Genomic DNA, 72,089 nt, shown 5'->3' with positions numbered 1-72,089 from the left:
CTGGCCTTGGGAGGTTGTGGAATCTCCATATTTGGAGATATTTAAGAGCAGGTTAGAAAGACATCTATCAGGGATGGTCTAGATGGTACTGGGTCCTGCAGTGAGGGTAGGAGACTGGACTTGATGACCTCTCGAGGTACCTTCCAGTTCTAGTGTTCTATGATTCTAGGATGTATATAGACCATTCTTAAAACTGAAATACCCACCCCGAGAAGTGAAAAAACAGATTGACAGAGCCAAAAGAGTACCCAGACATGAATCACTTCAAGACACACCCAAAAGAGAAAACAACAGAATTCTACTTGTCATCACCTATAGTCCACAGCTTAAACCCCTCCAATGCATTATCAACAATCTACAACCTATCCTGGAAAATGACCCCTCACTCTTAGAGGACTTGAGGGGAAAAAAGAACAACTAGTATAGTGAAGTAGATTAAAGTATAATCCTAAATTTTGCACACCGGAATTAAAACAAGAGCTAGATCACTAGTGAAATTAATGGGCGGGGGTCAATCTAGGCTTTGGTAGAAGCCTAATTTTTCAAAAAAAAAAGACTACAAACATATAGAGAAACATGTACATAAAGCAACCGAAATTTGTTTGTTGAAAGCTTTCTAACAGAAAAGTGATGGACCTGTACTTATTTGTAGGAAATCTTGCACAATCTCTAACTATATTATCTCTTGTATTACTACCAATACATCACTTTAATATATGCTACTAATGATCACATTAATGTAAAAAGATTTTTATGCACAGCACCCTTTAATTTACATTGTTGCATTAACTGGCAATTCTGTTTGTATTCCAATAAAAAAAAATCTTTCGTTCTGTACTTTGAGTGTTTGCAATGTGCAAAGTACCGCATTGATTGGATATTGAACAGTGTTGAATTATGAAACCCACTAGGTATAGAACTTCAACATACACAATTTAATAGCTGCTACAAATGTGTGCCAGTAAGAAAATACCCACCTTGGCAATCATGCAGTAGAATAATCAATACTTATTATTGCCACCAAAAATATACCAGTGAGGTTTATTTGGTAACTATTTTGTACATTCAGAAAATCTCTTTCTACTATTAGGGACAGAGATTTTGAAGATAAATCTGTTTCCTTCCAGATACAAAGTTAATTTCTCTAAGGGGATAGAGTAGAAGATCAATATCCCATAGTTTCCAGTATTTTTGGCATAAAATTGTTACATTCAACTTTAAAACATTAGGAGCTTAAGACCCTAGCTACAGTATAGGATGAAACACCTCATACCCTGCAAAATAAACGGTTCATTTTTAGTAAGTAAATTGATATTATTAAATCAGTCAAACTACATAGAAGTCTGCATTATGTATGCTTGCACACAACTGCATTTACTCAGAAGGACTTCACATTCCAGTGCTATGGATCATGAATTTGACTATAAATATTTCCCTCTCCTATTCCCCATTCCACCACTTTTACTTGTTTGTTTAGCATGTGATGTTCTTTTTGTAAATATTAGTGAATTTGTTGACAAAAATGTTTTGGACTATTGGTGAACTTTGCTATTTACAGTAGAAAGAATGTTTATTATCTAGCAGGTGCTTCAGAGGGGATTCTATTGTTCAGTGGGACAAAAGTAGCAAATGGAAAGTACAGTGTTCATTAAAATGGATTGCACAACCAAGAATCAAACTCTGTGTTGCTTGTGCAGACACTGATTTTTTTCCATTTTTGCTTCCTTGGGCTTATCATGAGCCAGTGTGCATACACCTGCATCTAGGATAGTGAGATTCTCAGACTACCCAGAGCAGATTAAATGTCTCAGTAACTCATACCTTTCTTTTTCTTCTTCTTCCAAGTGACCGGAATAAAATGTATTGTGTATGACACTGCTTCTTGTCATAAAAAGCTCACAGAGAACAATTAATCTCCACCCCAATAAAACCACATCAGATCTGCTGTTTTCTACAGCCCAATCACATATATACATATTGATTCTTCAGAGTTTGGAAATAATACAAACGTTGTGTCTTGGACTCTGGATAAATGATTCCAAGCTGTAACGTAAAGATGTCAATAATTCACCATTTTAGTATTAGCATCATTTAGTGTTTACATATATCTAGCTATCGCAAGCTGTCTAAGAGATTCCAACTCTGAAAAACAAATATCTATATTATCAGAACATATCTGGGCACAGGCCCATGTCTAATGCATTTGGTAATATTCCTAAAAGTCTGCCTTAAAAGAGAAGATGTCCTCCAAGGCATTGATGCACTGAGTGAGCTCATTAAGTCAATTAAAAGCAGAAAAAGGGACATCCTTAGCTAAGAGCAAGGAAATTGGAAAGCCATGAGCAAGGAGCCAGTGTAGATATGGCAGGGGAGCTGACAGCCGGCGTGGGCCCCTGGGCGTGGTGGTGGTGGTGGGGGGGAGATGGCTTCATGCTCCCAAAAGGGGAGGGGACTCAGGCATAAGGGAAAAGTGGATGGGGGAGGGAGAAGGATTTTGTTTTGCTCTGGGGAGAGAGTTTTTCTGTATAATTTCTTTTGTTTAGATGTATATCCATTGACCAATGGAAATGGCTCCTAGGTGGTGGGGATGGCAGCAGTTCCTGAAGTGTAACTCAAGGAATGGGTCATGTTACTCTCAACATTTTTAAAGAGTAGTATTTAATTAATTGAAGTAAATGACTCCCAAGTCTCCTTTTGGCTTTTGCTTTCCCATTGTTTTGCATGGGACCCATTACAATTGCAGTGTCCATCTGTCGAATACTTCCATCTTTTGCACTGTAATAAGCCACCCTTTGCATTGAGTGGAAGGAAACCAAGAGAGACAGCTCAATGTAAAGTTTCTATGTTTAATAAAAATCCCTACTCAATAGTGCTGGGTTCTTGTTATCTTGCTCCTAATTCAAGCCTGGTGCTTCTTTTCCTATAAAAACCCCCAAGTGAACAATGCAAAGGGAGTGGTGCTGTGAATCAATAATCTAGTTTCTCATGAATATTCTGTTCATTCCCCATACAGATTAATTCAACATCTGTAATAATCTAGGTGGAAAAGCGAGTAAACATGGTAAAAAGTTCTCCTCGTGTTTGGAGTGTAGGTTCCAGTCTGTAAAGTCTCCTCCATTATACCTGCTGTGTGGGACCTGCAAAATGAATGAAAACCTGGAAATCCAGGTGGGAATGCTTTATCTTGTGTCCTGCTGGGCCTTTAAGATGAAATCCAGCAGCACTCCCCAACCTGTAAGTATGCATAAAGCCCCTCCCTTGCTGCATATCAAATTGTAGGCTGGGATAGCAGCTGCTTTCCCTTTCTCACTAGTTCTATGCGGAAGCGTATCATGCACTCAACACTGCACCTTCTCCCCTGGCAACCCACCCTGTATGGAGTCAGTGCACAGGGTGAATGCTTGCCAAGGGTTCCTGAAATAGGTGGTGGCCACTGTTGTGCAGTGGTAAAGACCTATTCTAGTCCCACTGCAAAGGCATGAGTTTTGGCCACTATGAACTTGGTGGGTTTCAGAGAGCAGTTAGCAGTATTTTATCCCTGCTGCTTTCCTTCTGTCTGACTCTATCTCCTATCTATACATTTGTTTAGAGAAGAGGCTGCCTGAGTTTGCTTCCTTTGCTTTTAATGCTGTCTGTGCCTCAGGAAACATCAGCTTTTCCTATGAAGATCTCAGGCACTTTGTATATTATCAAATTCCCCGGCTAGTTAAATAAATATCTGCTACTTACAGGGCAGATGTTTTCAAGAGAAAAGGGCCAATTTTTCTCAAATCTTTCATGATCAAACTGCTTTCTTCAACATACAAACACATTTCTTACTCTAATAACAAGGGCTTTTCAGTTGTATATCTCTGCAAATGACAGTCCTATCTGTTTGCTAATTAGATAAGTGACAGATGCTTGTTCCCTTTCCATCTTCTATAAAATCTACATCTCACCACTTTTTGCTCTGCATAGAAGCATCCTTGGAATGCATCCAGAGAGGGAATTATCCAACAGAACCTCCAGTGCTTTTTTTCATTGGCCCTAATGCTGCTTACTCTACAGCAAGGTATCAAATTCAGCCTGTGAGGAAGGCAGAATTATACTTAAAATATGATGGGTGACTGAGCATGCTAAATACCGGGATTCCCTGCTGATTGCATATATTAAGGCTAGGATATTGTCCCATTTGAGTGACTAAGTATGTGAGGTGGATCATCCCTATTCCTAACATAACCATGAAGAGGGATAGAGGAGACAGATGGTCACGTTAGAATTCCCCGAATCTTGGATTTGGGCCTTGTGCAGAATGAAGGGCCCATTTATCAGAGTGGCAGGTAGACGGAGGTATCATTTCTCACTCCTATATGCCAAGCAGCAAAAGTGGGTGGATGCAGGGGAGGGAGAAGAAGTAAGCTCAGAGCTGCAGTAGGAGCAACATGAGCAAAACCAGTGGTGTGGAATTGTTTCAACATTTTAGACGTCTGTACACAAATGCAAGGAGTAATGGGAACAAACAGGACAGAATACAAGTCTTAGTATTCAAACTAAATTATGACTTAATTGGCATCCAGAGACTAGAGGGGGTAAATCTTATGACTAGAATTAATATAGGGGGTATAGCTTCTTCAGGAAGCACAGGCAGGGGACAAGGGAGGAGCTCTTGAGCTATATATCAAGAAAACATAACTTACTGTGAGGTTCAGAAAGCAGTGAGGGGCAAACCAATCCAGCCCCAGCCCCCACCCCTCTAGCCCAGGTGGCCCAAGTGGTCCCAATCAGGCTGCGGCGGCCTCAGTCCTGCTGCCAGGCAGCACGTGGTAGTTACTAGGATGCCTCTGATGAGCTACCATGGCCCCAACTGGGCTTCTCCCAGGTTGCCATGGTATGGGCTCCGCTGCCAAGTGGCACATCGCCCCAGCCAGGTTGCCGGGGCACTGGACATCCTGCCAGGCAGCAGGCAGGCAGCTGCAATCAGACTGCTGTGGCCCTAGATGGGCTGATTCAGTCTTGCTGCCACCAGCATCCCTGGGCTATGCTTGAGTCCTAGCTACTGGCCCTCCTGCCCTGAGGCTCTCTTGTCCAGGAACATCTGTAGTCATCCTGGACCACGGATGTTACGAGACCAGAGTGTCCCAGTTTAGGTAAGTGCAATCTGTAAAAGGCAATTTGGGTAAAAGTGATCATGAAATGACAGATTTAATTCTTTTAAGGAAGAAGAGAGAGCAGCAGAATAAGGACAACGATCTTCAAAAAGGCTAATTCTGAGACTTAACAAGTAAGGTCCCGTGGGAAGAGAATCTAAGAGATAAAGGATTTCAGGAAAGTGGCAGTTTCTCAGACAGTGTTAAAGGCACAGTTGCAAACTGACTAGATATAAAGGGAAGATGGGAAGAATAGTAAGAGGCCAATACTTCTCCATCTGGAGCATTATAATGAACTTAAATCAAAGAGAAATCCTACAAAAAATTGAAACATGAATGAATTGTTGAGGAAGAGCACAAAAGAATAGCACGGGCATGTAGAACCAAAATCAGTTGGGGGACTCACTTTGTGCCTTAGCCTAAAAGGGATATAAAAGGTAATAAGTTACTTTAAATACATTAGGCTCAAGAGAAAGATGAAGGGAAATATGGGGTATCTACTTAGCAGATATCAAGAAATATCACATTTAATGCTTATATTTCTTCAGCCTTTACTAAAAAAGGTGAACGATGATCAGCTAGTCAACACAATACTAACAAGAGAAAAAGAGTGCAAGATGAATTAAGGAAATAAGGAAATAAAAAATTAAAGAATATTTAAATTGGGATATTCATATTAATAGCACCAGATAAAATTCATCCTATGGTACTTAAGGAACTAGCTGAAGCAATTTTGGATTTTTAGCAAATATGTTTGAGAAGTCTTGGAGGATGAGTGAGGTCCCAGATGACTGGAGAAGAGCAAACATAGAACCTATACTTAAATTGGGAAACAAAGAGAACTCAGGGAATATATAATTCAGTACCTTGGCACATACTAGAACACATTATTAAACAATCAGTTTGTAAGCACCAAAAAGATAATAGCTGGAAGAGCCAGCATGAATGTATCAGGAACAAATCATGCCAAACCAACCTAACTTTGGCCTTTGATAGAATCCTGGCCTAGTGGATGGAAGAGAAGCTTTTGAGACTGTCCATGAAAACGACACAGGGGGCTAAATAGGCAAATGTAATCTAGATTCAACTAGTTGTAAAGTGAGTATACAATTGGTTGAGAGATACTCAAGGTGTAGTTATCAATGTTGTCATACATGTTGCTCTTAGTAAGGTGCCCCCTGCATTAAGTGTGCTTGCCTGTAAACCATCTGGCCCCATGCATCACAAGCAATAAAGATTCTCATGTTGAGAAATCCATGCATTTTTTAATTTAAGGAACATAAGGAAGCACAGACAGAAAAGAAGTTCAGGGAGGGAGCTTGCAGGCGGGTGGGAAGAGAGAGAAGGGAAAGTGGTATATTACCATCCCCCGGGTCAGCAATTACATGGTGTGAGAATGAAAGACTTTTGTTCTAGAACACATTCCTGGGGGCTCAGTGGGAGGCTGCCCTGGACTTCGCCCTCTCCCTGCATTCTAGGGTCCCTGGAAGAGGAGGCTATAGAACTTGGTAAGGAGGGAATGTGGGTCAGCATGAGCTGACGGGAGTGCCTGCACATCTGGCTGTCCTGTGAGTCCATCACGTGCATCATCAGCTCCGCTGTTAAGATGTTCTCCTGTGCCTTCACTTTGTGTTTCCTGCTCATTTTTCTGTACTCAAGTTTCACTCCTCTCTCATGCAGCAGCTTTCTCCTCCACTCATTTAATTGCTACCTGTCCAAGCGTGCGGGTTGCATTTGCTCATTGAACATGTCATCCTTAGTACATTTTCACTTTTGGATCTGTGATAGCCAAACAGCTGGAGGAGCCAGGCCCAGGGGAGTGTGCAGGAGCCTTGTTGTTGCAACCACTATAACAAAAAGTGAAGGGAAGACTTTACAGGAGATACGTTGTGGAGTGTAAACCTAATCTCTTAATATAAGGGGACGTCTGTCCAAGACAATAGACATGTATGTACAAGGCAAAAGTTATGCTTTTACGTGCCTACTATGCAGCAGGGATACCACAAAGATCTGGGAGCAGCTGGTCTCAGTTTGGTGGCAGGCCAGGACTTGCTCTTTTGCTTCCATTTTGAAAGCCTATATTATACAATGCTTGCAAATAATAGCTCCTGCAGCTAGGCAAGCATCTGCGTTTTCAGAGGGGGGCCACGGTATCATGGCAGCAGGGCAGGGGCTCACGGCAGCTACCATTTTCTAGGCAAATGCAATTTTCCTTCCCGCATGAGCTTGCAGGCAGGAGGGGGAAGTGATCCGGGAGTGGCAGAAGGACATGTTTTGTTGGAGAGAATCAAATGGAGGTGTACTGCTGTGGTATTAGTTACATAGCTGCTTCTGCTTTATCCAGGTTGCCAGACACAATATTAGTCTTCTCTGAATCACCCAAAGTGATAGGCAATGGGTGCTGACTCAATGTGGCCAGAACCCTGGACCTTATGCTGCAATGCTTTGTGCAGTGATACAAGACCATTTACGGCTGGCTTGGTGTGGATAGATGTCCTATTGTGGAGGACAGAATAAGACAAGCCTCCCCAGTAACCTTGTGAGAAGGAGAAAAGCGTTTCTCTGAGAGTTTTATGGAGATGAAACAGGAATCCTCCCTGCACATCTCCAGGCATGTTAACAAACTGTCCCGGGGACCCCTGCTGTGTAGGCAGAGTGACCACCATAGATCAGACCCAATTGTCTTCACCCACTTTGTAGCATGATTGAAAATGTGAACTTACCAGTTGTGCCCTCCCCACCATCAGGGACTGTCAGCAGGGCATCCTGGATAGAGAGGTTTGTCTCCAAAGTTATAAAAAGGTCCTGGCTATTGGTGAGATAGGATGCACCACTCGCCTGCTGACCAGTCTCTTCCTCCTCCTCTTCCTCACCCAGTGCTATCCTCCAAGCTGCTGCCTGAGGCTGCCAGAGAAGTGTCTTGGGAGGAATCCATAGACTGGCTTAGGAAATTGGTCTGGTCCCCTCCTAAAATCCTGTGCAGCTGCCCCTAGAAGTGGCATGTTTGCAGTGCTGACCCACACCATCCTTTGCATCCTTTGTCTTCTGGTATGCCTGCTTGAACAGCTTCATTTTAATGTGGCACTGCTGGGCTTCCCTGGTCTATCATTTCTCCACCACATCCTGTGCAATCTTGGCATAAGTATCAGCATTTCTTTTACTGCTTCGTAGTCCTGCCTGAACAGACTCCTCTCCCCACATAGCAATGAGATCCTGCACATTCCATACTGGTGCTTGTTTGCAGCCCTGGGCATTCGTGGTCAGGTGTGCTGCTGAGAAGATCAGCAGATTTGAAATTCCTGGCCAGAGTGGCCCAGTTGGGCACTGTGGGACACCTCCTGGTGGCTAAGAACTTCGACTTTCACAGCTGTATCTGCACTACCCTAAAGTTGGCCATACAAAGTAGAATTTATTGTTACTTCTCATGAAAAGCAGGAGTATTGAAACTGACTTTAATCACCCTTAAAGTTGACTCAACGAGCTTGGTGGTATAGACTCATTGTTTAGAAAATTGACCTAATGCAGGTAAGTTCAACCTAAACTCCTAGTGTAGACCAAGCCTTATTCTGCAGCGATGAGAGTTAGGTTAGGAAAAGCTATCTAACTATAAGAGTAGTTAAGTTCTTGAATGGGCTTCCAAGGAAGGTTGTAGAATTGTCATCACTGAAAGATTTTAAAAGCTTGCCACTTGGCAAGGATGGTCTAAGTTTACCTCAACCCATGCAGCTGGAAATTTAATACCATTGTAAGGTCCCTTCTAACTCCATATTTCTACGATTCTAAGTCTGTGACCTTATATTTGAGATTCCCTGGATCTTGGATGCAGTTGTAATGAAAGCTACCAGCTCCACTATCATACTGAAAGTTACACCTATCAGATCTCATTGATTTGTTTCTTTGATAAAGTAGCATTTACAGTTTCCTTCTGCTAGGCTTTACTGGGCAGGAAGTCACTTCTGAAGTCTATTTACCATACTGAAAACAAAGACAAAGGACATTATGGCCCTGTGATTTGTGCACCAAAAGCTTTGAAGCCACTTTTGCAGCAAGTTACATGATTGAAATTCATGGTCAGCCCATCAAACTGATATGCTGCTGTATCAGCTTGTCATACAAACATCATCATCATCCCCTGTTGAAGATCCACAAAAGATCTGCAAACTGCAAAAGAAAGTTATGGTCGGACATGTAAATCTGGATTCTCTACTCAAATTTGGAACTTTTGCACAAACTGGGAGGTGCCAAAGAACCAAAAACTGGCCATAAATAGTCTATGCGGGATTGCCCCATGACTATGAATGTTCCTCCTGGACAGAATGTCCCAGCTTCAAGTCCTTTGTCTGCCTCAGCCAACCTATCCATTGCCGCAGGAGACAGATACCAATAAGATCTTTGGCACAAATTAGAGCTGCCTAGAAGCAGCGCTGATTCTTATCAGATTTAGGCTTGACCTGAGAGTCTGGATGCCAAAGTGTTCTGATACCTACCTCTGCCATCCAGAGTTCAGGTGCAGAAGCAAGTTGAGCTTATAAGAGGAGTCAGAGTAAGTCCTACATGTGCTACGTTGGCAGTATATAATTTATTACAGAAAAGCAATAGAGAAGCACTAGCTTGATGTCAACAAAAAATTTCCTCTCAATTTGGCCAATAGAAATAATGTCCTTGATTTCTGCATATCCCTGAGCATAATACAAATGTTCAGGTAAGAAAGTGGCCTTCATCTGAGACAGTGATAGATGCAGGCAAGTTCGAATTTCCTCGTGTCCTGTCCTGTGCTACAGACCTATTGCTATTTTCTTGTAAATTCTCCACTGCAGTGCACTTGGTGCAGATGTTTATTCCAGTCCAAAGTGGTGCAAAACACTGTCCATCAAAATGGTAGCAAGCCATGGTTGATTTTAGCCTTGCTTGCTGCCAGTTGTTCTTAGCTATGTTCTCTCAAAAAGCAGGGCATGTTGCATATTAACATATGCAACTAATTTTTACAGTTGGCTTTTTTTGCGGATTCAGCTTTCTCCATGCCTTCTTATTACAATGAGAATCAAGAAATCATAAAGAGCTCAGTAAGCAGTGGAAGTGTTAGTAATGCTACTAGACCAGGGGTGGGCAATAATTTTTTTTACCAGGGTCCGCTTCAGAAATTTTTGAAATGGCCCTGGGCTACAACGGACTGTGACTGGACCATTTATCCAGTTCTCTGCCCTGGCACAGGACTAAGTACTATTTAGACCATTCCTGACTGGTGTTTGCCTGAATTCCAATTTATCCACATCTTTCCCAAAGTGTGGTACCCAGAACTATGTGCAACATTTATCTTGCGGCCTTTGCAGTGTTGAGCAGAGTAAAAGAATTACTACATTTGCCTCACATGGAACACTCTCTTCCTATTTCATCTCAAAATGAGGTTTGCTTTTTTTCAAACACTATGACATTGTTGACTCATATTTAGTTTGTAATCCCCTAAGATCCTTTTCTAAAGTACTCCTTCCTAGGCAGTCATTTGCCATTTTATATTTATGCCTATCAAGTCTCTGAGGTTTCTGAAGTCAGCCTTCTAGAAGTCTTTTATCCTTATTCTGCTGTTTTCTCTTCTATCACTACTTAGAATCACAAACTCTCTCATTTCATGATCACTTTCATCCAAGCTGCCATCTTCCTTCAAATTCTCAATCTAATTATCAATTTTCATGTACACTTGAACCTCTCTAATCCCTCAGGACCCAACCAGTGCCCAACCAGAGAATTTGCCAAACCACAGGACGTCAATATTGTCTAGCACAGGGGTGGGCAAAAGGTCCTCCATAGGCTGGATCTGGCCCATGGAGGCCCTGCCACTCCCCTACCCCCAGGCCAATCAGGCCAATCAGGGCTTGGGGGCAGAAGGGTGAGCACACAAAGTCTCCTCCCAATGCCAGGGGCATGGGTGCCTAGGGGGACCTCGGGGGAGGGGGGAAAGACTTCACTCCCTCCCCCACTGCCAGACCAATCATGGTCTGTGGATGGGGAAGCAAGGAAGTGTCCTGGTCCCACCCCTTCTGCCTAAGGCCCCGCCCCTTCCAGTGCGGCCCAGGGCCACTTCAAAAATTTCTCAAGCATTCCCTGGTAAAAAAAATTATTACCCACCTCTGGTCAAGCAGCATTACAACACTTCCACTGCTTACTGAGCTCTTTAGAGGTAAATTGGAGCTAAGTAGCAGCACAGAACACTGAGAGCCAGGACAGGTGGCTGTAAACAAACTTTACATAGGAAACTTGGCCACACCTATGATAAGTGGACATCCAGCAAACTAAAATCATGCCAGACTATAGATGTTGCCAGACTAGAGAGTGCTGGACAAAAGAGGTTTAAAATGTAGTATAAAGTAATGATGAAACAGGCTGCTGAATGCTCTAGTGTGCAGCCAGAGACTTCTGGGAAAGTTGGACAAGATTATGTCCACATAACCAAAAGGCTTAGAGTTTGGTTTTACTTTATAGACTGTGAATTCTTTTGGTGTTGGAAAGTGCCTATCTCCTAGTGCACATTGCCAGTATCTATTACTAATAAAAATAATCATTTTACTTATGATCACAATGATCATTTGAATTCAGGTAGCCAGTTTCCATTTGTGCCAGATGGGTCATGGAGGGTGGCTTTTTATTGTAGAGAGCAGCTTGAAAATGACTTTGTGTTTTCAGATGGAAGGAAAAAATGTCACACTTATTTTGAGGTTGACTTGAATTCAGGAAAAGAATGGAGCAGCTCCTGGGAGTGCTGATTAGAGCCAATTATAACTTGATTGGCTTGCTTTGGCAATCAAATTGTTCTGGGAAATTTAAAACATCTAGCAGAACTCTGTGTCCTCACAAGGTGGGGATTTTGCTTACTGGCACATATTTGATTGGAGAAGCTCACCCTTTTAAAGCTCTGGTGATGAATTAGATGTAACAATCAGCAGGGGGACTTGCCCAAATTTAATTCTTTTCCTATAACTGAATTATATTCTGTATCAAACTCATTTCTGTTTAGGGGATTATTTAACTTTTCTGAGCAGAGGGTGTTTAGGAGGAGTAGATACATACATATTCAGTGCCTGATGTGTTGTCCTTAAGTGGTGCAGTTAACCCATGACACTCATGCATAGCTTGCATGTTCATGTTGGCGTGGGGTGGGAAAGAAGTTAGCTACATGTGCACATCAACTGGGAGATCCACTGTAATAAATGACGTAAGGAAATCTTTGATACTGAGCATATAGTAAATGTAAGAAGCTGAAGATTATATCACAAAAGTGAATTACTTATGTCTGTCTTGCTTGTCACAGTCTGCCACAGTCTAACTGTTCATTTAATGTGCACATTGTTACAAAGAAATGTGCAGAAATATCTTGGGGGAGGAGGGACTAGACTATATATATAAATTGGGCACTGCAGGACTTTCCAGGCAATGAACTGCTCTGTGAGGTATTCTCCTCACTCTCTTAGGGAGAGCAAGGTTCAATGAATTGCTCAAGTCCACATCTGCAGCAACAGCAGGGATTGAACCTAGATCTCTTGACTTGAAACACATAGCCACTGTATAAGTCAATAGATGGTACTAAATATATTATGAAAGAAATCTTTGTGCACAGAGGGGGTCATATTACCCGTTTTGCTTCACAGCATGTGTTCATAGAGCATTATAATATTTCATGTTTCTGTAATACCTAATTATGCCTCATTATACCTCTGGGAGGGGTATGTAGGAATCATTCTAGCCACTGCTGAGATGGAGCTAATGTTGGGGTGAAATGTAAGAGCTGCTTGGCAGCATATACCCATTGGCATTACAAAACAATTTAGTACAGGAAGTGAAGAATACCATGTTCAGTTGATGAAGAGGGGAATTGAGGTAGACAGGATGTAATTATCCATGGTGGAATCTGGTCACTGTGAAGTAATACTCTAAAAATGTGCTAAGGGTTCTTGAATGAGAAGTGCCCGGACTTCACTTTTTACATTAAAAAATACATACTGTCCAACAACAGAATACCTTCCCACAATAGCCTGACATATTTAATTCAGACAGAACTCTCCTGAAGAGTATGAAAATGGAGACCGTGTATGATGAATGCACTTCAGAAAATAAATAAAATAGGGTATTTTCATAGTGTTTACTGTTGCTCGCCTCAAAAATATTTGGAGGAGTCAAAATTCATATAATTTGAACTCTGTAATGCAGATGTTTTGGAGGTCTTCTCTATACAATTACTGAAGTGATTTTCTCCTGCATAGCTTGTCAGGTCTGAACAGCTCATCACACAGATTAAAATGTCTTCAAGCCAGAACTAGTATCTAGTTTTTGCACTGTATTAAATTGAAGTTATATTCAACTACTGTGAAGTTCAGGAGCTCACTCTGACCCCAAAAGCAATAGTTTAGGTCAGAGTTAAAGCAGAACATCATGAACTTATCCTACTGTGGAGACTCTTCTATTATACAGAGTTGGCTTAATGTCTTAGCTTAAAAGCTGAGTACGAGCAGTCCCAACGCTGACATCTAACGTTCTGTAATATCCTGATGATTCACAAAATAAATCATTAAATTTCTGCTGCAGAAAGCCACTTCAGTAAGTGGCCCTTGAGCTGAGTGTGAGGAGCATGACTACACTTCAGCCTCCCAACTGTCTGGCATAGTCTTCTATGTAAATGAACTATTCCCCTCCTTCCAGGAAAAATGATGAAGGGAAAAACATAATAGCAAGTTAATAAGCTCTGTTAAAAATGAGATGAGAAGTATGTTTCATTTATTTCATATAAAAATACTAGTGCATGAATGGATTTAGGCTTTCTAAACATTAACTGATTTCTCTTTCTCTTTGGATGCTGATTATATGGTACATTGGTAGCTCCAGACTTTTTCATATTAGTTTTGTCTCTCTGGAAGTCACTGTTTTTAAGGCTGGATCAGTATTTTGGCATAGAGGTAGAAAATAATATGGAACTCCTATAAAGTCACGCTGTGTCTACACTGGCATGATTTTGCACAAATGCTTTTAACACAAGAGTTTTTGCATTAAAGTATTTGAGTAAGAGAGCGTCTATACTGGCATGTGCCTTTGCACAAAAGATTTGCTTTTGCTCAAAAGTATCCGTGCCAGTGTAGACGCTCTCTTGCGCAAGAAAGCTCCAATGGCCATTTTAGCCATCGGGCTTTCTTGCGCAAGAAATTGATGTTACCTGTCTACACTGGCCTCTTGCACAAGAACACTTGCTTAAGAGGACTTATCCCTGAGCGGGAGCGTCAAAGTATTTGCGTAAGAAGCACTGATTTCATACAGTAGAACGTCACTGTTCTTGCGCAAATACTTTCGGCCAGTGTAGACAGGTGGCAAGATTTTGTTCAAAAGCCGCTTTTGCTCAAACCCTTGCCAATGTAGACACAGCCTCAGAGTTTTTGGCCTTTGTACATACCTCCACTACCCAAAAGTGTACTTCAGCTAGGAAATCTGTTTTCAGTTCTCCTTTTCAAAGCAGTTGTAATGCCCTTTGAGAGCCCTCAATTTTTGCCATATTCTTTTCTCCAGAACTACACTACACTCTTCCTGCAATAAAAGCCTGTTTACGGAACACTAGTGCTGTTCTGTGAAGTGCTTCTAGGTAAACATTACAGGTCAAAAGTGCATGTTTCGACAGCATTGGCAGTATTCTCAAATCGTAATACGCTGGTTCCTGAATGTTTCATTACAAGAGTTCTTTGCTGAAAGTTCAGGTACCTTTTTCATGTTAAGCTGAGTGTGCAGATATCTGAAGAATGTGAATAAGGGGGAAGAGTGAGTTATTCTTCCCATTAGCCCTCATTCTCCTCTTTCCTGCACTTTCTGGAGCCAGGTATTTGGGCTCAGAATATCCAGAAGCTATGTCTACACTGCCCCCGTTTTGCACAAAAAATATGCAAATGAGGTGACGTGTGGAATATTTGCTGCACCTCATTTACATAATTTATGAAGCTCCATTTTTGCACAAGAGGCTTATGTGCAAAACCCCCCTCTTGTGCAAGAGCCATTCTTCCTGAAAAAAATGTGGAAGAATGGCTCTTGCTCAAGAGGGGGTTTTTGCACAAAAAGGAGCTGGGTAGATGGCTCCTTTTTGCACAAAAGCCTCTTGTGCAAAAACAGAGCCTCATTAATTATGCAAATGAGGCACAGCGATATTCCACACTTCACCTCATTTGCATAATTTTTGTGCAAAATGGGGGCAGTGTAGACATAGCCTGAGTGTTATGCTAGTAAAGAATTCTGACTTGGTTGATCTTTCACACTCTACACAGGTATAAGAGACTGTCAGGCCCTTTTATGCTATGTGGGCTGCCCAGTAATATCAGTGAACCCAGGAATATTATATGTTTCCCTTCGCACTCTACTCACCCTTTGACTTTTTTTTTCTCCAACCTTTTTCGAAAAAGGCATTCTTCCTCGTAATTTGAGGTTTATCAATGTCAAAAAAACCCTGCGTTCTTTTGATTTAATTTCAAAACAATGCGATTGCAGTGTGGACGCGGGTGAAGTTTTTTTGAAAAAAGGGCAGGTTTTTTTTTGAAAAGACAATAGTCTAGACATACCCTGGGGGACTGAGCCTGTTCCCCTTACTCTGTGTGTGTATGGCACAGGACCCAAGAGATTGCTGATCTGCTTGAGATCCCTAAAAATAATTCTGCCCCCTCCATCTATACCAACTCCTCCATGGAGAAGAAAAACACATATATCAAATTCCTGATCTGGCTGCATCCTGCTATGTAATAATACATAAAGATTAATACACTCAGTACAAAAATTCATTAAATACTGCTTCCTGAGAGAGCAGATATTTGTGCATCCTATCTGGATTTTCTGTTTATTATTTCCACAGTAGTCAACAAGAGCGGTAGACATTACATTTCTAATAACAGGTGGCAGCGGTCAGCAGAATAAAGGAGTGCCTTGTAAACCTGAAAAGTCACCATTGGGTTTTTGTTTTGGTTTCATTTTTAGATTGCTTGTTTGGAAAATGCTTATTTTTAAATTGATGATACACATTTTTTGGTAAGGTGATTTCTTAATTTAAATCCACTCCAAAGTGTCTATATATGATAACTTTTAAAAAAACTCTCCCCAAATTTACAAAACATTAATATTTATTTGCTTATGCATGACTTTTAAATTATTAGAACCCATAATAATTTGTTACCAGTAACTTAAAATAGCCTGAATCTACTCTCTATCTGAGAGAATGTGTCTGTCCATCTATCTGTTCAAGAACTCCTCCTAAAAGTAAGAGCTAGGACCACCAAATTTGGTATACAGCTTGCTCTTATCATAACTTAAACCAAGGTAAGAGTTCGGCTATGCCAGAAAAATTGGATGTGCCTGGAATGGGATTGTTTCTCAGAAAGCCAAATAGAAAAGAGACAGAATCACCTTGCAGGTGAAAGGGGCTGGCTGGGGGTGTCCCCCCATCTGGGACTGTCCCAGCCTCAAGCCTCCCACCTTTCTGGTGCCCTTGAGGGTGCCCTTTGGGGGCTGTAGCTCCCCCACCATTCATATAGGGACGTTGCTGGCTGTTTCCCTTCATCAGGAAGCAAAGCTGGGGGAGGGAGAGTGCAGTGGTCAGATGGACTGGACCTTCCCCAGTCGGGGGACATGCACCTCTTCCCCTGCTGTGCCTGCTGGAGCTGTAGCAGCCATGGAGCGGTGTTTCTCACCTGGCTACAAGCTGCTGCAGTAAGCGGGCTGGGGCAGCCTGCATACTGAGCCCCTCACACCATCCCCACCCCAAAGAAATGGTTTAAACGAAGCATGTACATTTTAAATTTTATCTCCCCCAAAACCAAAAATGAATTAAGAACCCAAGCAATGGTGGGTAAATCTTCTAGTTCCTTTACAAACTGCCAAAGAAACATGCCTATCTGATAGGATGCTCACCTATATTTGTAATATATATTTCTATAGAGTGGATATGTTTAAAGAGTTCATCCCAGTTCAATGGATGTTATGGATTCTTGTAAAACAACAAGTAGTCCTGTGGCACCTTAGAGACTAACATACATATACAGGGCTTAAGAAACTATACAATCTACTTGCCCGTGGGGAGTAGATTTCAGCCTCATGCCCCATTCATTCGCGGCGCATGCATTCACAATGCGGCTCTTGCGCATGCACAGTATGGGGCTGGTGAGCGGTTTTCACTGCCGTTTGTCAAGCCCTGTGTGTGTGTGTGTGTGTGTGTGTGTATATATATATATATATATATATATATAAGTATCATGAGCTTTAGTGGGCAAAACTCACTTCTTCAAATGGGCTTGAAATAATAGAAATCCAGAATTTGTAAAAGAAAAGGGAGGAAATTTAAAAATGGAGGGGAAGAAAGTCTGTATTATCTCTGAAACTGGAATGAATTTACGAAGTGCCCCCGCCACACTTCCCCATAAATGATCATAGCAGAAGAGCCTGCCTTTTTTGTAACCAATAAATTACCTACTGTATGAGGACTATGTTGATGAACAATTAACCATTCATGCCATAGAATCTATTAAAAGAAAAATTTTAATATCACTTTTAAGAAATTAAATTGTAAAATAAATCCCAGTTGCATGTGTCCTTGGGAGACGACATATGTCATGTATGATCTACAAGCTACACAGTGGAAAAAAATCACTATTTCCATTGGCCTAAATCCTATGTAAAGTTGTTAATAGCAGATTATGGTGTTAATATTCCCTTTAGCCTGTGAACGCAATGTGAGTCCATACTCTGCAGTAAGAAGCAGTCAGTATCCTCACTACTTCATCATTATTTAAATGCATTTCCCCTTTATCCATGTGGCTACTAACTAGAATAGCAAATGGAGTACTATATACTGATGTCTGTTAAAATAGCCTAGTGGGTAGATCTTCCTTTTGCAGATACAATTAGTCCCATTGTTAATACTCGGTTAGCTAATGTCCCTGTTGTGTCTAGGCATATCTTCCACAGCCAGTTGGCAATGAGTAAATATATCAATCAAACTGAAGGAAAGTTATGCCAATAGAATCGGTGGTTTTGTGTGCATTAATTTCTTTTCCCTTCTTGGTACAGACTGTTTCCTGGTACAGAATAATTGTTTACCTGAAAATTGTATTAACATGTGGATGGCTCCCAAATTGTTAATGGGGCCATAGAATTTTTTATCCAAATTGTCATTAAAACTGGTATGACCTTGGTCAATCGTCACTGAACATCAGTTGCAAATAGAAGACTGGCTGGTGGCCTGTGCGAAACGAGGTGGGAATCTTAGGCAGGCGGAGAGAATAATTGTTGGCATTCTCCATAGAAAGGCATAAGAATGAACAGGCAGGGAGACTGCTCCCCTCTCACCAGGACAGATGTCTCCTTCCAGCGAATCCCCTTTGTAGATAAAGAGCGCTTAGCCTGAAGGGCTGTCAAATTGGTGCTTTCAGTGGCTGAAATTAACTTTGACATACTCCATTTAGAAACGGCCTCATTCCAATGGAGTTACACTGGTATAAAGTAGGTATGAGAGGAGAATTGGGCCATACGTCTCTAAGACATGGTTTTGTTAAAAAAATTCACGTTGTGCCAACAAGCCTGGTGTGCAGTAAGCCAATGTTTGTCTTAGCATGTGTGACACTCACTGCACTCACTACAGTAAAGAAAGATTTGTTTGTATAGTATGAGTTTTGCTGAATGACAACAACATTTGGATTAGAGAAAAGGATTCCAATAGCCAAAAAAATTGCAAAAATCAATACATCTTCCCTGAAGGTCAATTTAATTTGTATATACTTTGAACGTGGAGTATTGGAAGAGAACAGATTTTTTGCAGAGGCCAGGTTGTGGTGCTGAGTGTCACAGCACCTAACTTTAGAAAATCACAGGAACACTGCAAAGCCTGAGTTAGACTCCTAGGTTCCCTATACAGCAGAACAGTGGGAGAGAGGCACCTATGAATGCAATCTGCAAAGGCCATTGCACTGAGAGAGAAAGCTGCTTAAGCAACCCAATGATGGGCATACCATGAGCCCCAGCACCTCTCTATTAGCAATTTACCAACCCACTGCCTAGAGTCTGGTGTCTTAGCTCCCTTAGACATTGCTTGTGACATGAGTTAGGCACATAGCTTGCTTCACACAAAATTTCTAGGGAAGGAGGTGCTGCCCACCTTGTAACTTTTATCCTAATGGCTAGCAGTGTTCCCTCTTATGTTTCCATCTATGTGCAGAATGAATATTGTTATATGTGCCAAGGCATGTAGAGATGTGCACCACACATGCTGCTGGCGGTAGGGCTCTGCTAATCAGCTGGGTGGCATTTGAATCTCTCCTGGGTGACCACCCAAACAATTGGCTTACAGGGAACACTAGTGGGTAAAGCTCTAGCATGGAACATGGGAGGCACATATTCAATTTGCCCCTCTGCTAGAGCAGCCGAGAGGATTTGAACAGAGGTCTCCCACCTCTTGAGTGCTCTAACCACTGATTTATGAGCAATTCTGGTATGAGGCTTCCTCATTCTCTCCAGATAAAGCTGTTCCACTCTGACTGAATAATGACAGTCATTGGAGCAGAGGGATTGGACCCAGGGGCTCTCCCTCCCATGTGAGCACCCTATCTTTGGATGATTTTTTTAAATTTACCCACAGTGTAACAGTTATTGGCACCATCACCACCTTCTACAGACAGATTTTGAATGGGACCTTCTGAGCAAGTCTACCAGATTTGGCCTTGCATGTGACTTACATGTCCAATGCCCATCTCTTCCAGGTTTGAGGATTATTCTGGGCTCAGGTGGGAGACAGGCATCTGCACTCTCTGAATGAGGAAGCAGAGGCAGACAGTTTTACCTAGAAAATCTAGATTCCAACTGATTTGAGCATCTGTTGGATTTGATGAAAGTTTTGGAGCTTGCAGCACAGTGTAAATTGGCTTTAGTCACTTAAACTTGAGAAGTTGTTGCCTCAGATTGTGGTTTAGGTGCCTACATTTCTTTTGAGGATTAGGGTCCAAGTGTATAGTAGTCTGGTATCAAGCAGAAAGCACCTTCCAATGGAACTATGATAATTGACACCAGCTATCCCCATGAGCCATAACTGAAAAGAGCAATTGCTATAGAAAGTAAGCCGTTTCCGGAGAAATTACCTTGATTGAATAAGAGGATTTGGCTCTTTAGGCAGAAGAGGAAAAGAGTAAAGGCATCTTTATGGCTAGGAAATGGAGAAAGTATAAATACGTTTTGATACTGTTCATATATTGATCAGAATCTTTTAGAGCTTATCTCAGCATTTCAGAGTCTTTTGAAATTGGTGTAGGTCTATATGCCACCATAGACTGCAGATTCATCTGCTACTCTGATTGATTAGTAGAACACTTAGGCTATGTCTACACTCGCGGCTTCTTGCACAAGTAATATGCAAATTAAGCTAAGCGTGGAATATCGCCGAGCCTCATTTGCATACCTAATGAGCCACCATTTTTTCTCAGAAGAGGCTCTTGCACAAGAAGGAGCGTCTACACTGCCCCTTCTTGCGCAAGAAAAACCCTCTTGCACAATGCCGTTACACTTATTACTTGACAGGAAGAACGGCATTGCACAAGAGGGTTTTTCTTGCGCAAGAAGGGGCAGTGTAGATGCTCCTTCTTGTGCAAGAACCTCTTCTGAAAAAAAATGGTGGCTCATTAGGTATGCAAATGAGGCTTGGCGATATTCCACGCTTAGCCTCATTTGCATATTACTTTCACAAGAAGCTGTGAGTGTAGACATAGCCTTACCTGGCATTGATCGGGTCCTTAATTCAATACATTTGTGGGGGGGGTTGGGAAAATAAAATGAAACTATTCATGTTCCATTTTAAATAATTGCTCTGGTATGCAGGGTGAGAGGACTCTGATTCCAGGTGAGTGCTAGCAGTTTCAGTTTCAGCTTCTGTGGCAGTTGGGACTGAGAGCCTGCCATTGTTCCCTTGATTGCCTCTGATTAGCCTCAGGCTCAGCCTTCCCCTGTGTGACTCAGAAGGGGGCAGGCCTGACCTAGGCAAGCAGGCTTTAAAAAGCCAGAGCAGTGCGACCAGGGGAGCGAAGCGGACAGGGGACTGCAGACAGGGGAGTTGAAGAGGGAGTTGGGCAGAGGGAGTGACTGATGGTGATGAAGACCCGTAGCGCTTGTGCCAGTACTTCTCCTGTCTCCTCCACCTGTGCCTGTATCCAGACAGAGAACCTGAGCATGGATGCCTCTACCCAGGTCCTGGTGTGGTCTTGCTGTATTTGTGGCTTGCAATTCCCACTGAGTGATCTCCAGGCTGGGGGAGACAATCACTGTGAAAGGTGCCTGCTGGTGGAATCTCTCAGGCAGCAGGTGGGAGAGCTACAGGAGGAGGTGGCCAGGCTGAGGAGCATTCGAAGCCATGAGGAATTCCTGGACAGTATTCCTGTGGAGTCCACGGAGGTCACTGTCCTAGGATGTGGGACTGTTGACCAGCCACTTATGGTGGAGGCAGTAGTGCAGGGTGAGCACTGGCAGCTGGTTACTTCCGGCAGCAGGCAGTGTTCCACCCCTGCTCCTAACCCTCCCACTGTGTTGTTACATAACCGTTACTCTTTACTTTCAGCAGGAGACAAGGAGTCACCCCCCACAGTGGAGGAGACCAGGCCTTGCACCACCAAGGTTGAGCAGTCTCCTGCCACCACTGCGAGGAGGAAACGTAGAGTAGTGGTGGTTGGAGACTCTCTTCTGAGGGGAACGGAGGCACCCATCTGTCGCCCTGACAGCTCATCTCGAGAGGTATGCTGTCTGCCAGGGGCCCGTATCCGAGATGTTACGGAGGCATTGTCGAGGATTATCCGGCCCTCTGACTACTACCCCATGCTACTCATCCACGTGGGCACAAATGATACTGCCAGGTGTGACACTGAGCGGATCAAGTGTGACTACAGGGCTTTGGGAGTACGGGTGAAGGAGTTTGGAGCGCAGGTGGTATTCTCTTCTATCCTTCCTGTCAAAGGTAGGGGCCCGGGCAGAGAGAGGTGCATCCTGGAGGTGAATGCCTGGCTGCGACGATGGTGTCGCCAGGAGGGATTCGGCTTCCTTGATCACGGGGTGCTCTTCCAGGAAGGACTGCTTGGCGGAGATGGAGTTCACCTTTCCAGGAGCGGAAAGGCCTTGTTTGGACACAGACTGGCTAACCTTGTGAGGAGGGCTTTAAACTAGGTTTGTCGGGGGCAGGTGAGCAAAGCCCACAGGTAAGTGCTGAATGTGCGGGACTGGGAGATGGGTTGGAAATGGGGGGGACTACGGCCTATAATGGCAAGGAGAAAGGAGGGTCAGGGCACAACAGGGAGGCAAGATCAAATCAGTATCTTAGATGCCTATATACAAATGCGAGAAGTATGGGTAATAAGCAGGAAGAACTGGAATTGCTAACCAATAAATACAACTATGATATCATTGGTATTACAGAAACCTGGTGGGATGGGACGCATGATTGGAATATTGGTATGGAAGGGTACGGCTTGCTCAGGAAGGACAGACAGGGAAAAAAGGGAGGAGGGGTTGCCTTGTATATTAAAAATGTACACACTTGGACTGAAGTGGAGATGAACGTAGGAGATAGCTGTGTAGAGAGTCTCTGGGTTAAGCTAAAAGGGGTAAAAAACGAGGGTGATATCATGCTAGGAGTCTACTACAGGCCACCTAGCCAGGTGGAAGAGGTGGATGAGGCCTTTTTTAAACAATTAACAAAACTAGCCAAAGCCCAAGATTTGGTGGTGATGGGGGACTTCAACTATCCAGACATATGTTGGGAAACTAACACAGCGAGGCACAGGCTATCCAATAAGTTTCTGGACTGCATTGGAGACAACTTTCTGTTTCAGAAGGTTGAAAAAGCTACCAGAGGAGAAGCTGTTCTGGATTTGGTTTTAACAAATAGGGAGGAACTAGTTGAGAACTTGAAAGTGGAAGACAGTATAGGGGACAGTGATCACGAAATAATAGAGTTCATGATCATAAGGAAAGGTAGAAGGGAGACCACCACAATTGAGGTTATGGATTTCAGGAAGGCAGATTTTGATAAGCTCAGAGAACTTGTAGGTAAGGTCCCATGGGAAGCAAGACTGAAGGGAAAAACAACTGAGGAGAGTTGGAAGTATTTCAAAGGGACGTTGTTAAGGGCCCAAAAGCAAACAATTCCGTTGTGTAGGAAAGATAGAAAATATGGCAAAAGACCAGCTTGGCTTAACAAGGAGATCTTGCATGATCTCAAAATAAAAAAGGAGTCATATAAAAAATGGAAACTAGGACAACTAACAAAGGATGAATATAGGCAAGCAACACGGGAATGCAGGGGCAAGATTAGAAAGGCAAAGGCACAAAATGAGATCAAACTAGCTACAGGCATAAAGGGAAACAAGAAGACCTTTTATAAATACATTAAAAGCAAGAGGAAGACCAAGGACAGGGTAGGCCCACTGCTTAGCGAGGAGGGAGAAGCAGTAACAGGGAACTTGGAAATGGCGGAGATGCTCAATGACTTCTTTGTTTCGGTCTTCACCGAGAAGTCTGGAGGTGTGCCTAACGTAGTGAATACAAGCAGAGAGAGGGTAAGTTTAGAAGATAGGATACACAAAGAACAAGTTAAAAATCACTTAGGAAAGTTAGATGTCAGCAAGTCACCAGGACCTGATGAAATGCATCCCAGGATACTCAAGGAGCTGATAGAGGAGGTATCTGAGCCTTTAGCTATGATCTTTGAAAAATCATGGCAGACAGGGGAGATTCCAGAAGACTGGAAAAAGGCAAATATTGTGCCCATCTATAAAAAGGGGAATAAGAACAACCCAGGAAATTATAGACCGGTCAGTTTAACGTCTGTCCCAGGGAAGATAATGGAGCAGGTAATTAAGGAAATCGTATGCAAACACTTGGAAAGTAATAAAGTGATAGGGAATAGCCAGCATGGGTTTGTGAAGAACAAGTCATGCCAAACTAATCTGATAGCTTTCTTTGAAAAGATAACGAGCCTTGTGGATAAGGGAGAAGCGGTGGATGTCATATACCTAGACTTTAGTAAGGCATTTGATACGGTCTCGCATGATATTCTTATTGATAAACTAGGCAAATATAACTTAGATAGGGCCACGATAAGGTGGGTGCATAATTGGCTGGATAACCGTAGTCAGAGAGTTGTTGTTAACGGTTCTAAATCCTGCTGGAAAGGGATAACAAGTGGAGTTCCTCAAGGGTCTGTTTTGGGACCCGTACTATTCAATATCTTCATCAATGATGTAGATATTGGGATAGAGAGTACTCTTATTAAGTTTGCAGATGATACCAAACTGGGTGGGGTTGCGACTTCTTTGGAGGATAGGGACATAATTCAAAATGACCTTAGCAAGTTAGAGAAATGGTCAGAGGTAAACAGGATGAGGTTTAATAAAGAGAAATGCAAAGTGCTCCACTTAGGAAGGAACAATCAGTTCCATACATACAAGATGGGAAGCGACTGTCTAGGAAGGAGCATGGCGGAAAGGGATCTAGGGGTCATAGTGGACCACAAGTTGAATATGAGTCAACAGTGTGATGCTGTTGCCAAAAAAGCAAATATGATTCTAGGTTGTATCAACAGGTGTGTTGTAAGCAAAACTCGTGAAGTCATTCTGCCGCTCTATTCTGCACTAGTTAGGCCTCAGCTGGAGTACTGTGTCCAGTTCTGGGCGCCACATTTCAAGAAAGATGTGGAGAAATTGGAAAGGGTACAGAGAAGAGCGACAAGAATGATTAAAGGTTTAGAGAACATGACCTATGAAGCCAGGCTTCATGAACTGGGCTTGTTTAGTTTGGAAAAAAGAAGATTAAGGGGGGACATGATAGCGGTTTTCAAATATCTAAAAGGGTGTCACAAGGAGGAAGGCGAAAATTTGTTCCTCTTGGTTTCTGAGGACAGGACAAGGAGTAATGGGCTTAAAGTGCAGCAGGGGAGGTTTAGATTGGACATTAGGAAAAAATTCCTAACTGTCAGGGTGGTCAAATATTGGAATAAATTGCCAAGGGAGGTGGTGGAGTCTCCCTCTCTGGAGATATTTAAGAACAGGTTAGATAGACATCTGTCAGGGATGGTGTAGACGGAGCTTGATCCTGCCTTGAGGGCGGGGGGCTGGACTCGATGACCTCTCGAGGTCCCTTCCAGTCCTATTATTCTATGATTCTATGATTCTATGATTCTATAACCCCAGCCCTCTGTCACAGAGTTTGGAGTCAGGTAAGAAGTGCCTGTCCATGGCTGCTGAAGTTCCAGCCCTTCCCTGCACTTCCTAAAGGGCATCTGGGGGTGGGAGGTTTGAGAGTGGAGCAATCCTGGATAGTGAGGGTGCACTCCTAGCCTGGTGATACTGCGTGGTGATACTGTCTCTTTTCCATATGGTTGTATGAGAACCAATCCCTTTCCAGGCACATCCCATTTTCCTGGCACAAACAAACTCTTACCTTATTTTAAGTTATAAGAGGAAGCTGTATACGGTAGTCCTAGCTCTTACCGTTTAGGAGGCATTCTTGAACTAAGTCAGACAGACACACAGACTCTCTCAAATATATAGTAGGTTAGATAATGTTGAAATACTTCAACGAATGCTTAACTATCATTAGAGAGTTGTAGCATGCCTGAAAAGAGTATAGCCTTAAAATCTATGAATTTCTTGTTAGAGGGACCACTAGACTAATCTGTTTTCAGTCTACCAAATTTAGGAGCCACACCATTAATATTAGGGGCTAAGCTGTTTTATAGTGATGGCATTGGTAGTCATTTTCAAGAGCAGGTGTGTGATCTGTTAGAAACAAGTGTGTGTGTGTGTGTGTGCAATGCAAGCTGTGTTATCTGGCACTTTGTTAACCAGGAAACTTGGTTCCCGGCATTGCCCAGAGCCATAATACCTGGGTGTCTTCAGGTGTATATGCCTGACTCCTGCCAGATGGTTTTATGCCTCCAGACTTTGTAAGGCTTCTGGCTGCGCCTGATGACAGCAGCAGCAGGCTCCTCCTTCCGTCTCAGCCTGCCTCAGGCTGCCAAGAGTCGGAACTGCGAGCTTGGGGAGAAAGGGTAAGGGTCACCAGACATTTCCAAGGGGCAGGGCAATAAGCTTGAATATCCAGCACATTTAATTAATCAGCAAACACATAGACATACATATACAATAGCAATAAAGCTCCCATCACTTCAGTTTGTGGTCTTTCTATATGATTGAAGATACATTAGGCCTCTATAGAAGGTGTTGTTTTTTCTTTTTAAACAGATTTTTCCAGTGATAATGATTGTTTCCCAAAGTGTTGGAGTATATTTTAGGAAAGTTGTTTTTTATGTTTGTAATTGTCTATATATGGTGAAATTCACTTAAATATCTGGATGAATTTGGAAGCAAGATTGTCCCATTGGTCCAGTGTAGCTCTACTTTGATTTTGAATATCCTGAACCATATTTTTTTTAAAGAAATAAGGATTTATCACTGTTTGTTTTCCTATAAATGCATTTCCACCATTTCAGAAAATATTCGTGGGCCTTTCTGAACATGCAGCTCCTTTACGTGGTTTATAGCAAACATCTGTTTTACCTGAAGATACGTGATATTTTTAGCCCTGTTGATAATGTATTTAAGGTTAGTCAGATGACATTGGCTTGTAGAAAAAATCCTTAAGCAAACTAGTGAGATACTTGCTCCTGATTGCTACACAACAGGAAAGCAATTTGCCAAATACTGCAAGCAAATATAGAATTATAATTTTTTAAATTATTTGAAGTATTTTGATTTCCAGGATGGAAAAATTGCTTATAGTCCTGATTTAGCAATGCACTTATGTGCATGCTTAAACTTAACTATTTCAATTTACTAAAGCACTTAATTGCATTGTAAGTCCCATTTAAGCCAATAGGTCTTAAACACACACATGAATGCTTTGCTGAATCTGGACCTACAAGTCTAAAGGTCCTTTCCACAGATGATCCACCTTGCTGTCCAGAATACAGAACTACAGCCTATTGCTTGATAAGTCCCTAGTCCTGTACCTAACTGTCCATGGGTGCAGGAGTCTGCAATGAATCTTTCAAAAGCAGAATCAGGGCCTAAATCATGGAGATGTTTCATTATAAAACAGCTTATTCATATTTGGTTCATGGTAATGTGGAGGGAAAACTGAGAATATACAGGAGGCAGCTCTTTTACAGGAATTCTGCCTGTATTGTACCCTTTGGCAGAGGTAAGATGTTTAAGCTTTGTTATTATTGCAGAGAATGTAATGTTTGGAACAGAGAGCTTTTAAGGAGGCTGGAGATAAGGTGTAATAAAAACAGGATTTGATTGAAATGGTACACATAATGCAAATGCACATAATACAGTATGACCCTTAATTCATTGCTATCAAGAGAATTGAACTTGTACAGCCCAAAAGAAAAATTAATACAGGGATTGCACAGGAATGGTCTGTGCATACCTGAGATGAATTAGGAAAAACAAATTATATATATAAAAAATCAGTAGTCCGTGCATGATAATGGGCTAAAATTAGAGAAAGAGAAAAAGAGGTGGCAGTACTTTATAACCAATCGAGGCCAATTACACCATGTGATTAATCTTCTAGAAGAGGTGGTAGGATTTGCAAAGTGAGATGAAATAACAAATCAATTGGGATTCTGCAATGCTCAGTGTATGCTATCCTAAAGCTTATTTAGGGAGATGAAGGGGTTCTTCCCAGTGCTAATGATTGTGAGACCAGACAAACTCAGGACTGCTCATCAGACATGCCTTATCTACTGAACTTAGAGTACATTGTTTTTAGGCATGCTTTCAGCCAGTACTGCATAGTAAAGAGAATTTTCTAGCCCAAGATATGGTTTTACATCCATCAATGCAATTTTTTTTAATTGTTACAGACCCTATTTAGCAGACGGGGGGCTGGGGAAGGAATGAAAAAGAGGCAATTTGCACTGCCTACTGAGAAAGTATGCTGATGTTTCATAAGGAGAGAGGCTAGATAAAGTGCCATTACACAAGCTGTCTGCCACATTAGTTACTGGGGTACACTTTAAATACCTTTCCCAATTCTCCTATGAGAGTTAGCTAAGTGGCTCTTACTAAAAGCTTTAGGCAATTGTCTGACACTGAAGTATTGAGTGTCAGACAATGCTTGTGTGCAATAAAAATAATACATATGCTACCTTTAGCAGAAATTATGTATAACACCAAATGCCTAAGTGTTTACCTTATTAAATAGCTGAGAACGGACCTGAAGATCTTTGTGTAAACCTGAAAGTTTGTGTGTGTCACCCACAGAAGTTGGTCCAATAAAAAAAAAAAAAATCTCATCTACCTTGTCTCTGTCCAATATCCTAGGACCAATATAGCTACACACATTGTTAGATAGCTGTCATACAGTCATACTTAATTCTTATGCAATAGCTCAATTATAGTAGATGTTACATCAAATCACCTATCTACAAACAAACAAAAAAAGCCATGGATATCAAAAGAAACGTCATGGAAGTAATTAAAAACAAGGATTCTGCAAAATAGAGAATCAGCCTAGAGAGAGTGGGGTGGATTAAATTGTTGGGTTTGTGATAGACATTAAAGATTCCTGTCAGAATGGGGCTCCAACAGGTCAGCACTGCACAGACACAGCTAAACACAGTCCCTTCTCCAGTAAACTTATGCTCTTACATAACCAAATGAACCTCTTTCTCACTTTTCTGGGATTATCATGCACTCTCAGCTCCTAATACTAGATCCACACCTGCAGAGCTGAGTGTTGGGGCATAGACTCCTGATATCAGGAAGCCTTTCAAGAATGAAAATGCTTACATGTGGTGCTCATTAAGAACTGTGCTGTTAAAGGTGGGGCGGGGCTGGCTCTTTCCTAAAAAACTCACTTTTTCAACCTTTTCAATAGTCCTGTGATAGGAAGTGGATTGGGAGAGAGAGACACGGGGTAATGATTTGTTGCTGTGTGAAGGAATGAACTGGGTTGAAGGCCCTATTTGGGAAGAGGAGAGAAGCTGAAATAGAGTGCTGTCCTGTAGTGAAGCGGAAGAAGGAAATATTTTTATAGAAGTGAGTTTGACCACACTCTGCATTGTTTGTTCCCACGTACTCTGTGCATACAGAAACAATTGTAATTCCACATGCCTAGGGAGACATGTCTGTCTATACAAAAATCAAGTATGTTTTCTATTAGTGTAGATCCATTGGCTTTGGCTGCAGTTTAGACAGGGTACACATGACTTTACCAGCAGGGCTAAGAAAACAAGGTAAAATGCCTTTTCTCTGTGCTACAGCTCCCACTGCTTCTGCCAGCACTGTAGAACCATACATGTAATTTTGCATTGTGGACACAGTCATAGTGTCTGGCAGACCCCTTGTGATGACTGACCATGCTTTATTTTATGTTTATGGAGTAAAGTCTGTTCCCATAGAAGTGAATGAGAGTTTTGCCATTGATTAGACTATGAACAAAAAGAAGTTGTACATTTGTTTTCCTTCTTGTGTTGACACCTCATTCCCATATAACCTTATTCTCTCTTGCAGCCTAATAGAATCTGTGAATTTCCCTGAAAGAATGTGATTTTGTTTGCTCATGTAGTTTTCTCCATGTGTCTATCTTTGCAGTGGATCAGTTCCATGTTCTGTTTCTGTAATACTGTTCAGCAGAATATGTTTAGCAAGCTCCTGGATTGTTATTGTAGCCAGGTGGGTGATTATACTGCTCACTGATTTCAGTAAGCCAAGTATGTCAGACTAACGCTTGCTAGATCATCGATTGTGGTGTTGGACAAGCCATTATTCAGAGATTCAACTTAAATACACCATTGGAATGAGTGTGAAAAGAGACTATGTACTGTAAGTCTGAAGTAGATTGACAGTCAATTCCTGATTCTCTTAGAAGCTGTACATGTTTCAGCTAAAAATGTGCTTGTTTCATTCACTCCTTTGGTGCTTTTTTCAAAGTTCTGACTTGTCTTTTCCTAAAGCACAATAAATATTTTTCTCTTTTGGGTTTTGATCTAGACAGTTTATCAAACCATTCGGGTAATGTGAAATCAGTGGTCATTTTTTAAAACAATTGTCAAAGCAAAGAGAACCAGCCCTTCATAATCTCCCGATTCATAGATCATTCTATTGCTCTACGTGCAGTGAGTTCTTACATATAAAGATGCTATAGTGTGATGTCTTGCTACACGTACTAATACCATAGAACACACTGCTGAACTGCTGCATTATTTAGTATTACTGCCAAGATTTAACATCCTTTTCACAAAGCATGTTTTGTTTTCAATCTCCTATTACCAACATAGAAACAGTCTGCAGCTTGTAGTTTGCTACCTTTCTTCTTGTTCTCCAATCCTTTTAATCCAGTAGCATATATTACAGGTTGTTGTTGTTGTTTTTTAAACTAGATTTCACTACAGGTTGTAATGTAATACAACCCACTTCCCCAACCCCGTTTCTGTTATGTTCGACATTAGCAGTGCTGATCTTGATTATCTTGGGATAAAATTATTTAGCAGTCATTAGCCCAAATCAGAGAGGAAGCTGATTTTATTTTTTCATTTATTTTAGGCTTGGTAAACATGATTTAAGGTAATGATTATCCAGAGCTTATTTCTTCACTCAGCACTACTGAAGTATTCTGTCCTTCCAGCCTAAGATGGAGAGTAGAATATAATTTATATGTGGTCCTCAAACAAAAATCAGATGTTTCTGTCAATTTTTGCTTCACACATTTTATAAGCTCTGTAAATTAAATGCAATAGATAGTGTTGCTCCATGCCTGCATTTGACAAGGAAGTGGAAATTGATGGACATCATTATGCCATTGGAAACTGGTAACACTAATTGAAGCTCTGGTGACAAAACCCTGACTTTGTCCTGATTCATGGATCTTGACTTAGTGGGAATCCCTCCAATCAGAAATTAATTCATGCAGATATGGCCAAAGCTCCCATTACAATCAAAATAATCACATTTATTTTTTTGACCTGTTGGGTATTCTGTGGGCTCAGAATTATTAGCATAAGTTTACTACTGTCTGAAAAATAAAATCTTGAGCGTGCACCATTATTAAAGCTGCCCAGTCTTATTGTAGCATAAAACAAGACACTGGTTTATTGATCTTACAAAATAACATGTATGCATTTTTTTACATGTATGTATTTATAAACACTTTATATTGAGTGTGCCAGAAAACCAGCAACCCATGTTTTTCACTGAATGTAGGATCTGGAAACTGCTTGCCTTTTCTCCATCTCCCTTTTTTTGCATTGAAGTGGCAGGTATAGTGTATTTGTAGGAGATAGGCTTAATACAATTTGTTTGCTGAGATAAGTGTAATCCAACTATGTGCAAAATGTGCTGTGGTAGTGGTAGCCTCACAGATGTGCATTTAATACCTGTAGTTGAATCTGAGCAAACTTAAAGTGGATTGCTTAATCACTAAATGGCACAGCTAGTGTTAGTGTAAATCAGAAGTAACTCCACTGGCAGACATTTTTATACTGGCCTATCAAAGACCCTTTCTCTAACCTGTTTGATTTTGTGTGTAAACAGACAACCTTAATTTTACAGCGAGGGTCAGGTAGATGATATTTCTAAATCTATTGCTCCCTGTTCGTTAGCTTAATGCCAGCATCATATTTTAGTGAAGGCTTTTTTTTTTTTTAAGCTGAAACATTTTGGTGACATAGGCTAAACTTTCAGTTAGTTACTTTAGGGCTATTTATTGTTAAAAGGAGATCTGCAGTGTAAAGAATGCAGTACGGATCTTTAAAGGATGGAGGGTGATTAATTAATGAAGTGGACATACAAGACATTTGCAGTATTGCAGTGTCATAGCCAAGAGTAGGCCTGGCTGAGCTGTGGGTCCACCCATCCCCAAAGATTGCTTTTGCCCCAGTCTGCCTGTTGGCATCCCTGCCGAGGTGCGGGGTGGGATCCCAGGGCTTGCCCTGCACCCAGGCAGGAGCACCAGGTGGATGGAGCAGGCCAAACATCCCAGCCCTGTTCCCTCCCATCCCATCCTCTCCAAAGCTAGTTGTTGGGAATCAAATCAATATCTCCTGCCCCCCTTGCTTGCCCCCCCATTATTGCCCCCCCATTGAGGATATCTACTGGGGAAGGGGGGTATGCAGGGTGTGCATAAAACGTCATTAATGGTTCACTAAATGTTGGCATAAGTTTGTTGGCATGGAAGATATATGCTAATTGTATTGAAATAGGACAGATGGTATTAGTAAATAAAAACTCTTCAGAAGGCATATATACCAAGTAAATCTGCCTTGTTTTCTCAATAATGTAATTTTCCTAATTGAAACATTACTCACTTCCTGTATGATTTGAACACACTCTAGATTTCAATAAATATTGATATGCTTGCCATGTCTCAAATAGGATCTGTATCCTTTTTTCTCCTCTTACCCTTTTTGCAACATTTTTTCTTATGTGGAGCATGCACCTCATAGTGTGTATGTGAGAAACTTTTTTAAATGGATTCAAAATAAGTTCAAATGTCTTAGGATTGATGCCAGAGAGTCATAACCAAACTGTCTGGATGATATGTATTATATCTCTCAGATTTTCCTTAATAAGCCTTAATTTGTTTAACCCAAATTTGTCAAAGATGAACTAAAACCACAATCTTCTTTCCTTTTAGATTGATACATTCTAAAGCCAGAAGGCACCACTGTGATCTTCAGTCTGACCGTATAACACAAGTCATAGGTCTTCTTTGAACTGATTCCTGCTTGAAGGATTAATAGTCTTTAACTACCGTCAGTGCTGTGTATATATTAATATAGCACCATCAGCTGGAAACCAAATTATATTGTACACGTGTAAAAGGTGACTGAGCTATGGTCAAGCTGCTGTGGAGAATTTACTTTTCTTTTCTGACATTTGTGCATACAACTCTCAACCACAAAGCTTTGTTAAAATGTATCCACTTAACACACTATACAGGACTTAACTTAGGGTGTGTCTAGACTACCTAGTTTTGTCAACAAAAGTGGACTTTTGTCGACAAAACAATACCAGCGTCTACACTACCGCGGAGTTCTGTCGACATAACGTCGACAGAACTCCGCGGTTTTGTCGACGCTGGTAAACCTCATTTTACAAGGCAAAACACCTTTTGTCGACAGAGTTCTGTTGACAGAAGGTGTTATTGCCTGTAACGTTGCGTCCAGACTACGGAGTTCTGTCGACAAAGCGGCTTGCTTTGTCGACAGAACTCCATGTGTCTGGACGCAAATTGTCGACGGAAGTTTTGTTGACAGTATCTGTCGACAAAGCTTCCATCGACAAAACGCGGTAGTCTAGACGTACCCTTAGATAAGGTCACCCAACAAAAGGACTTGTGCCTCCTTTGCTTTTTTTTTTTTTTTTTTTAAGATGGTCATTATTATTATTACCCAGCATTGCCCAGGTCTGGCCTGGTAGGGCTGCAAACCTTGTATGCTCGGCTTTCCTTGGGGCTGGTCCAAAGGTGGGGGGGCACACACCCTACCTGCTGGTTTTGCCCACCTGCTGGCCTGAGTGCAGTGGGTTAGGGGCCATGCAGGCCACCTAGCAACTTCTCCCTGGGCAGGCTGGGGTGGTGGAGGCCCTGCAACTGTTCACTGGGGTGCTTGCTGCCCCCTGTGGTAATTCATGAGTATAACTGTCCTGCTATCACATCCCTTCCTTTCCATTTGATGTGAAACAACCACATTCCATGCACATCCTGTTATCTTAAAATAATTTAAAGCAAGGTCAGGGTTTGGTTGTTAAGAGGAAGCTGCATACCAAGTTTGGGGGTCCTGGCTCTCACCGTTTAGGAGGAGGTTTTGAACAAATGCACTCATATTTGTTCACTGGACCAAAATTGCTGGACCAATACTTACTGATATGTCCACTGCATACTAAGCTTTTAGAAGATATTTGGGGATAAATTAGAGCTAAATAACACTGAGCGCCAGGACTGATAGCTGTAGACAAATTTTATGTGACTGTGGGGAAACTTGGCCAAACCCATGATAAATGGACATCTAACTGAAATCATGTCAGACCACAGGTCTTGCTGGACCAGAATGTACTGGACTAGAGAGGTGCAACCTGTACTTACATTTTAGTATGTAGTATATGGAACAGTATGAAGTAGTCATGGTGTGTTTGACATTTTAATTTATACTGACTTCGTTAGTGCTTTTTCTATGTAGCTTGTAAAAAAAACTAGGCAAATCTCTAGATGAGTTGATGCACCCCTTGGAAGACCGGTGTGCTGAGTACCATAAACCTAGAGTAGGGGTGGGCAATAAGCGGGCCACATGTGGGTTGTCAGGGTCACCAGAAACTTTATTTACCTGCACATCTGCAGGTACAACCCCTCACAGCTCCATTTGGTCATGGTTTGCTATTCCCTGTCCCTGGAAGCTGCGGAAACTTCTATCACCAGGCTATCACTTCTCACAGCTCCCATTGACAGTTGTATGCTAGATGTTGCAAACATTTACCTCTTGAGGTTCCTTCCAGCCCTACATTTCTATGATTATATACAGTAACAAATTCTATATTTTTAGAATTTCTTATCACCTGAGAACTCATTATTATACAGACAGGGGAGTTTGAGAGGGAGCACAGGAGATCCCACCACTGAACAGGCTGCCAGGGGAGTGGACTAGCTTTCATGTGAGTGAGTTCACTTGACTGTGTGTTTGCATTTTGTTTCTGTTCTGTTGTAGGTTATTTCAGGTACTGTGGCAATTAGGATTGTGAGACTAGGAGTGTTTGATCTTCTGCTTCCTTGATTACTTTTGATCAGTCTCACTCAGCCTTGGGGATCAGCCTCTCCTTGTGTGGCTAACAGAGTGATAGGCCTGACCAAGGTGAGCCGACTTTAAAAGCCAGAGGCAGAGTGACTGGGGGAGCAAAGCAGACAGTGGAGTTTGAGAGGGAATTTGAAAGGAAAAATCCTACTATGGATAGGAAGACCCTCAACACCTGTACCAGCACTGATCCTGTTGCCATGGATGCCGCTACCCAGATCCTGGTGTGGTTTTGCAGGCACTGTGGCTTGCAATTCTCACTTACTGAAATCCAGGCTGGGTGACCATCTAGTGCTGAGGAGTATCCAAATCCACAAGGAATTCCTGGAGAGTATCCATGTGGAGATTACTCAAGTTGAAGATGCTACCTCATTACTAAAGACTGCTAACAAACCACTGGTGGAAGAGGAGATGGCTCTGTCTCCAGGGGGGACACTGGCAGCTGGTCACTTCTGGCAACAGGCAGTGCTCCACCCCTGCTCTCAACCCCCCCACCGTGGTTCTGGAGAACTGTTATGCTTTTGTGGCTACGGAACATAAGGAATCACCCCCTAAAGCAGAAGAGAAGCCTTGTACCCCCAAGGCTAGGAGATCTGCAGCCACCTCTGCAAGGAGGAAACGTAGAGTAGTGGTGGTTGGAGACTCCCTTCTGAGGGGGTGGAGGCACCCATCTGTTGCCATGACATGTCATCTCAGGAGGTATGCTGCCTTCCAGGGGCCTGTATCCGAGAGGTTACAGAGACATTGTCGAGGATTATTCAGCCCACTGACAACCTCCCTATGCTACTCATCTATGTGGGCACAAATGACACTGCAAGGTATGACTTTGAGCAGATTGAGAGTGACTACAGGGCTCTGGGAGTATGGGCGAAAGAGTTTGGAGTGCAGGTGGTATTCTCTTCAGTCTCTTCCTGTCAAAGGTCTGGGCCCAGACAGAGGTGGTTATGAAGATGGTGTCATCAGGAGGACTTTGGCTTCCTCGATCATGGAATGCTATTCCAAGAAGAAGGACTGCTAAGCAGTGATGGGGTTCACCTTTTGAGGAAGGGGAAGAGAGTATTTGGACACCAGACTGGCTGACCTAGTGAGGAGGTTTGATGGGGGCAGGTGACCAAAGCCCACAGGTAAGAGAAAAACATGGAGACCAGGGTGATGGGTCAGAAATGGGAGGGAGTATGGGCTATAATAGCAGACATATAGGAAGGAGAAGGAAGAACTGGGGGGAAGGGGCAAAATCAAATCAGTATCTCAGATGCCTATATACAAATGCAAGAAGTATGAGAATAAGCAGGAAGAACTTGAAGTGCTAGTAAATAAACACAACTTTGACATAGTTGGTATCACAGAGAATAGAGGAATAATACACACAATTGGAATAGAAGGGTACAGCTTGCTTAGGAAGTATAGGCAAGGAAAAAAGAGAGGAGGTGTTGCCTTGTATATTAAAAGTGAATACACTTGGACTGAGGAGGAAATGGACATAGAAGATAGACTTTTTCAGAGTCTCTGGGTTAAGTTAAAAGGGATAAAAAATAAAGGTGAGGTCATGTTTGGGGTCTATTGCAGATCACCTACCCAGGTGAAAGAGGTGGATGAGGCCTTTATTTTATTTTATTTTATTTTATTTTATTTTATTTTATTAACAACAAAATCATACAAAGCACAAGATTTGGTAATGATGAGGGATTTCAACTATCCAGACATATGTTGGGAAACTAACACAGCAGGGCACAGATTATCCAACAAGTTCTTGGACTTCATTGGAGACAACTTTTTATTTCAGAAGATTGAGAAAGCTACATGATCTAAAAATCAAAAAGGAATCATATAAAAAGTGGAAAGTAGGTCAAATTACAAAGGATGAATATAAGCAAACAACTCAGGTATGCAGGGGCAAGATTAGAAAGGCAAAGGAACGAAGAGCTAAATCTAGTTAGAGGCATAAAGGGAAACAAGAAGATGCTCTACAAATATATTAGGAGCAAGACCAAGAACAGGGTAGGCCCATTGTTCAGTGAGGAGGGAGAAACAATAACAGGAAACTTGGAAATGTTACAGGTGCTTACTTACTTAGTTTCGGTTTTTTGTCAAGAATATTGATGGTGACGGGATGCCAAACAGTGAATGCTAGAGAAAATAGGGTAGGTTTAGAAGTTAAAATAAAAGAACAAGTTAAAAATTACTTAGAGAAGTTAGATGTCTCCAAGTCACTAGAGCCTGATTAAATCCATTCTAGAATACTCAAGGAGCAGATACAGGAGGTATCTGAGCTTTTAGCTATCATCTTTGAAAAATCATGGAAGATGGGAGAGATTCCAGAAGACTGGAAAAGGACAAATATAGTGCCCATCTATAAAAAGGGAAATAAGAACAACCCAGGAAACTACAGGCCAGTCAGTTTTACTTCTGTGCCAGGAAAGATAATGGAGCAAGTAATTAAGGGATTTATCTGGAAGATAAGATAATAGGTAACAGTCAGCATGGATTTGTAAAGAACAAATCATGTCAAAGCAATCTGATAGCTTTCTTTGATAGGATAACAAGTCTTGTGGATAAAGGAGAAGCGGTGGACGTGGTATACTTAAACTTTGTAAGGAATATGACACGGTGTGGCATGACCTTATCAATAAACTAGGCAAATGCAACCTAGATGGAGCTTCTATAAGGTGGGCACATAGCCAGCTGGATAACCCTTCTCAGAGAGTAGTTATTAACCTTTCAAAATCATGCTGGAAGGGCATATCAAGTAGGGTTCTGCACTGGTCTGTTTTGGGGATGGTTCTGTTCAATATCTTCATCAATGATTTAGATGATGGAAAAGAAAGTACACTTATTAAAGTTTGCAGATGATACCAAGCTGGGAAGAGTTACAAGTGCTTTGAAGGATAGGGTCAAAATTCAACATGATTTGGACAAACTAAAGAAATGGTCTGGGGTAAACAGGATGAAGTTTAATAAGGACAAATGCAAAGTACTCCACTTAGGGAGGAACAATCAGTTTTACACATACAGAATGGGAAGTGATTGTCTAGGAAGGAGTACTGCAGAAAGGGATATAGGGGTCATAATGGACAACATGTAAAAATTGAGTCAACAGTGTGACAATGTTGCAAAAAAAGCTAACAAGATTCTGAGATGCATTAATAGCAGTTTTGTGAGCAAGACATGAGAAGTTATTCTTCTGCTCTACTCTGTGCTGATTAGGCCTCTTTTGGAGTATTGTGTCCAGTTCTGGGCACCATATTTCAAGAAAGATGTGGAGAAATTGGAGAAGGTCAAGAGAAGGTCAACAATAATTGATTAAAGGTCTGGAAAACATGACTTATGAGGGAAGAATGAAAGAACTGGGCTTGTTTAATTTAGAAAAGAGAAGATTGAGAGGGGACATGATAGCAGTTTTCAAGTATCTAAAAGGGTGTTATTAGGAGAAGGGAGAAAAATTGTTCTCCTTGGCCTCTGAGGTTAGGACGACAAGCAATGGGATTAAATAGCAGCAAGGTAGGTTTAAGCTGGACATCAGGAAAAACTTCCTGCCTGCCTGGGTGGTTAAACACTAGAATAAATTGCCTACGGAGGTTGTGGAATCTCCATCTCTGGAGATATCAAAGACCAGTTTAGATAGTCATCTAGATCATCCCTGATAGATGGTGCTGGGTCCTGTTATGAGGGCAGTGGGTTGGACTTGATGACCTCTGGAGGTCTTTTCCTGTTGTAGTGTTCCATGATTCTATGATTATAGCCACTATAGTTCACTTACCTGAATCTGAAAATGAAAATATTAATATTAATTCTCTAAAATGTATAGGGTATTGCAAATATACCCTCAGTTCATAGACAGTTTTGATTATAAACACTTCAATGTGAGATGCATAGTTGGTTTTGGATTTTTTGGTTACAGTACCCAACTACAGAAATACATTATGCCCTGTTTCAAAGTAACTTTAAATCCTTATTTCAAGCCTCCTCTGTTTAAAACAGTTTTTTTTGACCACACAAGTGCCTCATTTAAGATGAAATAATTTGTGTATGATAGTGGTTTTTGTTCTTATTTTTAATGGTATGGATATTAGTGTGCTAGAAAACTTTTATGACCAGATCTTTCTAAAATGAAATAGAGCTATCTTTGACTTGTCTGCAAGGAATCATCCAGGAAGATTAATCCAAATTAACTAAAGGTATGAGTTCTAAGTGGATTGATTAAACTGTATAAAACCCTCATGTGAATACTCTCATTCAGAGTTAAAATGGTCTTTACCTTAATTCACAAAGTGTAACAGGCCATTGATATTTACAAATGAGTTCTGAGCCCCAAAAGATTAAGAAATACTGTTATATGTGGAGATTCAAGGTACTTATGTGGAGTTTCTGAGGACCTCTTTGAGTAATAGCTCTTCATAAAGAGTTAAAGTATTTTTTCTTGCCTCTTGACTAACTTTTAATGCAGAGAAAGAAAATCATATTTAAAAAGTTTTCCTTAGTCACTTAATAGTTATACATGGTAGATGGATGGCAGTTTTATAAGCAGTATTGTGAGCTTGGTGAAAACCTGATATGGGTTAAAATCTCACACAAACTGAATGGTGAATGAGTTGTAAGAGACAGTTAAGGAGTCATGCCTAAAATGAAGCCAAATAGAGTGTGCATAGAAACTAGCACCATGTGGATATTGGCCAAGGTTAGGGAGGCAGAATATATGGAAAGTGAACAGAGAAGGGTGGGCAGGGAGAGAGGGAAAGGGACAAAGCAAGAAAGCCAGGCAGTTGCCTGTGAGCGTAGTTGTGTGATCCTGAGATAAGCTAGATAGAGAGAAATTTGGGTCTGTTGGCTAAACAGGCTTGGAGCTGCAAGGAAAGAAACGGCTCCTTTCGATTTGGCTCCTATTGCATTCAGAAGAGAGATTTTTGTCCATTGCTTGTAAGCCATATTTCATTTAAGAAATACCAGTCCCCATCAATTTCTGCTTAAACTGGAACAACCGCACAGCCCCAAAATATGTCTTGCTGCTTAGGTTGAAAAAAGGGCAACAGCAGTTGCAATAAGACTCCAAATTGAAGTGTTCTCTCTTGTTAGAAGTTTCTTGTTGTTGTCCTGACTGTTAAAGCTATGAGAACAGGAGATACTTCTCTAAATTGCTGTCACCCTGGGTCCTGATCAGTGTTTCCTCTTGTGACTTTCCTTCCATGAGTGGAGTGAGTTTTGTCTTGTGCACAAATATTGCTGTCCTGTGCACTTGTTTGGATGGGTGCCACTATGGCACCCATCAGTTACTAACTATATATATATATATAATAAAATGTTAGTGCCAGCTATGTAACATGGCAGAAGATGGAGCCAGAGCTAATGCATCTGCACAGTAAGTGGGGCTCCACTTACTGTGCAGATACATTCACTCCAACCCCTGTTATACCTGTCTCCTCCTCTACCCCCGCATTGCTTCGCCTGCCATCCCCCTGGCCCCAGCTCTCTGTGGCAGCAGCCACCTGCTAGCCCCACGGCTCCAATCCCAGGAAGCAGCAGCTGCCCACCATGTGGCCTCGGTCCTGGTGGCTGCTGCCTCCCAACATAGTTTCGGCCCCGGTGGCCACCAGAACAGCCACCTCCCACTGCGATTGTGACTACGTCCCCCTCCCTGCCCTCACCCACCATGTGGCCCCAGCTGTGGGAGCAGCTATACCACTCACTTTCCAGGTCCAGGTAGGTAAGTGCTGCTGCACAGCTCTGCAAAGGAGATGGGCGGGCTCAGAATTTTTTGTGTGCAGGCACACACCGTGGAGGGAACACTGGTCACCAATGCACTATGCAGTGACTGTGAAAGGAAACCATCAACAATGCAACCTACAGCTGGGATTTCCTGAGGCTTGCTTTTGAAGGGGATAGTCTTGGCCAAACAAAATCTTCTCTGATGTTTAATGAACCTTGATTTAATGTTTGTGTAAATTGTCAAGTATGTCTCTGCTTAAAACACTACAAAAGTACAGCTGTGTCACTCACTGTAGATATTACTTAGGCCAAAGAGAAGGATTCTGCTGTCAGTGTAGGTAATTCACTTCCCCAACAGGTGGTAGCTTAGTTGAAGAAAAAATTCTTCTGTCAGCCTAGTGCTGTCTACACCCGGGTTAGGTTGGTATAGCTATCTCAGGGGCATGGATTTTTCACACCCTTGAGAGACATAGCTGTACCAATGTAAATTCCTAGTGCAGATAAGGAATTTGGAATGGGACCACTTTCACATAACTTGTATGAAAGGGATTATTTACATATGAACTCCCCAAAAGAGTGCCTGAGGCCTATGAAATCTCCCTTGTTAATCTGATATTAGTATCTCTTCTGTTTATGTAAAGTGCTGCTTAGATTCTGAAATTCTTTTTTGTGGCGGACTGCGGGGAGAGAAGGAATTACTTCCCACCTGTTTTTCTTAGCTAATGTTCTGGAACCAAGTTGTGACTCATAATAAGAATTTGTTGAATTATTATGTGTTAAATTTACCTCAGGTTTTGCTTAGTTCACAGCACAGAGAACTCATTAATATTTTTAAATAAAGCACCCATTTATCCTCCTCTTTCATTCTTCTTTTTGTTTGCTTTCAAGCCATCATTTCATTCTGATGATCCTGTTACTCCTCTCTAATGCTTGAAAGAGCTTTGCCTGCCTGTTTGGCATAGTCCTGAATTGACTTGGATTATGTTTATTCAACATGCAGCACTATATTTAATAGGATGGCCTTTGTTCTTCTGCTAGAATAATTAGTTAGTATTCTAAAATAGTTTCTTTTTTGAGCCTGCTGACTTCGAGCCTGACCACTCATTGCTATGATATTGATTTTCATTTCTTTGCCACTATCACAGAGATCTGTTTGTCAGCAAAACCAGCGGTTTGACTATGCTATTACTGTATTGAAAAATTGTCTGGTGGATAGAAAGGCATGTTAGATTCCATTTTCCTCACTAAACCTCAACAAAACAGAGGCTCCATGATTAGATCTTCCCATCAGTGCAAGGTCACCTCAACATTTTGATCTAGTTTTAGATAGAACTAACTTTTTTTTGTATAGTACATTTAAAAAAAACTTTCTTCCCAATGAACTATGTGATTTGAACATCACTGTATTATTGCTACTTATCACATCTAAAAGAGAATCCACCAACTGATTGTATTCTTTCTCTGCCTCAGGTTCATTCATGCTTTCTTATCTTTTCTTTTTATGCTTGTTAGCTTGTCAAACAGACTGACTACCAGCCCACAATGGCTGGGAAAGTTCATGATGATCAAATATATGTGCACGCTGCTATTTCACAAATTTTAATATCATTATATTGCTGACTGTCAAATTAATAGTAGAATTTTGCGGCTGTCTGGCAACCCCCTTCGTGGTCATGAACTGGATTTAATTTTAAGACACTTAACCATTAGCACTTATCAAAGACAGAGATTTGCAAGTTCCAATTACAAAACTGCATAAACTGAATGGCAGAACAAATACTTATTTGAAGACTCTGGGTCTTGCGTTACATCAAATATTGTAGATTATTTTGTTGGGTGAGCAAGCAAGGTCTTGCACTCAAGTGAATGGAGTTTGTCTGCAATATGCATCCAACCAATTCCAAAATTTAAAGGGATTTTCTAAATGGATGGAACCCAAAAGAAGAAATCAAAAAAGACTAAGAGGGAAATAGGGAATACGTGGAACACCTGGCAACTACTTTGGAGAGCCAGCAGCTTCAACCATTTCTGAAGTTGTCTATAGCTGAGAGAACCAGATGATGGCAGTCATTAACATCTTCCAGCATAACACCCTCTCCTCCTCTTTTCCCTCTCTTCCCCTCCTCCCCCCCCCTGTTTTAGCTCTGCTCATTCTCCTACTACCCCGTTAAGTATTGCTACCCTGAAAGATTTCTTACCCAGAAAGAATAAATGACAATCGTGGACAGATATGGGAGCAGACATAGCCCCAGCATGTGGTAGAGGCAGAAATGGGATGTATACATAGAGCCTTTATAATGTGGGAAGGAGTTGGGGAATTGCAGGGAATCCCTGAAATAGAAGGGAATGTCAGAGTGGTACACAAGGAGTTTGGGGCACAGAGGTAGATAGAAGGATTCAAGAAGCCAATGGTGGGTATGGTATGGTTGGTCTAAAGAAGCAACAAAGTTTGTGATCCTCTAGTTTTACCTGTTAGCCCTTGTTTATGCAGAAGCATGTGAGATTTTCCACGTGTGTAAATTGCCTCTGTGCAAAATTGTGGCTTTAAATATCCACTGCTTTGAGTTTCTCTCACTTAGCCCATCTGGGTCTCCTTAAATGTGTTCATTCTAGATGGCTTTAGCCTCCCTTCCATCATCTCTTCAACTCCTGATTCTGCTTCCATGTGCACACAGATGTTCTGGCCTTCAGTCTTTCACTGCCCTTGTAATAAAATTCACTCCAATTAATGAGCCATCAAAGCTTTAATTTAAAAAGTGAAATATTGTAGCTGTTTTCTAAGATCTGGTGTTTATGTCATGCCCGAGTATCAGCTAAAGCAAGAGTAGAAACTCTAGAACTCTTGTGTTTATTGTATACTGGGCTGGTATACAAGATTTATATACAATAAAAGGTGTAAGGCAGGAGGAGATTTATATACAATAAAAGGTGGAACGAGGAGTACAGATAGTTCGGAATGGCTACGTAGTTCGAACTATCTAGCCCGTGCCGCGTGTAGCCACGCGGCACGGGGTTCGCACTAGCCGGCTTTTAAAAATGGCGGCGCCGGCTTTATGCTAATGAAGCCCGGGAAATTCAAATCCCGGGCTTCATTAGCAAGTTCGGTATGCATACATTACCCCGCTAGTTCGAACTAGCGGGGTAGTGTAGACATACCCTCTCTGGGAAGTGTCTTTAAACACCTGTGACCTTCCTTATTCTGTTCGATAGACAGCTAACAAAGGATCATTTTCAGTTGCTTACACCTGTTTTCACTAAAATTTTCCATGCTGGATGTTTGCTTCAGGCCAACTTTTTTCCAGAAAGATTCAGCAAAATCAGTTTAGCTATTTCTGAGAATCATACTAGTGGCCAATGTCTAACCAATAATTTAAAAATTCTTACAGTTCTTTTGTTTGTTTAGAAACTGTAGCAGCTCCATGCTTTTGAAGAGAGTATTTAACAAAGACTCAAATTTGGTGCTATTTGCTGGCTATTTGAAAAATCTGTTTTGGATGTGCCCAGTAGAGATTTGCTAGAGTTTGGTAGCTCAGTTCTGAAAGATTCCATTTGTATACATCATGTTCTAGTCCAGAGCCAAAGAATCTGAACAGGACTTTCCTTGTAATTGCTACTCCTAGCTGCCAGGGGCCACTCTGGTATGAAGTACAGGACTTTTACTCCTGCACTGGCAACCTTAATTCTGAAATTTCCTAACCTTGAATGCTTGACTTGCCATCCTAATATCCTTTTGTAGACGCTTTCATAGTGTTCAAGTAAATGTTCAGTCTTTGGAAGATATGCTGTAGCATTGGTCTAGCTTTTCCTGTTTGGGAGCAGTTCCTGAAATAGAGTTGCTTTCTGGGAACTGAGTATTAATGTCTGTACCAAAAATGCTGGAAGAGAGAATTGCCTTTGTGCATTTTCTGACAATTTCTGTCCTAGAATTAGAACAAAAGACAGGCAAATTGTATCCAGACTGCCTGTCAGTGATTTCTAGCAAGGACCCAGATATCAGTCATTCGACAGAGGGGCAACACTTATGTTAGAGAAGGGGCATCTATAAACCAATTGTAGTAAACTTTTGAAAATACTTTGTTTATTTAAACTTAGCTGCATATTTATCAGCATTAAATTAAACCATGTAAAACTGATTCTGTGAGTGAATACTATTTGATTATTCATGTTCCAATAGTATCCAAAATGTTTAGGCACTGTTTTCACAGCTATAAGATGCAGTACATTCCCTAGGGAATTTACAATCATGTCTCTAAGATTGTAGGGTTATGTAACAATAAATGTTTGGTCTTTTTAATGTTAGTGTGTAGTTTCAGCTTTACTCTCTGATTCATGGAGCAAAAAAGAATCTTCAGAAAACATAATCTAATTAATCTAAGTGCATGCCTTGGATGCCTATTAAAATTCACCTGTCCTGAATTTTCCATTTATCATGATTATGACTAAACAACCAAACTGAGAAAGGTACTGCTTTTCCATTCAATATAAAATGATGATTTATTACCCAGAATGTTTCTAGTAATGGTTTAGATCTAATGGACATTTCTGCATGACAAATCACTCATCCTCAGAGTAAAATTAGACATGTAGTTCTTTCATGTAGAACAATACACAGTAATTCATGTGCTATAGAAATCTTGTATCATTAAGTAATTGCCCACAGCACTTACTGAATATAGCAATTTAAAATACATATGCAAATATTAATATGTAAATGTAATATAGTTTGAAAAATCACTTTCCTGTTTACAAAGTTATGTAAGTAAATGTACAGTTTGACCCAGTCAATTCACAAAATACACTTTTTCATACTTACAAAAATGTGTGAGCCTTAAATAAAAAAAGTGTGTATGAACACTAACGTGCATTCATACTAGGGCTCTTCTACCATCGTGTGTGTGTGTGTGTGTGTGTGTGTGTGTGTGTGTGTGTATACTCTCTCTCTCTCTCTCTCTCTCTCTCTCTCTCTTTCTCTCTCATAATTATGGCAAATGTGTATAGGATAGAGATATATTAACACTAGGAAATGTACTCTGGGGAATTTGTACTATATTGTATATGGTCATGTTATTCACTTCCCTGACATTTTCAGTTCTAATGTGGATAATTCTACAGTTAGACTTAAGCACCTTTCCATGAAGTTAATGACCAATTTTAGGTTCTGGTCCTACTCCTGTTTAAGATAATGGAAACAAGCATATGACTTACAAAAAAAGCTTTTAAAAACTATTCAAGTTTAGTGTTGAGAAAAGAAGACTGAGTTGGTACCTGATAAGGCTTCAGATATATTAAAAGCTGTTCTCCGTGTGCACTGCAGGTAGGACAATAGTTACCATCTTATTCTGCAGTTTAGAAAAAAAACTAGAAGATTAGTTAACTAGTGGAATTGGGTACCAAGTAAGATTGTAGAATTCCAGTCATTGGAGAATGTTGAAAACTGGATAAACACACACCTGTCAGGGATGGTCAAAGTATAATGCTCCTGCGAGTGGAGGGAGATGAACTAGATGACATCCTGAGGTCTCTTCCAGCTCTACTTGTTGATGATTTGGTAGGATCTTTACAGCTCTATTCCATTTTCATTGAAATCAGTAGAAGTGTTTTCATCCATGGAAACAGGAGTTCTCTTGCCTGCTTTTTATTTAATATAGATGCATCCGATAACAGTTGCAATAACATGCCAGTTTTTGTTCGTTTCCAGGCTCTATCCAGATATATTTAGGGAAACTAACACAGCGGGGCACAGACTACCCTGTAAGTTCTTGGGCTGCATTGAAGACAACTTTTTAGTTCAGAAGGTTGAAAAAGCTACTTGGGGAAGCTGTTCTAGATTTGATTTTAACAAGTAGGGAGGAACTGGTTCAAAATTTGAAAATGGAAGGCAGCTTTGGTGAAAGTGATCATGAAATCATAGAGTTCATGATTCTAAGGAATGGTAGAAGGGAATATAGCAAAATAGAGACAATGGATTTCAGGAAGGCAGATTTTGGTAAGTTCAGAGAGCTGGTCAGTAAGGTCCCATGGGAAACAAGACTGAGGGGGAAAAACAACTGAAGAGAGTTGGCAGCTTTTCAAAGGAATGTTATTAAGGGCCCAAAAGCAAACTATTCCGCTGAATAGGAAAGAGAGACAATATGGTAAAAGACCGACTTGGCTTAACCAGGAGATCTTGCATGATCTAAAAATAAAAAAGGAGTCATATAAAAAATGGAAACTAGGACAAATTACAAAAGATGAATATAGGCAAACAATAGAGGAATGCAGGGGCAAAATTAGAAAGGCAAAGGCACAAAACAAGCTCAAAATAGCTACGGGCAAAAGGGAAATGAGAAGACATTCTATAAATATATTAGAATCAGGAGGAAGATCAAGGACAGGGTAGGCCCACTGCTCAGTGAGGAGGGAGAAACAGTAACAGGAAACTTGGAAATGGCAGAGATGCTTAATGACTTCTTTGTTTTAGTCTTCACCGAGAAGTCTGAAGGAATGCCTAACAAAGTGAATGCTATGGGAAGGGAGTAGGTTTAGAGGATAAAATAAAAAAAGAACAAGTTAAAAATCACTTAGAAAAGTTAGATGTCTGCAAGTCACCAGGGCCCAATGAAATGCATCCTAGAATACTCAAGGAGGTATCTGAGCCTTTAGCGATCATCTTTGAAACATCATGGAAAATGGGAGAGATTCCAGAAGACTGGAAAAGGGCAAATATAGTGCCCATCTATAAAAAGGGAAATAAGAACAACCCAGGAAACTACAGACCAGTCAGTTTAACTTTATGCCAGGAAAGATAATGGAGCAAATAATTAAGGAAATCATCTGCAAACACCTTGAAAATAACAAGGTGATAGGTAACAGCCAGCATGGATTTGTAAAGAATAAATCGTGTCAAACCAATCTGACAGCTTTCTTTGATAGGATAACGAGTCTTGTGGATAAAGGAGAGGCGGTGGACGTCTTATACCTAGACTTCAGTAAGGCATTTGATACAGTCTCACATGACAGTCTTATCAATAAACTAGGCAAATACAACTTAGTTGGGGCTACTATATGGTGGGTGCGTAACTGGCTGGTTAACCATTCTCAGAGAGTGGTTATTAACGGTTCACAATCCTGCTGGAAAGGTATAACAAATGGGGTTCCAAAGCAGTCTGTTTTGGTCTGGTTCTGTTCAATATCTTCATCAATGATTTAGATATTGGCATAGAGAGTACACTTATTAAGTTTGCAGATACCAACAGCAGGATTTAGCACCGTTAACAACAACTCTCTGACTACGATAATGCAGCCAATTATGCACCCACCTTATCGTGGCCCTATCTAAGTTAGATTTGCCTAGTTTATCAATAAGACTATCATGTGAGACCGTATCAAATGCCTTACTAAAGTCTAGGTATATGACATCCACCGCTTCTCCCTTATCCACAAGGCTCGTTATCCTATCAAAGAAAGCTATCAGATTAGTTTGGCATGACTTGTTCTTCACAAACCCATGCTGGCTATTCCCTATCACTTTATTACCTTCTAAGTGTTTGCATATGATTTCCTTAATTACCTGCTCCATTATCTTCTCTGGGACAGACGTTAAACTGACTGGTCTGTAGTTTCCTGGGTTGTTCTTATTCCCCTTTTTATAGATGGGCACAATATTTGCCCTTTTCCAGTCTTCTGATGAAGCAATATTTATTGCACTGTTATCATGCTGTGCCTTTCTCCATATTCTGGGAGGGTGGGTGTTAATATTTGATCTGACAACCCTATTCTTAAAGGAATATTTCAGATTTTGATTACTCTTCTATTTGTCTGCCCACCTAATTCATGCATGAAACCTGCCTGGGGAAATTACGCACAATAGTTTATTAGCTTTATTATGTCACTGTCTGAAAACAGTACCTTGCTGCAAGCATGATTATCCACACAAAAAAGCTGTGGGCATTTAGACTAATCTTTGCCATCTTCCCTTGTTAATAATGTTGCTTTTATTTTCCCCCTTAATTTATTATTCATATTCCTAGCTATTTTTGTTTTAATCAAAACAGGATAAGAGAACCTACAGCAGGTCATCCCACAAAATTTCCTTGCAAAGCAGAGGCTTAGGAGATATTAAACAGAATATTATACACTGGAAGATTTTATTGTGAGCTCTATTATTTTTTCTACCTTTTGAATAATTAAACAGACTTTGGCTGATTTTTATGACAAGGGTGGCTTAGAAAGGTACGGACACCCTCACTGTACAATTGAGTGCTTCACAGTGTGATACAGAAATTTAATCTATGTAATTTGAGCTTTGTTAAAGTTAATTTCAAACTGAAGTACTTCACATGATTGAGTCCTTTTTGCTTCAGCACTCAGTTTAGGACAAAACTATTGCTATAATTTTAGGGCAGATGTAATATTTTCAGCCCTTCAGGCTTTGGGAGGCACTGCTGGGTAGAATGCCCCAAGCATACTTTTAGACCATTGATAAATCCTGTATTTGCCATGGGCAAGTGAACTTTAATTCCTAATCAATTTGTACTAGAGAGAAACTGTTGTGGGTGCTTTCGGTAGAATGGATTTCCTCTCCTCATTCCACCTGCTTTCCTCTCTTGACCCCACAGCACACCCTGAGATTCCAGCTGCTTTACCAACTGTAGGTTTTCATGTGCTCAACAAAATCAGGAATTGACAGGTTTATAACCACACACAGTGGGGGAGTTTAATACCTGCGGTAGAGGTGATGAAACTTGCGGCACGAAGTAGATAAGTGACCCAGACAATGTCATGTGGCAGTGATAGGAATTACACTTAATTGCAAATCTCCTGGTCTAACCATTTCACCAAACTGCATGAGGGTGTGTTGCTTTGTTGTTGGGTTTGTTTGTTTTTCAGTCTTCCACTAAGGCTGTGTCTACACTGGGAAGGTTTAGCAACAAAATTTCTGTTGACCTGCAAAAGTCACCAAAAGTGAAAACCAGTCAAACCAGTTTTTCTGCCTCCTATTGTTGACATTTCATGGCCACATTGCTAGCTTCTCTGTCAACAGGCAAATAGTAACTTTTCATATCATATTATGCCAAAATATCAGAACAGTGAAATGTTGAATGCTTTCCTGTAGCCAACAGAGGTTCAGAATGTCAATGAAGTGACATCAACCCAACCCAGTAGATTGGTAGATAATGAAGACTTGTAGCACATGGGTGACTGGGTCTTGCAGACTTGCAAGAAGTTGCCTATGCTTATCCACTGAAGGGATAGAGATGCATTTGGACAGACAGGTACCATTAGAGTAGATGTGGAGAAGAGAACTCCTTTAGTCTGATTACACTCTTATGGTATATCTACACAGCAACATGATTTTGAAATAACTAGTGTTATTTTGAAATAACTTAGTCTGCATCTACACAGCAGGGAGTTATTTTGAAATAATGTTGAAATGCTGCCAAGCTGGAGGACTTCTTAATCCAACTCCTCCTGTAACCCTCATTGTATGAGGAGTAAAGGAAGTTGAAGGAAGAGTCCTTTATTTTGAAATAAGTGCTGTGTAGATGCACCCAATTTCAAAATAAGCTATGCAATTGATGTAGCTCAGTTTGCACAGCTTATTTCGAGTTAAGCCCTGCTGTGTAGACGCACCCTTAGTGAAAACCCCTGTTAGACTGGCTCTTATTTTCAGTCCATGGCTCAGGAAGAAGAGGTTTCTTGATATTGTTTTTGGGATGAGGAAGAGCTGATGAGACCCCCATGCTTGCTTTTAACTCTATGCCTATATAAAGTGAAGATGAAAATTAAATCCATGTAGTAATTTAACTTTCTAATTCTTTCCTCTCTGTATCCTTTTAGTGGAGAAATAGTTTTACAATGAATAAGATCAGAGTAAAACTGCTACATACATAAATTTTCGCAACATATCACATATTCATTATTGGACTTGGTGCCAAATAAAACACTCATAAATTAAGGTGGTGGTTGGCTTGTAAGTAGTAATTTTAACTGGGATTCTGCCCATGCTGTAATGGGTGCTGTGTGTAGTTTTTACAAATTTGCAAAACTCTAGATCTTTCAGGTCTCTTGCTGCTTTCATTACGCAAAAATTAAATTCCAGGGGGACATCCCACAGAACCAGATGTTATTGAAAAGAAGATAGTTCTGATTTATGTGGAAAGATTCAGGAACCAGATTACTCCAGTATATTTTGTAATGTAAATGGCTGAAGGCCCTTCATTATAAGTTTTTGATTTCCATTTCTCTCTCGAATAAGTGAATACTACTCAATGTATCAGTCTTCATGACCAGCAGCTATTTCCTGGTAGAAAGGGCTTCTTTTTCAGGCAGGAAGTATTTGATTTTAATAATAGTGTTACCCAATCCCCAGTTTGTAGTAGGAGAGCAAGCCTTATCAACTAGGCATTCTTGGGCCAAGTATCAGAGAGCCATAGCCTGACCTCTTACATTAAATCAGACATGCAACCATGATCAGTTATGGCCACTGGTGTTTATAATGTTATCCTACAGCTACCTCATGTATATACTTAGGTCTTTGTGAACCCACAAATCAGGCAGGTAGTAGTGGATAGTCCCTGAAACTTTGCAGGCACAGAATTATATAAGTTGCTTTCAAAATCTGAAAACAAATTTGCAATATCTGAGGCATCACCAGTAAACAAACCCACTGAGTGCCAGAAAATCATAGAAATATGTACAGGTACTTAACCTTTGACTTTTACCCCATAATTAACTGGTGTAAGATACTTACATTGAGTGTTTTTATGTGAGAGAGGGATTGTTTTTGACATTGAATAGCAGCTATTATTGTCTATGTGTTACTAAAAAGCCCTGATTCAGCAACATACTAAAGCATGTGCCTGTCTTTTTAAACACACATAATGCCATTTTACTCAGCAGTATTACTCATGTACTTTGCTGACTTGGAGCTATAGTTATTTAACCAATTCACCTGAAAACACATTTTAAATTTCTCATTGCAGCCAATGCCACCGTGGAAAGAGGAGATCATTCATTCACACTGCAGTACATGTTTCCTCACTTCAGATGTTTGGCTTTACAGAAATCCTTGATAGGCTCATCCTCAGAGGGAGCAAGTAAAGCAACTAATGCCCAATTGAAATCAGTCAATATCAAATACATACAGCTTTGACCTATTTAGTGTGATGTTGGTGTCCTGTGATATATCAGAATCTGACTTTTATGGCCTTAAATTCTATGATTCTAGTCTCTAAAATGTAAGGGTTCTGGCATGGCCCTCTTTTTCAAATGGCACATGGTTTTTATCCTATTTAAATTTGCCCATGTATCTCAAGATACATGTCATAATCAAAATGGTGAGTGGCAGTCCAGGAACTGGTGGAGGTAGCGGGGGGAGGGGGGGCATTTCTTGACCATACAGGCCCAAGCAAGTTTTCTATTAATATCAAGCACATTTGTCTTCCTTTCCCACACATTTTCCCTTTTCCTTCATAGCAAACTTATTTGGATGAAACTTTTACAAGAAAAATTCCACTCTTAAAATTTAGATTTTTTTTTTTTCTCTAGAGACCTTTTATAACCTATCGGTTCAGGGACATGAAACCTACTCAAGTCTTCTAATACAATATGACAGCTAAGGTTCCTCTTTCCATTCTAACAGCCTCTTTCCATTTTAACAACTGGGATGGTAATTTTTTTTCAAAACAGTTTCTTTAAAAAAAAAAATTGAGGGATGGATTTTTTTTCTCTTACATGAATTAATAATGTTTCATTAGTATCAATAGCATTGCACGACATGTTGACCCTCTCTAATTTGGCACCCTTGGGACCTGGCCAATACTGAGCCAGAGAATTTGCTGGACCATGGGAGGTCAATATTGTCTAGCAGCATTTCCAACACTTCCACTGCTTACCGGGCTCTTAAAAGTCATTTAGGGATAAATTAGAGTTAAATAACAGCACAGAACACTGAGAGCCAGGGCTGGTGGCTGTAACAAACTTTGTGGTTTTAGTCTTTAAAGTGCTACATTGTCCTGCATTTTGCTTCTGTAATAAATGGACACCCATCTAATTAAACACATGCTGGACCATGAATGTTGCTGGACCAGAAAGTGCCAGACTAGAGAGGTTCAACTGTAGTGTAAAATGGGTGACACTGGTGTATTAAATGCTTTACTGTTGTTGAGATCAATTGGATCCACTTCTTGTCCTTTGCCTTAACTATTTCTTTAGTTAAGCCTTTTAGTATTTTAAGTTTCTTTGCAAGATAAATCTTGGCTTGACTTTTGGTAGTTCTCACTTTGGCCCTTCATTTTCTTAACTCCGAAGACCTAGTGTTCTTTGCTGCTTAGTCCTTTCTTCCATTCCTCCTAAGAGTGCTACTCACTTCTAACACCCTTTTTGAGATAGTTATTTATCATCTTAGTACTGGAACCCTCTCCTGCACATGCCTCCCCTTACTTCGAATGTAAATTCCAGTTAATTCTTGCTCCCTTTACTTAATTTCTGACTCTTCCACATTGAAGGACCTTGGCTCTTCAGTCTGGTTGACATGCAGCTGCTTCTCTCATCTCCTTAGCACAAAGAACATTGGCAAAAATGTTGTGAGGATAAGTCTCAAAGGCTGCGTCTAGACTGGCAAGTTTTTCCGCAAAAGCAGCCGCTTTCGTCAGTGTTCTTGCGCAAATACTATGCTGCTCCCACTCGGGGAAAAAGCCCTCTTGCGCAAATGCATTTGTGCAGGAGGGCCAGTGTAGACAGCTAAAAACTGTTTTGTGCAAAAAAGCCCTGATGGCGAAAATGGCGATCGGGGCTTTCTTGCGCAAAACTGCGTCTAGATTGGCACGGATGCTTTTCTGCAAAAAGTGCTTTTGCGCAAAAGCGTCCATGCCAATCTAGACACTCTTTTCCGCAAATGCTTTTAACGGAAAAACTTTTCCATTAAAAGCATTTGCGGAAAATCATGCCAGTCTAGATGTAGCCAAAGTGTTAAGCATACAAAGAGTTCATAATCACAAACAAAATTAAATAATTATGCTTAGCCAGATTCCCCAGCCATCGCACAAGTATTACAGATCTTAGAAACTGGAGATTAATATTCTAAATTAATGCATAGCCTATCAGAGTTTGTTTCCTATTGTAATATGGGAATCTGTTGGAATGGAATAACTGAGTGTGACTCATTAATTTTACCACATATTCAAAGCTTTTTAAATCAATCTGGATTTTCCCCCCACAAAGCTGAGGGAATCTTTCATTTGCAAACCAAATAGCCACAGCCAGCCACTGAAACTGCTTGGATTGAACCTGAATTGACCATTATTCTTCTAGGCTTCAAATATATTTTGATAAATGATCTATGCCAGCAGGAGAAAAAGCATAAATTGTTAAGTTAGTTTTCCATGCTGCCTTGAACAGAGTAAAGAGTGCATAAATAAATACAAGGATCCAGTCTTTGGGATAGCAAACTGGAAAATGTAGGTGTTATGTACCGTAGTAGCAAGAGAATCTATGTGACATTATACTGTGCTTTTACCTGAAGATGTCAGATCTTCACAACAGCAGGGAAATGGTAACTGTATTTTACAGATGGAGAAATGGGGCAGAGAGTTTGAAACACAGCAAAAGTCACAGAAAAATAGCAGAACCCAGAACCAGGGTTCACTCTAAGCTGCGTGGCCACACACAACATATTTAGGCCCACTTGCCTCACCTGCAGAGCCGTGCAGCAGTGCTCACACGACTCAATTTCCTGCTGGCCCAGTGGTGGTGGTGGGGATCTGGTAGGGCCACATGACGGCAGGCAGGCTCCCCTGCCCCTGTTTACTCTGGCTGGAGCTGGGGCGCTATCCCTGCTGGGGCAGTCTCACCAGCGCTGGGTCTAGCTATGGAAGTCAGGATGCCATGACCTGGCTGCTGGGGCCACATGGCCAGGGGTGATTGCTCAGTCGGCTGGAGCCGGAGCCGCGTGGCTAGGGGTGGCTTCTCGGGTGGCTCTGGCCTGAGCCAGAGCTGGAGCTGGAGCTGCATGGCCAGGGACGGCTGCAGCATTGCCCCTTTACCCCAGAGCTGCCGGCCAACCTCCCCACAGTGAGGATCTGCTACCTCCCCAACCTCTCCACTCCCCATCCTCAGCTTCCCCTTGCCCTGAATCCTTCACCTTCTGGCCTGAGCCTCTCTCCCCTTACCTCCCAGCCCCTGCCCTGACTCCTGTACTACAGGGTCATGCACCTTGTTAATTATCCCTTGGGTTAGTTTTTTTTTTTGTATAGCAATTTAAATTCTATATGTGTGTGTTAGTAACTGAGGGGTAAGGGCCACAGTGCCACACAATCAAATAAGCGCATGTGATGTCAATATGGCTGCGCAAGACAAAACTCACTCCATTTAGGGATGGGAAATCTTAGAGGGAACACTGCCCAGAACAGTTTTCTGGGCTCCTGTTTCTTGGTTGTCTGATCTAATCATGTAGGATATGTCTCTACAACTGCATTTAAATACCTGAGGCTGGCCCTTGTCAGCTGACTTGGGACTCTGGTTGGGGGCTGTAAACTTGTAGATGTTTGGATACAGGCTCAGGCTGGAGGCCAGGCTCTGGGGCTCTTGCTTTCTTGCAAGGTCTCAGGTTTTGGCTTCTCATCCAATCTGGCATGTATACAAGGCAGCTTTACAGCCCTGCAGACTATACCCTGCAAGCCTGAGTCAGCTGACATGGGCCAGCCAGAGGTGTTTAACTGCAGTATAGATATAGTCTTTAAGGATCCTTATCTGTCTATAGAGAGAGACAGTTGTGACATCTCATATAATCTAAGTATTTGTGTGTTTGCATCTATATGCACAAATATCTATACATGCACACACCACACATGCATGTCCATGCCCGTGCTCACAAATTAAAGATGAGGTGGGTAGTACTCTTTAAACATCTGTCTACTTTTAGACAGATATGGAAAAATAGGCCTATAATTTTAATGGAAGCTGCTAGGTATTCACTTCTGAAAAATCAAGTCCCTTGTTTAGATGCTTAATTACTAATCTAGGGGCCCAGTGTGAGTCATCCATTCATCTTGGCCAAATCACTGAGGACTGTAGTTCTTAATCAATGTATTCAGTGTTTAAGCTTTTTCATTTTCAGGGTTTTCTAAGAATTTCTTCTTTTGCACACATTAATCTCCATCAAAAATCTCATAGTGGGGGAAGGAATGAAGACAATTTTCCTTATTAAAGCATATTTCAACGATGAGTTTCCTCTGACGGCTTCTAGAAATGCCAGTACATTTCTCCTTTCTCTCGAATCACTTGTCTGTGACAGAGTGAACCTGATTGTGAAGCAAAAGTGCAACATGAATTTGGTTCTAGTTGTGTATTTTCTAGCAGTCAGAGAGGGGGATTGGGAGCCCAGTTTCCAACGTGAAAATTCATACATTTGCCAAGAAAGCACTTTGTGACCATGAGCAAACTATTCTCTCTCTGCCCCATTAACCTCACCTGTAAAATGGATAAAAGAATGTCTGACAGGGGAGTTGGAGAGCAAATCAATCTTTGTTTGTTGTTTTTCAAATCCCAAACTAACTTTGAAATGCTTGGCTGAAAAGCCCTGCAGTACATGAATTTCTATTTATACTTTTTAATTTTTTTGCTAAATATGTATGCATCCCCAAATTGCTATTAGAGCTTTTTCATAAGAATGGACACATAAATGACTTAAACATTTTTATTCTGAATAATATCTATTCATGCTTCCTCTTTGCTGCGAAATAGTAATTTTATATATTTTATCAATATAGTTTCCTGGTAGGGCTCCCTCCGAGATCCTTTCACACCCGCTGGAGTAGGCTCCTTTTCCTGCGGTAGGCCTAGTCCACCCCTTCTGTTTTGGGATGGGATCCTGCCGTTCCACCACTCTCCAACTGGGTCTTCCGGTTATACTGCCTAGTTGAGAACCATGTTCCTTGGCAGGCACTATGGGCTTGGCACTTGCATGAGTCTCCCAGTGAGTATGACGTGAGACAGAAGCAGTTTCTCCAGAACGAAGTGCAGCTGACTTTGCCCAAAACAATACACAGTGCTTAGAGAAGTGGATTTAAAACAACAGACCTATAAGCATAGTGTGTCCCCTATACTTGTCATTCCCCTCAAGCTCCTAGGTAAGCCTGACAGAGCCCTCACTTTCTTAGTAATCAAGTTATAGCCCATTTGCTGCAGTCTCTGACTTTCAGTCTGTGTCTGACTTCTGACAACATGCTGACTGCTTTCCTCACCACATTTCTGCTAGAGCCCCTTTAACAGACTGATGTTTTGAGGGCTCAAAATTCTCAGCATTGGCCAGCAGCCCACCCCCAAAGTCAGGGCTGAGTTCCTCTCCTCCCTTGATGTGGCTATGCGCCTGCCTATGATTTGAGGAAATGCTTCTTGACTAGGCCACTGTTTTACTTTTCCTGCCTGGTTTCTTTTAACAATCCCTTTCGATCTAACTTTGTGTTCAAACAGGCCAATACCTCACAGAGTCACTGCAGGGCATATGATATTCATAAAAACATAAAAAATATTTCCCAGTACTCCACAATGGTAACTACTGAAGAAAATGAACCATGCACTTGAAAACAATCTTCACCAGTGCAGGCAAGAACAGCCAGGCAAGCCAGCAAGAACTAGGCCATTCTCTTTAGTTGTAGAAATTATTTTAAGGAAGATTGACATATCATTATTGCAACATAAATGTTTGTAATTGATCTGAAATATGTTTGTGAAAAGTTAAGCTGATGGGATCCTAACTATAAGGAAGATTTGTTTTACTCACTTCCCTATTGTGTGTCTAATGGTTTGTAGAACCTGAGTTTCTCATGGATGCATTTAATGATTCCCTCTTGGATTGTGTGGGTCTCTTTTGATTGTTCCTTACCAACAAGAAAAAAAGACAAGCTGCAAGGGATGTGCTTTACTTAGGCCATAACTTGATTAATTTAACTCATCAAGGAACTATCCTAACATAACTCATACAGTGCAGGTAATTATTCCTTCCTTAATCAATTGTTCCTGATGGAAGATGGCCCTTAGTCCTCCATATCTACCAGACTATTGTTATAATCTTACTGCTTATATGGGTACCTCATGGTACCAGACGTTAGCAACCCCAAACCTGTTTGCAGTATCTTTAGGCGATCCTTGCCTCAAAATCAATTTCTAATTCCTGTCACCTGGTAATCAGATCCCTTATGGAATGAGTACTAGCCCTGGACACTTACCACAATTAACTTAGCTGACTCTCATTCACTGCTAGCCAGGTACAAGATGGTTAACAGTTCCCTCCCCTGCAATGACACAGAATATATCTTCTCCCAGATTGGAGAGAGCTATTCCATCCTCCCTGAATAAACCAAGTTCTAAATATATTTTGGTGAGTAATAACTGACCTCCCTCATTTCCAGTTCCCATCTTCTGGCCTTGTCAACTCATGGAGGCCTGGCCGCTCCCCAACATACCCTCTGTGGCAGTATTTCAGATCAGTTTACTGTCACCCTCACCAAAAAGTCCTGGTTCTGCCCTAAATCTCCCTCCAACCCCCGTTAGAAATGAATATAATAAACCTGCTTCAGGTTCTTGATTCCTGGCTGCCAATGAGCATAAGTGGGAATATCTATTGGTCCCAAAACATGCCCCATATGCCATACCAATTCAGAATTGCCTTGCCACCAAGGCCCAGCCATGAAACTCTGGGGAAACCTATACATCCAATACTACAAATGCAAACAATACTGCAGTTCATGGGTCTCATGATCTTCCCTGGCTCTCTACAACATGTGCTATCTGTGCTAACTCACAGTTGCCTTGTGTCTGGCACCCAGCAGTGAACTTCCAGAAAGAATGGGCCATCTCCCTGTCAGCCAAATGCACAATATTATGACTGCACGTTGTTCATCAATGATATAATCATGAAGGAATGGATAAACAAGAAGAGTTTAGTGCACCAATTCATGAATTATCCTCTCCAGCAGGGGACTTCATACTCTTGTACGCATTTGGATGCCACCATTGAGCAGAATGCCCCTCTGGGTCCCTATCCTAATCTGCGCATTGGATGTAACACATTCACTTCCTAACAATTGGGATCCTGGGTTCACCAGGGAAACCTCTACAATGTTGTGCCCTTTGATGTTGCCACGGACTGAAGGGTTCTTTTATGGAAAAACCTCCTTTACCTGTGGAGAAAGTGTGACCTGGCACTAGGCCAAACTCTGCTTCTTTGATGGCAAATCCTAGATTCCCTGTACTCTTGTAGCACAGTGACTCATGTTGGCAGCTCTTCATTGGCTTTTTGACACTCATTTAATGTGTCAGATCTTTCTTCCCCCAGTAGCCTGACACAATGGATTGCCTCCAGCTGTGATCCAGCAGCACTGCTAACCTGAACGTGAGAGAGAGCACCGCCTGAAGATACCAGGAATTAGACATCCTTCCCAAGTTCTGGGAAGGATTACTTGAGCACTACCTGCTCACATCATGCCTTCTCTCCCATCCCCTCTCCCAACTTCTGAAGTAGGGGACACCCTAAAAGGAGCTACTTCAATTTTTCTTTTGCAAGTCAAGACAAAGCCTTTGAAATCACAGGAGGTGCATTCGAGGCTATACATACCAGCATACTGTAGGCTTTCATTTTCTTTGACCGCAAGGTAGATAAACAGAAAACATATCCCAGCCACCTAAAATTGCATCTCATTTCATAGGGTAGGATATTCTACTCTTCCTGGTCTGAACCACTATGCAATATTGCTAATTGCAATGAAACTTGTCCTCATTTCACCCTATAGGAACTGTCAGTGGTTTCTTCTGACAGTTTATTTGCAAATATAGCAGAGAATTATGAAATCTAATTTTGTAGGGCCAGATTTAAAGGTGTGTGTGAAACACTGTGTTCAGTTCATGTGCATGCAAACTTCCAAGTGCATCCATTATAGATACATGAGTGCATGACAGAGCTTGTACGTGAGTGCAAGTGCAATTTTGAAAATCTCTAAATAATTTTGGGATTTGGCTCAATGAAAGACATTCTGGGAATGCAAGTTCGTTATGTGAATTCATGTAAATGCAAGGACTGTCACTGATATTGTATTTATACAGAGCCTAATAGGTCTGTAATTGTTACTTTTAGGTGCTAGAGCAATATAAATGTTTAATAATGATACAAATTAGACTATCTGACTACAAAACAAGTTTAAATATGCAGCTCTGGTCTTTGACATTTTTCTAAATTCTATTCTGTTCATCTTATTGCCTGCTGTGAGAATAGTTTAATCAGTGTTCGGCTTCTTTAATACAGTAATGCATTCCTTGTTGTCCAGAATACAGATTATCTGCAACCCAGTGCACCTCACACCGTGCTTTAGGACTGTGTCTGTGTAAATTGTTACAAAATAATAGCAGAAGTGCAAGTTTTTGGTAATGAAGTTAGAATAAATTGAATGAAACTTTTAGTGTGTTTATCCATTAAAATATCTGAAGATCGAGCTGACTAGTAAACAAGTCTGAGGCAGAAAAAACAGAGCTGGATTTCTTCTATGAATAATTTTATGGAGAAAATAATGCTGGGAATAGAATCATGGAGAAAACTGTTACTCTTTGTGGTGTCTTTTCCTCACTGCCAGCTCCCTTTCCATGCTTCCGTAAAAGATTTGCCCTGTAATTTTTTGACTGTCAACTTTCATGCTGTCTGAGAACCAATTAAACATTGTCAAAAAAAAAACCTGGTGTCTGAAGCTGTGAAATTGATTCCTTTTGTTTTCTATGTGCTGTGCCTTTGAATATCTAAGAGCCCTGTCAAGTTTGCAGACACATCGCCGTGTTCTCAGAGTTGCTCGGGCTTGTAATGGACAAAGACACACACTTGGCGCTCTCATGGAGAGCTTACTTTTTTTCTTGTTGCCATTTTCCTTCATCTAAAAATGTAAGTTTAGAATCCTTAATGAAAACATAGAGTGGGTCTGACCAGCTTCTGTTACCTTTAGTTTGATTTGTTGCTCTGCGGCTTTCCTCTTCCTCAGTGTTCCTCCTAATAGGACCTCTTGAAAACCAGCATCCCAGTAATCCCTACTTAAAACCTGTACCAAGACTATTCTTTGTTCCCAAAATAAATAGTGCAGTTGCTTTGGAGGCTTTCTTAAATTAGGCTTCTAATAATTAGCTATAAAAGAGACAGTCCATAGAAACATGCTGCACTAACTGTGTGATTAAGAAACTATTCTGTACAACTGGTTACTGAAGGGAATTAAAATGTTCACATTATGTAATCTTCTCTTTAGATTATCTTGATAGGAGGCCTACCACACAACCTCAAGTAACACTGTTCTCAAAATGGAGTTTTTCCTCTCTGTCCAATGCTATCCTTGGAAATCTTCACTCAAAGAAAGATTTCCGCAGTTAATTTACCTCTTGTGCTCTTTACTAGTGAATGCATATATCTAATTATTTTCAGGAAATACATTTAAGTCAAGATATTAATCAACCTGGTGTGAAGTTTCCCCTGCATAGTATTCGGAGAGCAAATATTTCTCTTTTTCCTCTTCAGGGTAGGGTTGCCAGATGTCCAGTTTTCACCCAGACAGTTCGGTATTCGGGTCCCCCGTCGGGTAAAAAAAACCCAGAAAATACCAGACATGTGAAATGTTCGGTATTTCCTGTTTCCTTTGGACAGAAGCCTGGTGGGGACAGTTTTTCCCCTGTTGCATCAGGCAGGGGAGTGAGGAGCAGAATTTTTTTTTCCATATTTTTTTTTTCCCTCAACCAAGTTTGTCATGTTTGGGATTTTTGTTGAAAGTATCTGGCAAGCCTACTTCAGGGCTAACTATGTATGTGCTATGATTTCCTTTGTGGTATCTATTCTGATGCTCCAGGTCATGCTGACTTCACCCAATGCTGCCACTCCCAGATATGAGAATTATGATTCCTTTATTTTGATAACTATGCGTATGTTAAACAAGATGATAAATATCTATTTTGCATGAAACCAGCCTCTTGTTTTGAGATTGCCAACACTTATCGATCCATTGGAGTCTTAATTAAGAACAGTTTTAACCGTGGCCCAGGTTGTCCCACCTTCAGGTCTGGGGAAATCCTGGACGCTCTCAACTCAGAAGGGACAAATTTACCATTCTAATATTACAAAATTAAGTCCTATGTATCGATAATCCATTTGAAACCTAGGAGGTTGGAGGCAGCTCTATTTGTAGCCTTTTGAAAAAGTTATGGCCCCTTTGGCTGAGACAGATGTGATGGAAACAAACAAGCTTTATTTGTGTCTGAGAAGATATGCTGAGAGGCTTTGTTGGGTTGGGAGTTGAAAGTAGTTCAGCCATAACCATGATACAGGGCCACTCTATGGTCAGAAGATTGGGAAGAAACTCTGGCAGAATAGTGTCAAGGAGTAAGCCACCACACAAGCTGCCCATTTCTGTAAGGGGATGCTGCTTGGAGTCCTTGCTTTGATTTATGTGTTTTAGAATTATCCAGCAAAACCCATTAACTGACCTCTTACTGGATTGAGAGGTACCATAGGAAACCCTGTGAATTGAGAGCAAAGATGACTATAAGAATAGGATTATTCACACTCAATGTTAGAGGGAGACCCAGGGGGGTATAAAAGGCTATCAACTCAGGACACTCTCCTGTATGCATTTTTCTTCTGAAGAAACGCCTGTGAGAAAGGTGTTTCATTATTTTCTTTTTATTTTGAAATATATAGCACCGAACTAATTTTTACCAAATGTACGGTACTGCTCTTAAATCAAAGACTGTGGCCTCTCCCTCTCCATGAACTAATACCTCAAAACTATGAATAGATTTTTTTTCTATTAAACTAACATTCAATAAAATTCAAACTATTACAAGAGGAACATAAAATGCCAGTAATACATTTCTTATGACTAACCTGTGCTAGTCCAGCTGTCATGTGTCTGATTGTTGTAAAAATTTGCTCATGTTATTTGTAGCAAAGAACAAGTTGAGTCTTGTCAATGAATTTTAACCTGTAAGCACTGGCATCACATTTAGAGCCCTGATTTACACTGGAAAAAATTGTAACGTTTTTGGTAGGTTTCGAATTCTAATGCATCTCCATGCATTCTCAAGGATCTTAATTTACAGGCCTTATTCCTAATAGGAATAATATTTGCATAAAGATTGATACCTTCAAAGGGTAGGATTTTCAAAAGCACATAAGAGAGTTACACAACCAGCTCCCATGGAAAGCTAATGGCAGCTAGAAGCTTGAGCACTTTATAAAAATTAATCTTCCTTTCACTAAAAATACTCCACACACTCCTGCAAGGTAGTAGTATTATCTGTGTTTAAATAAGCCACTAATGAATCAGAAATGTATTCAGTGAATTTCACCTCTTTGCTTACAGGATACCTATGAATATTGTAGTACTTTCATTTATATACTTATTTCAGATTGTGTTGCTTAAATGTAATTCACCATATAAGACTCATGGTACTCTTTGACTAGGTTTCTGGTCTGAATGTTCATGAGGAATTAATTTACAATTTGGTTCACACAAGAATTGTAGTGTGCAAGGCTCACATCTGTGTTCTGCAAGCATTTGTGCTGGTAAAACATATTGTGCAGGAATGTTTATAAACTGGTCACTTTTTTTAAGTGCTCTGTTGAAAACCAAACCAACCATTTCACCCAGTAAACCCAATGTTGAATCTAAACAGTAGATTGCACAGTATTCTCAATCAGAAGACTATGACTAGACAGTGAAATGTACCCATCTGCAAAGGGCTCGACATCACATGCGTGTGATTCAGCAAAGGGTTTGCCTTGAGCTGTTACGGGGGAAATTCCATCTTCAGTTAGGGCCATGACCATTATGGTATTTCAGCATAGTAGGAATAAATCTTTTTGTGTTGATCATAATTATAAGCTTTCCATTGTAAGGTTTAAATATATAATGTAAAGTTATTATTCTTGGTGACCTTTGACTGCCCATGTTAGTTTTATATATCAAAAATACATGACAGTGATATATACATACCGTCTCTCAGACACTTTGTATTATAAAGCTAATACAATCTTGAGGCTGGCAAAAGAAATTCATGAAAGGAGTTACTCCACCCAATATCCCTTAAGCATGCTGAAGCATTTCCAGTATGTAAATGGAATACTCCCAATGAGACAAAACATGCTTATCTCACAGGTTATCCTGGAGCTTAGAAGCAACGGTACACTACGTGTATTTAAAACATTCATATACCAGACATAGCAAAATTCAATCATATGCGTGTGGGTGGACCCATGTCTCTGAAACGATCCCTACTGAATTCTGTGTGAGTCTACACAAACGCATGTATTTGCTGCAATATGATTCATACATGTCTCTAGGCCCTAATTTTCAGCAGCCTAGAATTCAAGGGCTAAATTCTGCACTGACTAAGGTCTGTGCGATCCTGTTAAATTTACAGCAAAATGTAGGATAAATTTGGTTAAAAAGGCTGGATAAATTAGAAAAGATGACTCCCAAAAAAGCAAAGACCTACTTAAAACAAGCTTGGAAGACTAGAACAGATGTTTTCAGCTCTCCAGCTATACACACAACTTCATGACTGGACAACTATTTCCCAGTGGCTTTTAAAATACATTATATTCCATATTCCCAGTAACCTAAAAAGTTGCAAGACAGTTGACAGTAGCAGAAGATTGAGGATTTGTATTAAAGACAAAATATGTGTGGGGAAGCATGTTTGAGGAAATCTATATCCAATATTTTTTAGGAAATAGGAACAATAGTTCATCTTCTACAATGCTTTTAGAGTGTTTGGTATTTTCTGTTACATGCTCTGAAATGGATCCACCCTGAGTTGAAGCTTCTTTAAATAGAACAGAACTAGTGTACCAGCATTATTTTAGTCACACTGTGCCAGTACTATCTAGGCCCCACAAATAAGCCAGTTTTGTATTAACCATACTAAAAATTAGAATTTAGTTAAAACTGCAAAGTTTGGTTCCTATTCCAAATTTTCAGTTACACCATAGCTTCACATGTTCTGATCCAGGCCTTCTGTTTAGCCCAAAATTTATATCTGGACCCAAAGTCTGATTCTGCCCTTCAAAGATGGGCTGCTAAGAACTGGGGTTTTAATTCAATCCCATCTCTGTTGAGAGCTTTGTTAAACTTTCACTCCACTGCATGACTACTGCAGACAATTTTGATATCAGGTTGGGCAAGGAAGGAATGACATAGGAAAATCTAAGGGGTCATGGAATTAAAATGTCTTACAATGGTAAAGAAAATAGTCATCTTGTGCCTACATGTTATAGTACTTCAAACACAGCATGGTTGTATTTAACTTTATGAGCTTCCCACTTCAGAAGGATTTGTAAGGAGGGAAGTACTTTTTAAATCAGCTAACAGGATTTATTCTAAGATTTATTTAGCCTTTTAATGTGGTATTTTGGAGAGATGAAAGACCCAATAATAGGTGTTTGAAGATTTGTAGTTTGAGCCGTCATTTTTCCCTCGATGCAGCTATCCAACAACCAAATGTCCCCATACATATGAGATGTTGTGGTTTACAGTATGGGCTCTGGTAGGTGAACGTCTTAGGACCCGAGAGAGCAACTGATGACTGCCCCAATTCTTTGATTCAGATCAAATTCTGGGTTAATAAAACATTACACTTCCATCTTCAAAAAAGAACTTTGCAGCATCTTTAACTAAACGCCTAAACTGATCTGAACTGTTTTTTTTAAAATTATGTTATTTAAATTATAAATCTTGTTGATATCAATTATACTGTGATAATTAGCAGGATGCATAGAAGACCTTGTATTAAATAGCACCACCCATCATTGTTGCCACACTGATGGCTAAAAACCACTGTGTAGACAAGGCTTAGGATTCAATATATACAGCAGTACTGAAACATGGAAGCCCCAGCATGCCCCTTTTAAAAGCTGTGCATCAGACATGACCTATCCTGAAGAAAGTCAACACAGTTTGTGGGGAAATGGTAGGGAACATAGAAGCCTCTCCTCCAATCCTCCCTCCCTCTGTAAAAGAGATGAGAGTCCAGCCTAGGCCTGTTGTACAATCCCAGCCCTGCCAAGAAAGAAGGGAGGGAGGAGGTAGGAAAAAGTCTCTGTCCCTATTTAAATAATTATTAAGGTGGGTTAGAACTGTAGGCAGATTTGCTGTTGTCTGGCTTTCATTTGGACCTTTTTGTGTGGAGCCCTGTTTTCTCACCCTGAGCTCTGCTTTACAGCTATCATTCAAGTGAAGAGTTGTCTCTCATGGCCTGCATCAGCTGAATATCAGTCTGCAGGCAAGGAACCTGCTTCCACTGGAATGTCAAGGAAGTTTCTATAGCTGCCCAATGTTTTCTAGTGCTTCGCTGGTGCAGAAAGGTCTTCCCAGAATGGGTTCGGTCCTGGAAAAGTGGAAGAGTTGTTCAAGCATTAGGCAGTCACTTTAAGGGATGGCTTTACCTGTGAGGATCCATTGTGGCCTCACAATGTCAGAATGAGGTTGGGTAAGCTTTGTGCTGCAGAAAAATTGGCAAATAACATAAGAGAAAAATATTAACCATGTTATTTTAGTCTGATGGTTTTATCCTTTGCCAATTTATAGAAAATACCCATAGTGACCGAACTTTAGATTTGTGTGTGTTAGCTAATGGGCAACGTTATCCCATGCATGACAAAATTGTGGCTCTGCTTCATTCTCATTACATAACTATCAAATATGTGCTTACGATGGGAAGTGGAAGACAAGTAATTGTAACTAACTCAGTGAACTAGAAATCAAGGCTCCTAAACTCTTTTCAGGTCTGCTGCTGATTTAGTGTGTAATCTTAAGCAAGATGGGAGAACTGAGAAACAGAAATCTGCCAGATCTGTTAAATAAAGGAGAAAGCCATCTGATCGGGCTGTTTTGTGGGTTGTACCCATGTTTTGTTAGTCTTTAAGGTGCTGGTAAACTATTTGTTGTTGTTAATGTTTTTCCAGTTACAGACTAACTCGGCTACCCCTCTGAAGCTTTGGATTTTTATTGATTAGCATCTAATAGAAGCTTTGAACTGCCTGAATGAAAGGTGCTATGGCATTCAATTTTTGTTGGATATTAAACACAAAACAACTTTAAGCAAATTGTCACTTTTGTTGTTAAATTAATCTTTTTCATGTAATGTGAGTTTTTTAAATGGTTACAGTAATTTAAGGTGTATAGCTTTGAAACTAAATAATAAGTCTTTTTAAAAAAATATTTTTTTCTATCAACAGGCTTGATTATACTGAGAACTTGGGTCTCCAAATCAAGAGACTAAAAATTCTTACTTCTGGTGAGTTACCATGAACTGGATGTGTGCATTCTAAAATATTTTCTTTAGCAGTGCACTTATGTCATTAGCCTAAACTCTGGCAATGCTTTGCAAGTGCTGTTTTAAGAACTTAACATATTCTAGTTTATCTGTTCTTGATTAAAATGCAATCAGGTATTGATTTGCGTAAGGCTTAATAAGTGCTAGAAACAGACATATGTGCAATTTAGCGACAGATTAAACATCATCTTTCATTTGAGCTACCATCTCAAGGCATGTCTATAATGAATGTAGAGAAGACAAATTATGCCATTTAATACTGGTAATTTGCTGTGAAACTTTTTTTGGTTACTCAGCTACCAAAGGTTCAGGAGATTTGATTCAAGAAAATGGAAACACTGAGATATTAACCCAGACTGTAATAACATTAAACACAATGATTGATCAGATGTGTGCAGTTGTGGCTGGCTGGGAGGCAGCACTGCCATTCTGTGGAATGGTTTTCATAGCATTAGCAAACAGTTACATTGATGGCTGCCCTCTCTAAGGTATTCAATGTGCTTCAGTGCTTTTGTTTATCCTACCTAAAAATATTCTCTATTTCAGATTCTTCTGCCATCATGCAGCATAGGAAGGCTTTTGATTCTGAAAATGCATGAGCTCTATAGTGAATCTAGAAGTAAATTCCAGTACATATATAAAGTATTAATCAGCATTAAAGAAAGCATGAATTGAGTGCCATTGAGTTTCTATGTCACATTCTACTGTCTCTTAAATGATTCTGCCAGACAGGCAGGATAATATAGAGTGTAGCTTCAGCACTAGAAAACACACCTCATCTAAAAAAGCTAATACTGTGGTGAACAATAAATGTGCTATTGATTTTGGGGGTGTCTACAGTCCTTATTGCTATAGAATCCCAGTGCTTTGGGCAAGATGAACTCTTATGACCTAATATCTTCTATCTCTATTTATAAATCTATAGCAATTAAACAGCTACAGCATGAGGTGAGGGATGCAAATGCTTCATGTAAATATAGGGATGTAAAGCACACAATTTATGGTATTGAGACTGTTTTTAAAGTTACAAACTAACATGCTATCCCTCTGAGACTTTTTAGTATAGAAATGGTATGAGCAGAAAAAAAAATCAATGAGTAGTCCTGTGTCACCTTAGAGACTAACAAAATATACAGAGTATCCTGAGCTTTTGTGGGCACAACCCACTTCATCAGATGGAAAAGCTCATCTAACAAAGTGGGTTTTGCCCACGAAAGCTCAGGATACAGTATATACTTTGGTTAGTCTCTAAGGTGACACAGGATTACTGGTTATTTCTATGCTGTTTTAATTCCACTAACTTCAATAGCATTCACTCTAGATTTATCAGTATCCAGGAAGAGAGACTCAGGCCCTACAAATTAGAACTGAAAAAATCCATCATAAAATTTGATGCCATTGAAGTCAATGGTGCAACACCTTGTTGACTTCATGGGGAGGTCAGGATTTCACATCATAATCTTCCATGTAAGTGATTACAGGATGCCCTCGCTGGCCCAGCATCCGTGGGACCTGACTGGTCCTGAACGAAGAGATTTGTCAGACCAGGGAGAGTCCCTCCTGTCATGGACTGTGCTGCTACCAGGCTAGGGCTCCAGCCTGCCCCTCCTGCTGCTCCAGCCCCACCACTGCAGGAGCTGGAGCTGCACAGCCAGGGCAGAGCTCTGCAGCCACTGGCTCCACAGCTGGGGCTGGAGCTCTACTGCTGGGGCCAGGGCAGAGGAGGGCTGGAGCTATGGGGCTGGGACCAGAGTTCCCTGGCTGCCTATGGATTCAGAGCTCCCTGGCTGTGACCAGAACTCCACGGCTACAGCCAGGCTGGAGCAGCCAGGCTGGAGCTCCCCTACCGCTGGGACCATGCTGCCTGTCCTCTTCCCCCCTCCACCCGTGCCACGAGTCTCCCGGCTGAGTTGCCAGTGTCCCCTACAGCGCTACTCCCTGCCGCCAGATCTCCCTGTTCCTGGATTCTGGTCTAGGAACATCTGTGGTCAGAGCCAGACCATGGAGTCCCAGTTAAGGGAGGTACAACCTATAGTATGTTTCCCACAGGAACTCTGTCAGATTCAGATGATCATGTGACAATCTCTGTCAAGATGAAAATTTCTGAAATTGTTTGAGGGCTCCTGTTTTTAAAGACTGATTTACTGGATTCATGATAGTTCTCATTTGCATGAGGAAGCTAACTGGCTACTTCCCAAAACAAAGCTGACAATACAGTTGAAGAAAATTGCCAGTCCCCAGTTGTGAAAGATCGGTAGTAGGATGGCAAGCCAAGTAATGAGACAATGAGGGGAAAATGTAGTGAAAGACTGACCATAAATTATAGCCAAGGACTCCAAATGAAAGAACACAGAAAAGGCTCTTGATCTGATGACCGGAGCTGTGTGCCACATATGAAAAATCAGGCGGTGATACAAGAATTTTTAAAATTGTCTTAAGTTTCAACATTGCTCTTCAGCTTGATTTTTTTGAATGCCTGCAGTAACACAATAATGTTTTTGATAGGAATGACATACTTGGTTCCTCAATTCTTGAGCTGCTGCTTTAAATTATGGCTGAATGTGAAAGTCCATAATCAAAAAGCACATTTTTATGTTGTCTGAGTACTGAACCTGCAAGCGGTAAAATACAAAAGTTTCTCCAATGTATCATTAACTAGTAGCTGTTTTTAAAGATATGCTGGTTCTTCCTGACTTCGCACAATACAGTTCATTTGATAGGATAGTTTAGGGCGCCTGCTCCTTTATGAATGTTCTGGTTTGCTTCATGCATACTTATTTACTCTGAATAGTAAATTGTTGATAGTGTCTTGTTCAGTGAAATGCATGAAAATATGGATGGAATACTGCTGATTAGTTAAAATCTGTGAAAATGTAGTACATCGAGAGGCAGGGTGACAGCAATAAACTGATATTTGCATAAACAATGGCAACAGATGTAATATACTGAAAATAGATGGGTATATACTACTTTCTGTGTCTTTGTTGCAATATGATGTGCAAATGATATCTTGCTTTCAGTCAGCTTGATTTGTTATTTTTTTATCTGAACTGCGTGACTAGAATTTTAGTGCTCAGATTTTTAGGATTGAAGACTAGAGTCTAAGTAATGGAATTATTTCCTAACGTACTTTAGAGAAACGGTGTAAATTGTTCATGCAACTTAATTGTTTTAATTGCGTATAATTTGAAGCTATTGTCTGTCGGGTGGGGAATCTTTTTTTCTATCAGGGGCCACTGACCCACAGAAAAATTAATTGGGGCTGTACTCGGGTAAAAAAACCTGAAGCCTTACTCACACTCAGATTGGGGTGCCAGGCAGCCAGTGCTCAAATTCCAGCCTTGAGAGTGTTACTGAGGTTTGGGGCTGCTGGCCCATGGCACAGACACTTCTCATGGACTGGATCAAATTAAACAGGGGGCCAGATCCATTCCCACCCCTGGTCTATGTAGCTGTCCAGTGACTGTACAGAATATGTGTTGCATATTTGATTTGTTGATTACCTAAAAGGATAGCAATCCTAGCTGCTCTGTTGTATTCAGTGTTTGTAAAACTGTCTTGTATGTTCTATTTCACACCTCTGTATGTGTGTGTGTGTGCAGGTGTGTAAGTAGTCAATCTATGGGAGAGCATTTGCCCAATTCTGCAGTTATTTCTAACATATTACTAAACCTATTGTGGTAGTTCCATTAAAATATGAACAAATGCATTGCAGAAATACAAAAGCTATCTTACTATGGATTACCATAGTCAGGGACAAAATTGTGAGCAGAGATGATCAATTATTTTTGGGGACCCTGATGTTAACATAGACATACTGTAAGTATTGTGCCCCAGAGTTGCTTCAGGCTAGTGAAATGTGATCACTGATTATAGGTCTCATTACCAAGAAAAATATCAAACGCTGTGTGGTAGCTAGCTTACATGTATTGATTAATATGAAGACATTAATATGTATTGAACAGTTACTTTGTTTACTCCTCTTGTTGTCATGTGAATGTGATTTTCCTGGTCAATAACTCACTAAAGTAATGATGCAAGCTAATGGGAAATGTATGAGGTTCTATTAGATCGTTTATCATCAGAAAAGAAAGGAGTGTGCAGTCAGTGAATAAATAGCAGTGAATTCATTATGACATCCAGACAGCTGCTGCTGTGCTTCTGGTCTTCTCCACATGTGAGTGTACTGTAAGCCAGCATTCTCCTGGTTCATAATTATTCATGTAAGTACAAATTAGTTACAATAACTATTTGTTGTAAAATCTCATCTACTCGTTGCCAAAAAAAGAACAAACAAATGTTTCAGAAAATAAGCCTCTGAACGAGAGCCAAACACAGCATAAATCTGAGGGTCATATACTGATCTCACACCAGTGAAGCATAAGTGATTTCAGGGGAATTTACAGCAGGGTGAGTAGGATCAGAATCAGTCCTTAATATACAGGCAGTTGCTTGCTGACTTTTTAATCTTGATGTAACCCAGTCTTCCTGGAACAGAAGTAGGAAATGATATTTGCAGATGGGGGAAAAAAATCTATTTCTCTATCTGCAATGAAGACAATAAACTGCATAATAAATCTGATCCATTCCTTTGGCTCATCTACTTCCCCCTCCCCTGGCAGTACTTTCATGGTCAGCCTTCTTGTTCAGATGCCCAAAATGCAGGGCCTAGTCAGTGAAAAACAGCAAGGCAGCTGGAATGGGGGCTTTGAGATTTTTCAAATCCTTTCCTGGAAGAGAAGTTTTCTTCCCTGTCCTTCCCTCTCCCAGGGAACAGAATGCACTTTGCCAGGACATTCTCCCTCATTTGGGGCTCCATGTGGAGCCATGGCAGTGTCACTACTTAATCCTTCAGTGAGGTAACTCACTCACTTTAGGTGTGAAACTTGTGGCTTCCCAAGTAGGTGGTTTTCTACTGTTAGCTGGGAAGTGGGAAGCCAGCTGCATGGTGCATTACAGGCTCGCCGATGGGAGAGAAGAGGCAAAGGGGGCAATTGTCCCCAGTTCCAGAGATTCAAAAGCACCTAGTTGCTGCTGCTGTGGCAGCAGCAGTGGCTGAAGCCCCGGGCCCTTTAAATTGCTGCTGGAGCCCCTTGCAGTGTACT

The 72,089-nt window shown here is 40.9% G+C and overlaps 1 long non-coding RNA gene across 1 annotated transcript; it reads left to right on the top strand.

Moving 5' to 3' along the window:
* The first annotated feature begins 28,963 nt into the window (after positions 1-28,963).
* On the top strand, positions 28,964-67,799 carry LOC142831154 (uncharacterized). The gene is made up of 3 exons (XR_012906821.1): positions 28,964-29,206; positions 66,887-66,945; positions 67,531-67,799. It is a non-coding gene; the product is annotated as an uncharacterized LOC142831154 (long non-coding RNA).
* Positions 67,800-72,089: the final 4,290 nt, after the last annotated feature.

This window comes from Pelodiscus sinensis, chromosome 12 (genome assembly GCF_049634645.1).
Source record: "Pelodiscus sinensis isolate JC-2024 chromosome 12, ASM4963464v1, whole genome shotgun sequence".
NCBI classification, from domain to species: Eukaryota; Metazoa; Chordata; order Testudines; family Trionychidae; genus Pelodiscus; species Pelodiscus sinensis.
This window is presented reverse-complemented; position numbering and strand designations above follow the sequence as displayed.